This window comes from Nicotiana tabacum, chromosome 16 (assembly GCF_000715075.1).
Source record: "Nicotiana tabacum cultivar K326 chromosome 16, ASM71507v2, whole genome shotgun sequence".
Taxonomy (NCBI): Eukaryota; Viridiplantae; Streptophyta; class Magnoliopsida; order Solanales; family Solanaceae; genus Nicotiana; species Nicotiana tabacum.
In genome coordinates, this window is record NC_134095.1 from 11,615,254 (window position 1) to 11,687,342 (window position 72,089).

General features: G+C 39.0%; 2 protein-coding genes across 2 annotated transcripts; one reads left to right on the forward strand and one right to left on the reverse strand.

Moving 5' to 3' along the window:
* The first annotated feature begins 46,154 nt into the window (after window positions 1–46,154).
* LOC107825435 (thioredoxin-like 4, chloroplastic) lies at window positions 46,155–48,783 on the forward strand. The gene is made up of 4 exons (XM_016652296.2): window positions 46,155–46,295; window positions 47,386–48,005; window positions 48,294–48,347; window positions 48,510–48,783. The coding sequence occupies exons 2-4, from the start codon at window positions 47,535–47,537 to the stop codon at window positions 48,630–48,632; spliced, it is 648 nt and encodes a 215-aa protein (XP_016507782.1). The 5' UTR covers window positions 46,155–46,295; window positions 47,386–47,534; the 3' UTR covers window positions 48,633–48,783.
* A 2,842-nt stretch (window positions 48,784–51,625) lies between these two features.
* LOC107760423 (abscisic acid 8'-hydroxylase CYP707A1-like) lies at window positions 51,626–55,563 on the reverse strand. The gene is made up of 9 exons (XM_075232595.1): window positions 55,269–55,563; window positions 54,842–55,163; window positions 54,601–54,750; window positions 54,272–54,520; window positions 53,818–53,907; window positions 53,651–53,729; window positions 53,067–53,173; window positions 52,842–52,960; window positions 51,626–52,019 (listed from the first exon to the last, which is right to left on the reverse strand). Exons 1-9 carry the CDS (start codon window positions 55,520–55,522, stop codon window positions 51,914–51,916), a joined length of 1,476 nt encoding a protein of 491 aa, XP_075088696.1. The 5' UTR covers window positions 55,523–55,563; the 3' UTR covers window positions 51,626–51,913.
* Window positions 55,564–72,089: the final 16,526 nt, after the last annotated feature.

Sequence of the window (72,089 nt, forward strand, 5' to 3'; positions counted from 1 at the left end):
TATTTGAGCTTTTTCTTCTATATCTACGCTTACTATAGAGTATATACTTTCGTTATCTGACATATATTCATCTACATTTATTAGGGTTTCTTGAAAATCTTCTATTAACTGTGAATCTCTTGTTTTATTATTAATTCTTTTTGGGCATGTATTTGCTAAGTGTTCTACACTACCGCAAGTAAAACATTCTAATTTATTTTTATAGTTTCTATCTGTTCTATACTTTCTAACATGTCTATTCCTATCTAGGTAGGGTTTTCTAACTGATGATTTTCTAAGATAATATTTTTTTTCTATTGCATCCCTTGTTGTATTGAGGTCTATATTTTCTATATTTCTAGTTATCATTTTAGTTATCAGTTATTATTTCAGTTTCAGTTATCAATTATCAACTCTCAATTATCAGTTTAGTTTCAGTTTCAGCATTTATAATTCTTTCTTTCAGTTGCTTTGCATACCAGTGCAATTCAAATATACTGACGTCCCTTTTGCCCGGGGCCTGCATCTCACAATGCAGGTAATGATTTACAGGTTGACGATTCAGAGCGCTAGGACTCTCGTATCAGCTGTTTGGTGATCCCCAGTTCTTTCGGGGCATTATCATTACTTTACAGCCTTTCAGTATTTACAGATAGTTAGTGTTTTCAGTACTTCAATAGAGGCTTCATAGACTAGAGTAACAGTTAGACAGAGTCTCAAGCTTTTCATGTTAAGCTATATTTGCTACAAATACGTTTCAGAATTGTATTAGTATTTCTGTACTTTAATTTGTATCATTCAGACTTTCACTATATCAGCATGTGTTAGTTTATCTTCCGCATTCAGTATGTTATGACATCACATGTTGATTCAGCCAGCCAATTGGTTTGCTCAGTCATATGTAGTCAGGCACCGAGTGCTGTGTTACGCTCAGGCCCAGTTTTGGGGCGTGACACCTATATCAAAATCTCACCTATCAACCGAAAAACGCCGAAATTCCAATTTTGCCAATTCAAGTATAAATCTACCCATGACCTCCAAAACCTATTCCGATCAAGCTCCTAAGTCCCAAATCACCTCCCGAAGCTATCCGAACCTTTGAAATTCACATCCGAGCCCTTTTCAATAAGTCAATATCCGGTTGACTTTTCTAACTTAAGCTTACTCAAAAGAGACTAAGTGTTTCAAACCTTACCAAAAACTCTCTGAACCCAAGCCAACCAACCCAATAACACATAATATATCTGTACAAGACAATAAGAAGCAGAAATGGGGGAAATAGAGCGGTAACTCATGAAACGACCGACCGAGTCGTTACATGATCAATCAGCGGGAATGCTTAAATGGGAGGATACAATTACTTGGATTTGATGCAACCAAATGAGAGAGTCTTATCAGTGAAAATCCTCATGAGTACCATAAGGCGATGATGACGTCCAAATCCACTACTAAAAAGTAAATGGATACGGTCGCATGCAATATAATATACCCAACTATGAGTCGGGGTCAAATCCCACAGAGAACAATATAAAGGCGATTAGGAATGTAAGAGAATTATCACTTGTTATGCAATGCCAAACACTTAGAAGTGATTTGAGGAAATATTTATACCTAAATACAGAAATGTAAACTAACCTAGAAAGCGAGTAAAATGATCAATGGCTACAAGTATGGATGCATTGGGAATTACACTCAAGTAACAATCCAATGTATTTTATGATTTTACAAATATGAGAGAGTTTACGTTAATTAGCCACGGGTAATAATTCTATATTAGCTTCTTCCGAAGACCAACAAGATTTCCTAATTGGATTATACCTAAAACAATTAAGATATTAAACACACCTGAATATGGCTACAAGTAGTTCAATCCTATCCCTAGGTAGAATCTATAAAATGAAGGTTAAAGCCTCAAGTTCTTGTTAATTAATCTTTCCCAACCCCAAATAATCTTTCCCAAAATTAATTCGGAGTCAATGGGTGAGTCCTAGGGTTAGCTAATCCCTTTGGAAACATTAAAGAACAAGAATAATTAAAGTAACAATAACTCACTTCATAAAAGGATAAAAATCATTCAATACATAAGCACAACAAGGTATTTAATCCACACTTTAAATATGAATATTTCCATAAACAAGATTCAAGTGTTGGATAAAATACTACATACTTAGATATACAATACAAATCAAGAAAATAAAGAAATAAACATAAATGGGTAAGAAATTCTCGACCACAAGCTTCAAATCTTCAAGACTCAAGTGTGTGTGCAAACCCTAGCTTCCAAAACTTGTTCTCTCTAGTCTTTGGAACTGAAAATAAGCCAAAAGATATTTACAAATGAGCTAGTTTAGGTATTAAATGGTTTGGGGTGAAAAATGTGAATTTTCATAACTGCCCAGTTTTCTCGCCCAATTTCTTCTTCGCATTCGCGACAATACCATTGTGTTCGCGAAAGTATGCTTTTCTTGGGCTTCGCGTTCGTGTTTGGTCCTTTGCATTCGCGAAGGTTTGGTTTCTGATTCTTTGCATTCGCGATATGTACTTTGCGTTCGCGAAGGTCTAGCTTCCTGCTTCTTCGTGTTTGCATTGGACCTTCGTGTTCGCGAAGAGTAAATCACTTGGAGGTTCCATTTGTCCATTTTAGCTCCTTTTTGACTTGTTTTCACTTGGTTTCTTCACCATTACTTCTAAATCACATAAAACCTATAAAATAAAAGTAAATGACGATAAACACACGATTTTATCACTCAAACATAGCAAAAATATAGGTTTAAAGACAAGATAAGTTAGTAAAATACCAACTTATCAAACCCTCAAACTTAAACTATTGCTTGTCCTCAAGTAATGAAAGCGACAAAATCTCCTCCTAAGTATTTAACTTAATAGTGCATCCATATCATGCCAAGCCAAAAAGGTCTACTATAAGCACAAACACATGACTTCGATTGGTACCAACAATTACTCCAAAGCATATGAATTATCAAACACTTCTTATGAACTTTATTACATTTCAAGTGCTCAAACACTATGCAAATCAAATTAGCAATCAAGTCATGACACTAAAGCTTCACAATTTGCCTCTTTATCACAATTAACTTTCTTTGGTCATTCCTTCCAATTGAAAATGAGATTAAATTCACAACTCAAATCTCATATGCCCTCATATTTAAGAAATAATCCCAACTTTTAAATTGCAATTTAAACACACATGGATATCAAATGGAAAGAATTAAATCTCACTCTCTCAAAGATGTTCAAATGCATACAAGTAGTACTATAGGCTTGCCCTTCATGTAGTTCTCCACTAATGTAGACAACTTGGTTCAAAATCAATTAGGACTTAAAGGGTTGTAGTTTAGGCTTTTGGTTAAGGTAAGACACAATTTTGGTTAGAGTGACTCAAAACCTCCCCAAGCACTACAAAATTTATAATTAAATTCCACTTCCTTCAAAAATATTTTCCATACTTTCTTCACTTTTCATTACACATCTAATCTTTCCTTTTTATTCACAACTTCCTTTTATTTTATTTTATTTTTTTCCTTTTTCCTTTTCAAAATCAAGGAAGGTTTCACTTTTTATCATTGTTTTTCTACCTTCCACCTTTTAAACAACTTCCATATCACAACTTTTCCAACCTTCACCCCCAAACTCAGTCTTTTAGCTTATGTTTACACTTTCAAAATACTTAGGGAGGTAGGGTGCCAAAAGCTAAATCAATATAGAAAAAAAAATTAAAGCTTGTAACATGGTTGCCAAAGAACAAGGTTAAAGGCTCAAAATGGGTTGACTAGGGAAAATATTCAAGGGTAGGAAATTTAAGGCATAATGGTGGTCCAAGGAAGGCCTAATATCATTTTTCAAACCAAGTTAGTCTATGATTTCGCCTTGAAGCACATTTCGGGCAAGTTCTAGACTACAAGTAATGTAAAAGAACTCACAATAAATCTCACCACACATGGCACACGAACACTCAAGTGGAATAAAAATCCAAAATCCAATTGAAACCAATGACTCAAAGAGGTTACATATAGCATAGGAAGCTATTTAGTGAATCAAAGAGCCAAAATTTGAGTCTAAAAGTTATGACATTTTGACTTCAATTATTTTTCTTTTTCAACAACTAAAAATTCATATGCCGAGGTTTAAATCAGGTTGGTACCAAACAAGCCACAACTTGGTCAATGGGCACAAACCGCAACTCAAACCATTTATTCTTCCTAAAATAACATAAGCTATATCTAAACTACAAGACTAATTCCCTTAAGAAAGTTGCCTAGCTATCCATCATTGGGAAAAGTCAACAAAAATTTACTAAAAATTACACGGTTCAAGAAGAAAATTGGCATCCTTGAAAAAAGAACCGCGGTACAAAGAAAACCAAGGATATAGCCACTAACATAAAACATACTATATAAAAAAAAATTAAGAAGCTAATAACCCAAATTAAGAAACTAATAAACATCAAGTAACTAAAATAATATATATATATATATATATATATATATATATATATATATATATATATATAAGAATCTAGTAAACATACTAATATAGCACATCACATGAAAGTACAATAACAATTAATAATCTAAAACATTGACCAATCTACGCAAGTTATCACACAAAAAGAAGAAAAGAAAAAAAAAGATTGTTCATGCTCCGCATACATCCATCATATCTAAATGAGTCACCCCAACCTAAAGTGTTGCACTGTCCTCAATGAAACTAATCAAAACAAGATAAAATGAAGGAGATGCTCCCTAAAGCCGCATCAGTCGGAGCTGGAGGTGGTGGAAAATTTGAGCTCCAAGTCTGCATCTTCATCATCCTCCGATTCATGTGAACCACAAAATGTAATCAGCTTTTGCATCATCTTGGACAGAAGTTTGCTTTTCTTCTTCTCATGCTCCTTGTACTTTCTCTGCCTCTTCTCAATCTTTCCTTGTCGGTGACTCATGTTCTCCAACCTGGTGTTAATGCCTCCATCTTGCCCGTGATTGCTTTTTGCTCTTTGATCACATCCTCCATGGATGGTGGGGCAGCAGCCCCAGTAGATGTGCCAGCCCCAGGTGGGCCAGTTGGAAGGCCAGTTATAAGCTGCCTAATATGCACATCTACTCCATGTATCTGACTGTATAAGTGGAACATAGTGTGAGGACCAGACTAGAGTGGTCCCATGGGGTCAAATGACCCTAATGCAGGTGCAAAGGATCCGGCGGGATCAGTAGTGGCCTCAAATAACTGCCCAAATGAGGAGGAAGTGACATCAATTCTTCTCTTTTTCTACTTGTCACCGGGTCCCCTTTTCTGCAAAGGATGGATCATTGGCTTTCCTAGACCTTTCTCAAAGTCATTTGGGCATTTTGTCACCCCAGCATCATAGCAAAGTCTAGTGATCAAGGATGGGAAGAAAAGGCTCTTGGACCTCTCATGAGTGGCTTCCTCAATTTCTCGGACAATGTGCTCCCCCATGTTCACAGGTAGTCCATCCATGATAGCAGCAATTATCAGTACCCTGTCTGATGTCACATTAGTGTCATTTGTAGAAGGCGACACTCTTGAACAAATAATAGACAGCCATGTCTTTGCCTCAACCGTGAAATCATGAGAGTCAACTCCCTTGTACACTATCATCCACTTCGGGGTAACCCTATCATGTAACTTATCCACTAGTCATTGGTTTCTTCTTGCTTTAGCTCTGTCTCTGTAGACCTGATTATCAACATTTGGAAGGCCACAAATACCATTGATTATCTTAGGGCTGAAATGGACTTGCACGCCCCGCACAGTAGTAACAAAGGCACCTTGGAAGTCGGTCCTCAAGGTGTTTGCATAGAATTCCAAAACTATTATATGGTTGGCATTATTTGATTTCTTAGCAAAACAAATCCACCTGCTTTCTATCAACCGTGTGTAGAAGCCCGACATTTTAGCTTCGACCTTTTCCAAGTTTATGCCTCTTTCCCGGACGATAGTCTTGGACAGGATTCATCATATTTTCGCTCACATGATAGAAACCGTTCCTGATCAAAAGGTTCCTCTTGTTCAACTCCAAAGACATATTCTTACTCAATTTCATTGTATTTTGGATCCATTTTATGCCCAAAGTACCTACAAAATAGACTAACAATGTTAAAAGCTCATACAGACACTTAAAACAATGTATTAGGAAGTATTTAGGCCAAAAAATGGGCAAAAAAGGTCCAGGGCAGAGCTGTGCGAAGCTACTATTTTTCGCCAGTTTTGGGACTGCCAGTGGTTGCTCTTCACATTTGCGAGAAGACCATCGCATTTGCGAAGAGCAGAAAAAAAATTCCCAGAATTAGACCTTCGCGTTCGCGAAGGTCAAAAAGTTTCAGCCCCACTATTTTGCCTTCGCGTTCGCGAAGGTCATCTTCCTCGCCCAGGCCTAGTTTTCTTTCAGGCATTTCTTCAAAGAGTTGGGGTGCCCTCTTTTCTTTGTTCATTTTACAGACCATTTAAGCACAGATATTCCCCAAATTTTTCTTTAACAACAAACACTCACACTCAACCAACCTCACCCAACAAGCACAACAAATTTCACACATGAATTTGACATTTATGATTTCAAATTTTTGAAGCCTAAGCACCAATCAACCATGGTTGTTCTTCCATTGTTTCACACCAAGAAAGAGAAGAAAGATTCAAGAGGGAAGAGAGGAAATCACATACCTTGAGAATAGAGATGGAAAATTGCAAAAGTCTTGAAGATTTTGGATGATTTGATTTTTGGGGGCTTAAAGGAATAGATGGGACTGTTGGTTGAGCAGAAGGGGGGGGGGGGTGAGTTTCTCGTTTTTAGTAAGCATTTTGCGTTTTAAATTACCTGACCCTACGCGTTCGCGAGAGAACTCTCGCCTACGCGAAGGGTAAAAACTGTGAAAGGGCCGCGAATGCGAGGCTGCAAGTGCGAACGCGAAGGTTTAAACTTTTGTAAACCTACGCGAATGTGAGAGGCACACGCAAACTCGAAGCGTTGCTTTTCTGCAGTTCTATAGTTCTGGCAGCTACTGGTTTTGGCTCTCCGGACCACTCCGGCCTGCTCAAATCAATTCCAAAAAATCTAAAACTTGGCAGATTAGTTACAAATAATATTCTAAGCTATTCTAAAAAAGAAAATTTAATAAATGACTAAATATTTTGAAAAACGATGGGTTGCCTCCCACCAAGCGCCGCATTTTTATTTACACCGGTTGACTCTAATTCCATATTTTTCTCGTTATCATTAACACTCATGGAGTCGGTTGGCGGATGTTCAATTCTTGATTCCTCAAAGTAGAGCTCACTTTCTTCCTCGATATCGGACTCTTCTTGACTTCCTTCCACACTCTCATGTTGGTGGGCATAGTGAGCCTCGACCAATATTTTTATTTGCTCTTCCAAAGTGCGGATATGTTCATCATTGTGAGTCAAGAGTCGCTTCAAGTCCTTGAGTGAAAAGTTGTGCTTCTCCTCATTTGCAAGAATGGTCTCCAACATGAGCATTATCTTCTCATTTTGAGCATTTGAGAGTTCTTCTTGGTTTTGATCAAGAGCCAAGGAGGGATTTTCGGCTTCCACATCTAAGAAAAATTCTTGGCTATCATTAACTTTCGAGGATTTTTGGACCTCTAAAGCTTCAAGCATTTCTCCCATTTTTGAGTGCAACCTTTCAAGTGCCAAGTCATTTTGGAGACCATTCTCCAAAAGCTCTTCCAAGGCACTTTGTTCTGTGTTTCCTCCTTCAAGTAAGCATTCTAACATGAGCTTGAACTCTCCATTTTTGACCATGCTCAACTTCTTCCATTTTCATAGCCCTATCATTTTCATCACAAAAAGTAAAATCATCATAGCGGGGGCCTGGGCAAGGGAAGGATAAATAATCACAATCATTCCAATGACCATTTTGATGACCACACTTATCACAAATACTCCACTCATGGGTTAGAGATTGTGTACACAATCCACCCCCGGGAGAATTTAAATAATTTTGCCACGAGTGTGGTCCTCCACAATAAGGAAAAGGGTCATCAAAGTATGAACAACTACCATCCGACCAATTTTTATTATATGATGCCATTTTTCAAAACTAAGAAAATAAAAAATAAAAATAGACCAAGGTAAGAAAAATTAATTACACAAATATTCACAAGTTTGGACCAAAGCACTTACGCTTATTTCTCAAACAACCTAAATTACGTCAAATTGTTCCCCGGCAATGGCGCCAATTTTGATGACGTCCAAATCCACTACTAAAAAGTAAATGGACACGGTCGCATGCAATATAATATACTCAACTATGAGTCGGGGTCAAATCCCTCAAAGAACAATATAAAGGCGGTTAGGAATGTAAGAGAATTACCACTTGTTATGCAATGCCAAACACTTAGAAGTGATTTGAGAAAATATTTATACCTAAATGCGGAAATGTATACTAACCTAGAAAGCGAGTAAAATGATCAATGGCTACAAGTATGGATGCATCGGGAATTACACTCAAGTAACGATCCAATCTATTTCACGATTTTACAAATATGAGCGAGTTTATGTTAATTAGCCATGGGTAATAATTCTATATTAGCTACTTTCAAAGACCAACAAGACTTCCTAATTGGATTATCCCTAAAATAATTAAGAGATTAAGTACACCCGGATATGGCTACAAGTAGTTCAATCCTATCCCTATGTAGAATCTATAAAATGAGGGTTAAAGCCTCAAGTTCTTGTTAATTAATCTTTCCCAACCCCAAATAATCTTTCCCAAAATTAATTCAGGGTCAATGGGTGAGTCCTAGGGTTAGCTAATCCCTTTGGAAACATTAAAAAACAAGAATAATTAAAATAACAATAACTCACTTCATAAAAGGATAAAAATCATTCAATACATAAGAACAACAAGGTATTTAATCCATATTTTAAACATGAATATTCCCATAAACAAGATTCAAGTATTGGATAAAATACTACACATTTAGATATACAATACAAAGCAAGGAAATGAAGAAATAAACATAAATAGGTAAGAAATTCTCAACCACAAGCTTCAACTCTTCAAGACCCAAGTGTGTGTGCAAACCCTAGCTTCCAAAACTTGTTCTCTCTAGTCTTTAGAACTAAAAATAAGCTAAAAAAATATTTACAAATGAGCTGGTTTGGGTATTAAATAGTTTGGGGTGAAAAATGTGAATTTCCAAAACTGCCCAGTTTTCTCGCCCAATTTCTTCTTCGCGTTCGCGACAATACCATCGCGTTCGCGAAGGTTTGCTTTCCTTGGGCTTTGAATTCGCGTTTGGTACTTCGCGTTCACGAAGGTTTGGTTTCTGATTCTTCATGTTCGCGATGTGTACTTCCCGTTCGCGAAGGTCTAGCTTTCTACTTCTTCGCGTTCGCGAAGGTCTAGCTTTCTGCTTCTTCGCGTTCGCATTGGACTTTCGCGTTTGCGAAGAGTATATCACTGGCAGGTTCCATTTGTCCATTTTAGCTCCTTTTTGACTTGTTTTCACTTGGTTTCTTCACCATTACTTCTAAATCACATACAACCTATAATATAGAAGTAAATAACATTAAACACACGATTTTATCACTCAAACATAGAAAAAGTATAGGTTTAAAGACAAGATAAGTTGGTAAAATATCAACTCACCAGGCGATGGTAAGCAGAGAAATTTAAAATGAGAGAGTCTTGTTAGTGAAAACTCGCAAAGAGCACTATAAGGGGATAGTGAGAAAAGAAATGAGAGAGGTCAGCTGGTGAAAACCCCCAAAGGGCTCCACTGATCGAAAATGGGATCCTCACAGCTATCGGTATCGACAGAGTCCTGGCAAGGTTTCTCAACATTGAGGTATAAGTTATAATGAATTTCTGAGAGTTGGACAGTTTACACAGATCATGCATCCAGTCCAAAAGGCATGTCATGTTCATGAAGTCTGCATGCACTCCAGATAAGTCTTTCCCTTTCCCCGAAAGGGATACCTCTTGTCTAAGTTCATTTGTCCATTTCATTGTTTGCTTTTCTTTGAATCCCTTTCGGTCTAATTCTGTTCTAAAACTAAGACAAAAAAAGGATAGCAAGACTGATTTACAGGGTTCTTACTTGATATAAGTCAATATGCAAAAAAGGCACCCAACCTCGGCAAGGGCATCAAGTCGACTCCGACTGTCCATGGTGGCCGATGCTTCAAAATCAAAAACCGTTTAAAGAGGAAATTCAAAGTCAAATACCCAAAAACGCAAAATGAAGTTGAAAATTTTAAGTCCCACATGACTGACCGTCATGGCAAAGTCTGGAGAAGCCAAAGGTTCTCCAAGGTTAGAAATGCAATCGGTATTCAGGAAACAACTAGTTGCAGTTGAAAGGGCTAAAATCAAGTGACTGAAACATTCAAGGCCACAAAACCAACTACCATTTCAAACTAACAATTGTTCTTTGTTTGAAAATAGAAAACGGGTGCAATCCAAAAGCAACCTTGCAAGAAGCAGGTGCAACCAAAAAGAAACTGCGCAAGGACTAAAAATAGCTTTGCAGCAATAATCACTCAAAAAAGGAAAGTCTTCTCCAAATTCTTTCCTGCATTTTACTCATTCTCTTAATAAAAAATAGAAAAACTGAAAAGAAAGAAAATAAAGAAAATTCAAAATCATGGTAGTATAGGGCCTCCAATCCCTAGTTTCATTTTCCAACATAGGGTCTCCAATTCCTAGTTGATGATTTTTGGACGTACGGTCTCCACTCCCTAGTATCTTTTCCAACATAGAGTCTTCACTCCCTAGTTGATGATTTTTAGACATAGGGTCTCCACTCCCTAGTCTCTTTTCCAACATAAGGTCTTCACTCCCTAGTTGATGATTTTTAGACATAGAGTCTCTACTCCCTTGTCGCTTTTCCAACATAGGGTCTCCACTACCTAATCGATGTTTTTATTTTAGACATAAGGTCTCCACTCCCTAGTTGCTTTTCCAACATAGGGTCTCCACTCCCTAGTTGATGATTTTCCAACATATGGTCTTTATTCCCTAGTTGATGATATTTTAGACATAGGGTCTCCACTCCCTAGTCTCTTTTCCAACATAGGGTCTCCACTCCCTAGTTGATGATTTTCTAACATATGGTCTCCACTCCCTAGTTGATAATATTTTAGACATAGGGTCTCCACTCCCTAGTCTCTTTTCCAACATAGGGTCTCCACTCCCTAGTTGATGATTTTCCAACGTAGGGTCTCCACTCCCTAGTCTCTTTTCCAACACAGGGTCTCCATTCTCTAGTTGATGATTTTCCAACATAGTATCTCCACTCTCTAGTTGATGATTTTTAGACGTAGGGTCTCCACTCCCTAGTTGATGTTCTTAGACATAGGGTCTCCACTCCCTAGTCTCTTTTCCAACATAGGATCTCCACTCCCTATTTGATTGTATTTTTGACATAGGATCTCCACTCCCTGGTCTCTTTTTCAACATAGGGTCTCCACTCCCTAGTTGATATTTTTAGACATAGGGTCTCCATTCCCTAGTTTCTTTTCCAATATAGGGTCTCCACTCCCTAGTTGATTTTATAGGGTCTCTACTCCCTAGTCACTTTTCCAACATAGGGTTTCCACTCCCTAGTTGACTTTATTTAAGACATAGGGTCTCTATTCCCTAGTCTCTTTTACAACATAGGGTCTCCACTCCCTAATTGATTTTGTTTTAGACATAGAGTCTTCATACCCTAGTCGCTTTTTCCAACATAGGGTCTTCAATCCCTAGTTGAGTTTATTTTCAGACATAGGGTCTCCACTCCCTAGTTGTTTTTCCAGCATAAGGTCTCCACTCCCTAGTTGACTTTATTTTTATTTTTTAGATATAGGGTCTCCACTCCCTAATCTCTATTTTCCTAGGGTACACCATTCCTGACCTTTTACTGCTTTCAATAATGAAGTTATATAGAGTTTTGTTACAAATAACTTACGAAATTTTCCTAGTGAAAACTAGGGCAGAAAAATTTCGTTCATTCATTTGTTTTGGTGTCTGAACAGGTTTTTACCTCGAGGAACAGGGTTCGAGATAACCAAAAAGAAGTCTAAATCCAAAATAGAGAAAGAAATGGAAAAAAATTGAATCCAAAGTGCAGAAACGGAGAAAAAATGTGGACCGCTCAAGACATGATTGAAGTCACAAGCTTTTCCTGTCCGGTTTTGATCCGAAAAAGCTAAAGAAGAATGAACTAGCACCTACAGATAGCAAACATCAAGGTTTAGATCAGAGTCTGCATGAAGAACCATCCAAGACTCAAGATCAAGTTTCAGAAGATTTAGAGATAGGAATCTTGTAACTCATAGCTGATAGGCTTTTTTAGTTTCTTTTTATTTTGATTTTGGTGTAATAAGAAGCTCAACAAGTAATAACAGCAACAACAGCAGTGAAATCATAGCTTCTTGGTAGTCCCAGCTATCAAAACTTTCAGAACTACACCAACCTGATTCCTTTATAGCCAAGGATAGGTAGACAACCTCTGAAGCAAGGTTTGGTCAAACCTTTTCAAAATGTTTCTCATGGAGTGTTAAACAGGCAAAAATTGCTCATAATTGCTCACTTTATCATAGATCAGATCCCCTCCCCTTAAAAAACCCTAGCGTCACCGCCCTTCCCCGGTTTTCTCCCTCTTCATCTCTCTCACAACAAAGATGGAACAAACCCTCCCTATTGAAGATCCTAGCAGCTACCCTGATTCATCCTCTCCTCTCTAACCCGATCTTCCCTTCCCCCTTTCACAAAACCTAGTTGCCTCCTCTAAGAAGGTCATCCATCTCTCATTTTGCTCCAGTCCCGACGAGCCAAAGCAAGAATTCGGCCAACCATCAACCACTTTCTTTCATCTCATACACATACACGCTTGGACTGGTGAGAGAAGAAGTTTGCACTTCAAAGTTTAAGATCTAGAAAACTTCAAAAGAAGAGAGAAAAATTGAAAAAAGGGGATTAAAAGGCTGTTCAAATTTTTGCTTCACGGCTTGATCATTTTTGGGTTTTGAAGGCTATTTTGAGTTATAAGTTTGCTATTCGTCTGCTAATTCTATTGCTATTGCTGGTTCATTGCTATTTTTGTTGTTGGAGCTCATCTTTTACTTCAGACCTTTGCTTGTTGCCTTCGGTTTATTTTCACCTATATCTAGGTATGTTCAAAAACTTTAAATGTTAAACTTGTTGTATGTGAGATAAACAATTGAATTTCTGTTCTCCTTGATTTCGATTATGGCACTAGTGAGCTGTTTGTTTCTTTTGAATGATTTAATAGATTCATCATGTGATAGATTCAATTTCTAGCAAATTTATTTGTGCAACCTGTGATATTGAGAATTAATTCATGTTCTAGTAGACTGTAATAAAGTGGATTGGACATGTGAAGTTTTTTAGAGTTAATTTGAACTATTAGAATGTAATAGATGTGATTCTGATTTGTTCCATGTGATACATCTTTGTTGTAACGACCCGGCTGGTCATTTTACTTTTTAGAACCTCGTTCCCCTAGATAAGACTTCTTGTACTTACTTTTACTAATTTATGACTTGCGAGAATGGTTGGTTCGGGATTTAGAATAATTTGGGTTGAAATCGGAACACTTGGTTCCTCAAGGTTGGCTTTGTTTACCGTGAAAATGGTAACTATAATTAAATTTGTAAATGGGATTCTAAAAATACGTGATCTATTTCCGAGCTAGTTGTTAGAGTAGTTGATGCTAATAATATGGAATCTAATGATGAAAAGTTAGCTAAAACGAGATAGTAATTGAACCATAGGGCCTGCTGCCCGGGTTTACGTCTGATCGGTGAAGGACCTCGGGGTCGACGTTGGGGTCGAGCTATCGGGGATAGTCGGGGATGGGATAACAGTTGACGATATAATTAAACAAGGCTCTTTATGGCCAATACTAAGGCGTATGACGAAGAACGAGTAAGAACACAATGAATATCAAGGTGGCCTCGGGCCAATGAGAACGAACAAGTTAGAAAGAAAAGAGATAGGGAGAGATAGAGAAAGAGAGATTATTGCACTTGTGGAGAAATTGAGCAACATCAGTCCGTTACAAGATAGCATGAGTCCCCTTTATATAGGAGGGGAACTCGGCTGCAAGTACATGGGCGTCAATTACAAATTATAGAGATGGGATGACTTGACGTGACGCCTCAGTATAGGCTCTGGAAAGGCAATCCCTATTAGACTTAGCCATGTGCCTTGGGAGCTTCCCCCTTTGTCCTTGCTTCGATCTCCATTTTTTCTAAGTCGGGCCTCGATGAGCCCCGAGGTTGGGAACTCGGTCGTGGCTTTCCATCCTCGGGGTCTTGAGGCATTCTTCCGAAGCGACTTGTCAACAAGAAATCAAGTCCTCTAATTTTTCCGCTACAGATAGTCTCTGTGTTTCCCATAACGAAGTGATAGGAAATGATTCTGACTCCTCGAGCTCTTTACGGCGACGTCATTCCGATGATGCGACTCCTGGCGCGAGCTTTGCGGTGACTGGGGCATCCATGGGCTTATGTATTTTTGACTTCATTCAATGCACTCCTGATTCTCGCTACCCAAGGTGAGGGTACTGTCGTCGGTTCGTTTGTCCAAAGATGCATTAACTGCGCCCGTCGGTCAATTTTCCAAGGCCTTGATGACCGCGTCATAACCCCCTATAAATGGGGATGTTCTGGCATTGTCTTTCTTATCCTAGTGCCTTTGTTGGCTTACTTTCCTATTCCCTCTTACCATCTTCTTCTACTTTTGAAGATTATGCTTGGGGCTCATGGCCTTAAGGCCGTTTGGCGGAGTTTCCTTAGACTGTGTTGTGGCCTTCTGCCGGGGCTTCCCTTCGTTGAGCCTAACCATGTTGTCCTGCTACTGCCGTGGTTGTTAACATGTTCACTGTGGCTGCTGCTGTTGGCCCGAGATGATGATGGACGGGGAGTCGGTTTCCCCCTCATATAGACAATCGTTTGGATTATGCACCACTGCTCACTCTCCTACCCAAGCCTGGCGTGGCACTTCATCCCTAGGGTTTTTTCTTTCCTAAGGGATAAAGTGGCACTACTGGCCGTTGAGGCTGGGGCTCGCCGAATCTTCAACCTTTGGCATTGGCGGGCCATGTCTCTTTTCTCTGCCTCTTCTTTTCCCCTCCTTTTCCTCTTATTCATCTTCTCCAGTAGGAATCCCTTGGGGGATTGAGTTGGGAACCTATGGGAGGTGAAGGTCGAAGGAATCACCCTCGAGGATGCGTACTCGAGGGGCGGCGCTCGAGGATGCTGATATCGGAGATGGATCTTTGAGGGCGGACCGGGCATCCGGGTTTTATCACATGTACATCCTTCTGTTCCTCCGCTTTAGATTAATGATTAGAACTTTATCACTTGGAATTATTTCCTTGGGTTTTATTTGATATATTTGAGTTGCTTTTGGCTAGGTTTGAGCCATTCGGAGCTCGGTACGTGCAATATGGTATTTTTGGAGCATCGCTTGCCTTGCTCGGTATTGGAATTGGCCTGTTCGAGGTAAGTAACACTTTTAAACTTGGTGATGAGGGTATAAAACCCCGAATTACGTATTATGTGATTGATGTTGAGGTGATGCACATGCTAAGTGACAGGCGTATGGGCATGCACCGTGTGAATTGTGACTTCGTTATTTCTGTGGTACTGTATAGTTATCTGATCTTACTTGTAACTATGAAATTTCTACGTATGTGAGCTATTGAGCTTTGATACATGTTAGAAACCATGTCTATGCTACATGCTTATCCTGTTGGGGCCCACTGAGGTCATTTCTGTTGTTGAGTTATCTGCTTTCATTGCTTTATATACTCAGTCATATGCATTCATATGCATATCATATCTCAGTCTCTATTACCATTTATTGGCATATCATATTATCATTTTGGGCGTCTTGCATGGCATTGTGAGCCCGAGAGACTGGAGAGATTGATGACTGAGTAAGGTCGAGAGCCTGAGTGTGAGTGATATTATGGGATCGAGCTGCACGCTGCAACATGTTATATTGATTACATATATGGGATCAGTATGCAAGCCACAACAGTTATACTTATTTACGATAGTGCTTGGACTGAAGGATCCCCTTCGGAGCCTGCACACACCCCCAATGAGCATAGTTGATTATAATGAGGGATGGATCTTCCCTGGACATGGATCTTGTCCGAAGCATTTATATACCAGGGGATGGATCTTCCCCACTGGCTGGATTTGTCCCTACTCAGTACTGAGTGACTGTTGGTCAGTTGATGTATATATTCCGGGATGGATCTTTCCTGGGCTAGATTGGCCATATACAATACTGAGTGATTGAGCATGATGTGTGAAAAGTGTGAGACAGTGAGATTGAGTATGCTGAGAGTGTCAGTACATGAGTTCATCTCTGAGATACATGGCATTGACATGCACACATGATATACAGACATAGAGATATATTTTCCTCATGTTTTACGGTATCATGTGATTCATGAATTCTCACACATAATGATATATGGGCATAAAGAGGTATTCACACTTGCTATCTGGAAAGAAAATGAAACATCTTATTTATTGTGGAAAGGATTTTTGGGAAAAATTTCCAATTTTCAAACTTGCTCATATTTTCGACGATTTCGATAAAGGATTTGGGTTTTCACTGATGAGTTGTAAGTGGGCAAATGTGATATCAATGAACCATCGTTCATAAAACATGATACATATGGGCTGTCAAGGCCTCTGACATACTATACAAAATGAACCTCTATCTACAAAACCTCTAAGATTATTTGACATATCATGGGATAGCGTACCGGCCTACCCATAAGTCTGTAGCAAAACTCTGATATGATGACTCATTGATTCGACTACACTCCGAATGAGGTGCAGTCTTACCGATCCTTCGCTGAATGCTAACCTCGTTTGTTATGAGGGCTCGTCAAACTGATTGTCTATACCTGCATGCATGAATGCAGCGTCCCCAATAAAAGGACGTCAGTACGAATAATGTACTGAGTACATAAGGCATGTAAATAAATATATAAAGAGCATGGAAGAAATATGGAGTAAAGAGACTCAACCTGTAAGTCTGACTCATTCTGTAAATCATGAAATACTTATAGTGTCATGCATATGCGTATGAATGTTATGTCGTGCATAGGTATATGTGTTCATAACATCATCATGCCTCTGAGGGCATCCCATCATATCATCTTGGCCACTGTGGGCAAATCATCAACGTATACCAGCTGATCAGGTGGTGGTGCGTATATAACGCCGTAAACTTTTCCCATATCCCATATACATATATTTACATATATATGTGTATATAATGTATTTACATATATACGCGTATATAACGCTATCTGGTCATGGGTCAGTGTAAATGAATGCAATGCATGAAATGCATAAGAAATACGTTAATAAGATTTTCTCAGAATGCCATAAAAATCAATATACCTTTCGGATAAACTTTATCAAATACGTATTTTTCTGAGACCCATGAACAGAAGATATAATAATAATTCACATGGGGAATCAAGAATATAGACACCCTTAGTATTTCTATGAATAGAGTCATTTATGAAAGTTGCGTATTTTGCTCGTTTCATTTGTATTATAGATCATGCCAAAAGAAAGAAGGGATAGCCTTAATATACCTGAGGCGATTTTCTTGACAATCCTTCTCCTCGAACTATTCGAAGGCAGCGGATATATTCTTTTGGACTTGAATAGCATAGCTCAAACTCTATCAACTATCTCAAATGTTGCAAAAAGGGGAAAACAACAAAAATGGCGCAAGCACAAATCCTAACGAATATTTAAAATAAAATAAATATCTCGATCTCTCTATGTAATCTATCTCTCATATGAATAACTTTAAATAGGGAATTTATCCAAGATCAATGGCAAATCTTTACGTCCTTGTTTTTCCACCTAATTATATGTAAACACCATGCAACAGTTGCCATTACTTTGGCAATAAGCAAATACCATTGGAGAAAAATGTCTGCTTGCCTGTCCTCCAAAAAAATCTTGGCACAAATGCAAATAAACATATTTAACTGCATAGAACAGTAGAAAGCGTCCAACTAAGTTAAAATGCTTAAGAATGCTCCATGGTAGAGGAAACCCCATCAAATGTTGTTACTTACCCTCCCCTCCGGAAATATCTTGCAAAAGATTTTGAAAAATTTAAAGGGATATTTGAATAAATATTTCAACACTTTTATGAAAACAAACTCCACCTCAGGCTGGTTAGGATTTTGAATAACGGTACCAGATGATCAAGAAAGATTAAGGCATTTTTACCATCTTAGCTCATTTGTATCCTGAAGTTGCTAACTCGAAGAGCTAACCATCTCAATTATCAGATGACATGATAAAAGCAATCTTGGAAGCTCCAAATTCGCTATAGGAAGGGTATGTCAACCCACAAATCTTGTGTCACAGTCGCTGTTAGACCCTCGACAAAGCTGATCGGCAAGCGGCGTGGTAGTGGCAAGGATTTGGCATTATGACCTTGCCATTGACCTATGTGTGGGAAGAAAATCAACATGCGGGACAATGCGAACATTGTCAATGGCAACAAACTATTGCAAGAGCAAGTGTGATGAACTACACTACTATTTGAGGGCTAAGGTGTGAGGACTGCACTAAAGCATGAGTGGGTTGTGTGCAAGCAAAGGACAAGGCCTTGACGGAACTAGGCAGGCGGGACGGAAGCTTGACAAAGCAAAGCGGGAAAAGACCTAGGCGCTAAGATGAGGCAGCTTAGTGCCAAGGCAGTGGCATTGTCAACCTGGTGTTGTCTTGGCTTAGGTGAGCGGGCTGGCACCTAAGGAATTTGTGGGCAAATGACTTAGCAAGGGAATGGCATCATGGCTTGGTGACCTGATGCTAAAATCAGCTTGGCATTAGCAAAGGGCAGACTTGATCAAGTAGGGGAGACTTGACATGAACAAGCGGTTGTAGTAGTGGGCATGCATGTGGCTAAGTCATGAGCGACAAGCTATAACTATGGCATTGGGGCGGAGCAGTGTCAAAGGGCAAGGCTGGGAGCAATGCCAGCCTTGGGCGTGCAGCAGCTGGCCAGAAACGCGGACATGCAACGCACATGGAACGGTTATCAAGTGTGTTGTGCACATGCTGTGTAGTTGGGCGGTTACAACTGCCTTGTCCAAAGAGTTGCTGACAATGGGGCTAAGGCTATGTACGTTTTAGGCATGTTTTAGCATGACATGTACGTTTTTTTATCATGGGTGATCATGACCTATCTGTTGGGGGTGTCAACTGAAATAGGAAAACTGTTTTGTGTTGACTACACTATATATGTGTGTGTTAGCAGCCCCAAAAAACAGGCTAAGTACCTAGGGAGGGAAAATGAGCAAGATGTCGGCATAAGGTTGTCTATGTCAAGACTTGAGTATGGAAAATTATGTGTCATTGCTTTACCAAGAGTGAGCAGCATGAAATGCCTTAAGTATGGAAAATTGCCTTAAGTATGGAAAATTATCTAGCTTCTTGTTTTCTTTTAAGCACGGTGTAACAAGGAGGTCGGTAAGCAGTGATAACAGCATGCAACAACAGTAACATTGCAGTCCCATGGAAGTCCCAGCTACCAAAACTTCCCAAACTACATTAACCTGATTCTCCTTTAGCCAGGGATATGTAGGAAACCTTTGAAGCAAAGGTTCGGTTAAATCTTTTTCCAAAAATGCTTCACACGGAGTATTCCAACGGGCAAAAATCGCTCGTATCCGCTCACTTTATCTTTGCACGAAAACTCTTTGTATTTTCGGCCAAAGAGGGGCAGCTGTGAGCACGTGATTTTTGCTTCACGGAAACTACTCCAAAAGAAATCGGAAAAGAAATAAAACAGGTTACCTTCGGGTACAATTTTGAGGGTTTGTGTAACATTTTTTGATAATTGTTTTGTCTGTAAATGCTCACCTTGCTATAGTTAAAAAATATAAAAATATATATTGTATGCATTTAGGGAAAATGGTACATTTACGGATTAATTAACCATAATTTGGTTTTGAAAGCGAAAATCACAAAATTTGCATTGTTATTCTATTTGTTGTCATGGTAACTTTATTAGATGTTTTAATTCATGTGATAATTGTTGTTAGGTATTAATTAATATTTGTGTGTTTAATTTTGGTTTTTAGGAATTTTTGTCTAATTATAAAGAAGGAAAATACCGGATTTGGGCCGAAATTTAAATGAAAAATCAGGCCCAAACCAATTACCACAACCCAGTCCAAACCCAGGCTTCCCAGGCACGCCCCCAAACGACGCCGTATCAGCATCCCCATCCTGAGCCATTGATTGATTCAAATGAACGGTCCAGATCAGGCCATTCACTTACCCAAACGACGTCGCATAGGGCATTTGATCTGAGCCCTCCATCCAGTCCAATCCAACGGTCCAAGATCCCTTTCAGCAACCCGTTTCCAAACCCGACCCAGTAACCGATTCAAACCGACCCCCCAACCAATGCCAAACGGTGCCGTTCCCCATTAAGTGAAAGATCCTGGCCATCGATCTCACTTCATCCAACGGCCAGGATCTAACCACCCACTACGTATATAAGTTTAAACCTTTACCCCACACCCTTATCCGAACACCCCCCATTCCATCGTCCCAAACCCAAACCCAAACCCCCGTTCCAAACCCTAGCCGCCCCCATACACTCTCACCGTGAGCCCGCCGGCAACGATGCCGGTGGCCACCAAAGTAACACCCTTGATGCACCCAACCACCCTGAACACAGATCTGCAAACCGTTGGGTTCGAATCAGTCCCCATCGTCTCGAATCTTCGTTTGAAGGTTCGAGCAAAACCCCGATCTACACCAACCCACCCCGGATTCATACCAACCATTACCCTGCCCTCACTCGTGACCAAACCAAGCTTGGTTTGGTCCGAATCTACCCACAAATACTCAAGCCCCAAATCGAATTGTTCGAACCCTAGAACACAAGAACTTTTGGAATCCGACTAGTTTAAACGGAAGGTTGGGGTCTAATAGACCTTAATCGAAGTGTTCTCGGTTGAGAACACCTCGATTAAAGTCTGTTCGACTTCGAATGAGCAAATCCAGTTCAGGCTTGGGTCGTTTGTTGTTGAGCTTCCAGTGAGTTTTCCTTTTTCTTTTTCTATTTTTGTTTGAGTGTTGTTTGAATTTGATAACGTGTTTAGTCAGTTTGTTTGTTATTTCTGATATTTTTCTTTCAATTGTTCTCCATCTTCGTAAGACCTTTTATTTGGTCGATTGTTATTCTGTTTATGGTTGAATACATATAGTGATATACATATTTCAATTTCATTAATATCGTCGAATCGATAATTCATATAGTTTCCCTGTGTCGTGCAAAGTTGTTGAAGGCAGTTGATGCCCTGTTCATGTGGTTCATTTAATCGACTGATTGTTCTATGTTATGATTAGTATAGTCGATTAGATAAATATCATCGATTAGTTTCATAGGACTGAATGTGCAAATATTCTGATTCGTATAGCTTCATATGACTGATCGAATCATTGTCGTTTAGCTGATTGTTTGACATTATCTGTGAATGGATTGTAGCTGCAATGTAATAGCTAGAACTCAGTTTAAGGCAGCTTGAATTTGAACTTTCAGAAGTTCAAAATGTCCTACTGCTGCAGTAGGGTAATACAGTAATAATCAGGGGCTAACAGGGGTAGTTTAGGGGTGGGAAAAGATCAGAAATGGTTAGTTTAAGTTGGGCTGACATAGGGTACTGAAATAGCATTAAACTAATACAATAGTGGGGAACAAAACTTGATAGCATGGGGGTAATTGAAGACTGTTAGCTGCCCATACCATTGGGGCACAAAACACATGTTAATGGGAAATAAAGGGGTATGGGCAGAGTTGAGGGCTGGGAAAAACGAGGCAGCCTGGGGGTTTGCTTGTATTTTGCCTATAAATAGGCTCATTTAAGGTAGAGTGAAGGGTTAGAGATGAGAGGTTAAGAGGTTAGGAAATCAGAAATTAAGGCTGAACACTAAAACTTCAGAATTTGAAAAGCTTTCAGCTGCTGTTTTTCTGAACCTTCACAAGTCAGAAATAGGCTGAAAGTTGAGCTAATTTTCCAAAGTTAAAAGAGTAGTTTGAGAGAGAAATAGAGTGTTTAAAGCTGAAACTCCACATCAAGGAGTTGGAGGCTGTTTCTTCTTTCTGGGGTGTTTGTTTGGTTTCACATCAGAGTTTAAGGGGAGAAAAATCAGAAATTAGAGGCTGGATAATTTTAAGTGTTGAGAGTTAAAAGAGTGCTGGTTTTCTGAACATAACAAGCAGAAGTCACTTTGTTTCTACACCTGTTTTCTTTCTCTGCTTTGGTCTGGTTTGGTTGGGCACACTGCTGGGTTTCAGTTAGCTTCCCTGGGTTTTTTATTTGCTAAAAACTATTTCAGTTAAGTGTCTTGGTTCCCTGTTTGGACTGAAAGTCCACTAGTTTGTTGCTGTTGGGTTTCTCTGAAGTTTCTACTGGGTTTTCACTTGAGTTGTTGTTGAGTTTTGGTCTATTATTGGGCTGTCACTGTTGCTGCTGTTGCTGTGTTGATGCATACTGCCCTGCTGATCATTCCTCTTTTTCTTTTGCTTTCCTATACCAGGTACACGACCGATACACTGTCAAGGTAAGCTGAAATTTGAAGCATGAATATAAAGAAAATTGGAAGAATTGAAGTTATTTCAAATTAGCTTTAGAAATGTATTGAAAATAGGTTGTCTGCATGATAGTTTACTTTTCCCTAATAGAACTATGTGGTTAGCTGTGATGTAATTGAACTCTTATACATGTCTTTTCATTGGAAAACTCTATGTGTATGCTTATAATTGAAAGGGATTAATGTTGTAGTAGCCATGTTCTATTAGTTCATTATTGTTTTGTCAAGAAGCATGTTAGGTATCAAATAGTTACTTCCTTAAACAAATAGTTTGTTTGTTGGTAGGGATATTGCTTGATCAAACAAGCAGTACTTTACATTTCAGCTCCCTCACAAATGTTGAACATGTACAAAATGGGTTAACTAGGCCAAATGGGAATAAGGATGGCCCAGGTCGAGTTTCACGTTACGCACATTGGGCCTGGGCCAGTAATATCTAAACAACTGCCCATATGCGCGTTCATGTTTCGGATTTTGCAAATCATATTCGAAACCTGACTATAATTAACCTGTAAGCATGTAAATAAAGTTGGATTGTTCTTTTTCTTTCATTATTAGAGACAAACTCAATAGAAAACATAGCCACTATAGGACGAACTTTCAAATAAAACGAGCCGAGCCTCGCCAAATAAACATGCAAGTTGCGGGACCCTCAATAATTAGTCATAATAAATACTTAGAAATTGGGATGGACTGTTTTAGCAAATTCCGCTGTCTTCCCCAAAGATAATAACGCGTCAGACTCTTTAGGCACGATTTAATTAACCTTACCTTCTTAAACTCGGGTGCGCATTTCATGCGACCCAAATCCAAATCCCAAAACATTGAATAAAAATGTGTTTCAGATTACGGGTGCATTTCATGTGACGCAATCCAAAGACATGTTTTTAAACGATGTTCGCATTCTTTTAAAATATAATAATAAAAGCGGTAAAGAGTTAAAACTTGCACATGAGCGCATAATTGTATAAAATCAGATAAACAAGCCGAATATGACAGTTGAGCGACCGTGCTAGAACCACGGAACTCGGGAATGCCTAACACCTTCTCCTGGGTTAACATAATTCCTTATCCGGATTTCTGGTACATAGACTGTAATACAGAGTCATTCTTTTCCTCGATTCGGGATTAAATTAGTGACTTGGGACACCCTAAATCTCCCAAGTGGCGACTCTGAAATAAATAAACAAATCCCGTTTCGATTGTCCTTTAATTGGAAAAACTCCTTCAACCCTCGCGGGGGCGGAAAAAGGAGGTGTGACACCAATGGCGACTCTGCTGGGGAAGCCTTTCCCAGAACCACTGGTTCAGGGTTAGAAATTCGAGCTTATATAAATTGTTATATTTGGTTTTATCTGTTTTGTTACATGTGTTGGCTCAATGTGCTAATTGGTTGCCTTTTACCGCTTTGATATTACGTGAACTGTATATAAACTGTGCTGAAACCCATCTCCTCTCTGAGTCTTCTGAATCATGAAGAAGGGTGTACTTTGTACGACTTCTTTTCTGTATAGTGTCAAATCCCAATTTAGAACGAGGTTCGGACAAGTTGCTAAGCCGGTGAAGCTTCTGTATTCCCGGTACGCTGCCCCCTCGGCTCGAGCTGTCCGCTCGGGTAAGCCAGGTCTAGAACAAACACCCAGGTTCTGAACCTAGAATAACTCAACTTCATACCGGATCCCTAGTAGGAACGCTTATCTGTATCATGTGCATTTTTGACTTAGGGGACTCAACACAGGGGTTGAGTCCGTCTAGGAATAGCAACCTGAAACAGAAAAGACCATCCTGAGGCATCCTACTCAACGCTGTGCATTTATTTGCTTTGGACTTGCATGATGACCGGTTTTGAATATTGAAAAAAGGGAAAATAGCAGTGTATAGGGTTAATCTTCTGTTTTGAAAAAATTAACAAATGTCCAAATAGTGTCGAAACTCTGACGAAATTTTGAGAAAAATATTTTATTTCTAATATAGTTGTTTTATTAAAAAAAAAGAGTCTATTATTTTAGTTTGTCTGGTCTGCAGAAATGGAAAATGAAAAAAATAATTTGTTTTGTTATGGGAAAAGAGTCTTGATTTTTGTTTTAGTTTATTTGCCAACGGAAGCGAAAATATGTTGTTTTTAAAAATAAAAAAAATAGTTTGTTTATTTTCATTTTACTTTGCTTGAAGTATTTCAAAATAGTTTGTTTAATTGGGCGAACTACGCCGGTTTGATTCTCACCGGATGTGAGATACGTAGGCAGCCCTAATCGGGTCCAACTTCCCCTTTTGCTAAAATAACCAAAATATGTCAAATGCTAATCTCAGCAGAAAATAAATCAAGTCAGGCTGTTTTGCCATAAATAACCAAGTACTCCCGAAAGGACGCCGGAAGGCTGAACTTGCACAAACGGCCATTTTTGTGATTTTTGACCGGTATACCCACACAGCCTTAAAATCTTCGTCCCTGAAGTGCTGAAAGGCCGTATCTGAAAACCGAGTCCTTCATCTTCAAAATTCAGAAAAAAAATCGAATATAGATAGTTCTGTTTTGAGTCTAATAAAAGTTTTCTTTCTTTAATTACCTTAATAAATGTGCAGGATGAGCACAAATCGAAATGAACCGTTCTCAGTCTTTAGCGAGGTCCCTCTACAACTCCACATGTGGTGGAATGATCTGGAAGCCGATAGTAAAGAGATAGTGGGAAGAGTATTGGGAGGTTTTATCAATCTGCTGAATATCAAGCCAAGGACAGATATCCTCGAAGCTCTAATACCGTTCTGGGACCCAACCCGCAATGTATTCCGTTTTGTTGACTTTGAACTTTCACCTACACTAGTGGAAGTCGCCGTATGTGCGGGATTGAATGGAAAATTAAGAGAACAGTATTTATTTTCACCTAGACCAGTATCTCCACACGCGTTTTTGGATTTGCTAAGCATTAGTCGGAAGGTGCAAAATGATAATTTGTCGAGAGGATGTTGTGCTCTCCAATTCTTATATCAACGGTATGGTACTCCTCAGGGTTTTGAAGAACAAAACCTCGGACTAATTCATGCTGGGAACAGAAACAAGTAGGAAGCGAGACGTACTTTGGCATTCATAACAGCATTCCTGGGAATCGTGGTCTATCCCCGCAAAGATAAGAAAGTAGAGATAGGCCTTGTAGGGATGGCCGATGTTGCAATCAAAAGAACTGACAGTACTGTGGTTCCTTTGATTTTGTCTGAAATCTACTGAGCTTTAACTATATGTCGAGAAGGAGGTAAGTTCTTCCAGGGATGCAATCTGTTACTCCAGCTGTGGATGCAAGAACACCTCTGTCACCGAGCAGGATACATGAACCACGGGTTAACCGAGAAAAACTATATCAACGGTTTTGAGAAACGAATGACAGGCGTCGTATTCCCCGAAGGTGTCAAAACATGGCTTACACGATTGAGGTCAACAACAGCCGACCAAATTGAATGGGCATTTGGGTGGTTGACTGATACTGAGGCAATATACATGGCAGCCGAGGAATGTCATATTCTTTTGATGGGACTTCGCAGCATCCAACCATATGCTCCTCATCGGGTTTTGCGCCAGCTAGGAAGATTTCAAGTAATTCCCACTGATGATGATCTAAGCAAGCACACCATTGAGCTGAGCCCAGGAGTCATATTTCCCGAAGGAAAAATTAGAAAGCTGTGGCACGAATGTAGATTCTTGGAGCACAAGACTATGGTTCGAGAATTGGCTAAGGGCGAGGTAGACCCAAAGTACGATGTTTGGTTCGAGAGAAGGTTCCAAATTTGTCAGAGACCTGCTAAAAGAGCTCACGTCCAACAATTTACGGATGATTCGCAGGAACAGTGGGGCTGGTTAATGAGGGAGGAAGGCAACCGGGCGGAAATTGGGAAACTGAAGTGACAAGTTGAAAGGCTTATATTTGAGAACAACGTGCAAGTCGCTTCAGAACAGGGTGAAAAGAACAAATTAGCCAAAGAAAACCAGGCACTGAAAGCCCGAATTCGCCAAGTCAGTAAGAGTAACAACGACCGACAGAAACGTTGCTCCGATGAAAGGTTGATAGCAGAGCTGAGGAGTCAGGTCAGCAAAAGCCGAGAGGACTTGGAGAGATCTAAAGCCTGCATAGCAAGAATGAGGGTCAGATGTACAATGGCCCGGAGGAAGCATCTACAACAAGTCATAAGGGATGCTGAAATAAGCATCGGGATATTAAGGAAAACGAACTCCACTCTTCAGGAGCGGATCTTCAAACAAGCCCAAGATGCCCAAGCTAACAGAAGGCGCTGTTATGATGTGATGACCAGAATGGAAAGACAAATGGAAAGGTTCCAGGATCGACTCGCTGACAATGCTCAAGCACTAGGACTAAAGAACCGACGAATAGAGCAATTGTTCGTTGAAAGAGACAACATCCGAGGAAGGATTGATGAGATTGGGCACTACATCTACAGATGCCTAGCATGTGAGCAAATACCTCGTGATACCCTTCTTGCCTCCATCATGGGCTACGTCCACCAGATCATGAATGAGTTGAAGAGCTTGCAGAGAGGTCTTACACCAAAGTCCACGGAAAGACCGAACGATGCCTCGTGAGCCCCTAAGTTGGAATCTTTAATGTATCCCTAGTTCGAGTCTTGTTTGTTGGCTTTATGGGTCCATTGTCTTCCCATATGTTGTTTTTCTTTTCATCGAGTCAGGTTAAGAATTTTGGAATTTGTACTATTGTTGTTCTTTGTTTGAAATAAGTAGTTTATAATAGCAAATTTTGGTGATGAATTGAAAGATTCCAAAAGAATTTTGTGTCTTTACTTTGTGGCAGAACTACGCCCGGTCTGATTCACGCGGGGATGTGATACGTAGGCAATCCATATAAGATTCGATCGCCACTAAAAGAAAAGAAAAAAAAAGAAAGAAAGAAAAAGAAAAAAAAGAAGTAAGAAAGAAAGAATAATAGAGAGAAAACGGTGGTTCCCAAAACACTTTAAAGGCACAAATAAAGCAAGCCGGGATGACGCATGCGTTTGATGCAAAACATGTTAGAAATGGTTAACTGCCTAGGAGCATTGCATCCCCAATGTGCTATTATCAAAATTTGTTAAACTCTAACGCTAACAAGTTTGTTGTTTTCCACAAATACCAGACAGTTAGTTGTTAAAACGTTCTGGCAACACATCCTTATCAAACCAGATCCAAAGGACCGGTACCGACGAGCATGACTACTTCAGAAAATAGTGCCGGGGAAGAAAGGCTGGTAAGCCAGTTGTTGAAAGAAGCGATGGAGAAGATAGAAAGAATGGGATTGGAGATGAATGCGATGCAGTTAGCCTTGGCTAAAGTACAAAAGAGCCCTGAACCACCCGCTACTCTTACACCAGGGCATATGCCGGAATACCCTCACTCTGGCCCTTCAACAAGCCTCCCGAATCACCGCTATTATCAGGAGAGAAGCCCCCATGATTCCCAAGCTCCACCACTCCATCAACCTTTCCCATCACCAAATGTTCCCACCTTTATGGGACCCCCACCAGCCACACTGCAAAGATCAACTAGTGAGCCGTTGTTTCAGGCTCACGATGCGTAGTACTATCCCCCTGAACCCACATTTAATGCACCAGAACCCCATACCTATAATCCACACTTGGAGGTACCGACGGAGATTGAAAAGCCGGTTAAGGTCCCAGAGCAAGATGAGGTAATGAGGAAGTTCAAAAGCTTGGAGCAATCCTTCAGGAGCATGCATGGATTGGGTAACCAGGTCAGCGTGGCCTACAAGGATCTATGCCCTTTACCGGACGTCCAACTCCCGGCTGGGTTCAAGATGCCTAAGTTTGACTTATATGAAGGGCATGGTGATCCTATGGCACATTTACGGGTTTTTTTGTAGCAAAATGAGAGGAGAAGGCGACAAAGATGAGCTACTGATAGCTTACTTTGGTCAAAGCTTAAGTGGATCGGCATTGGAATGGTATACCAGGCAAGATCCCAGCAGATGGTACACTTGGGATGATCTAGCGCAGGCTTTCGCGGGTCACTTTCAATACAATCTCGAGATAGTCCCTGACCGTCTCACATTACTGAGGACCGGAAAGAAGCCTGGGGAAAGCTTTCGAGAGTTTGGTTTCCGCTGGAGGGAACATGCAGCCAGGGTTGATCCTCCCATGAGAGAGGGAGAAATGGTGGACTACTTCCTACAAACGCTGGATCCAACTTACTTTGGTCACTTGGTGACGACGGTTGGAAAATCCTTCAATGAAGTAGTAAAGATAGGGGTCATGATAGAGGAGGGACTGAGATCTGATAAAATCCTGAATTACTCAGCGCTCAAGGAAACGACCCAGGCTATTCAGAGCGACACGGGAGGTGCACTGGGAAGGAAGAAGAAAGAAGAAGTCGCCACGGTTGAGGCAGGCAGTTGGTCCAGGTCCGGCAAACCATACTACAACCAACCCAGACCCCACATGCCAAATTATCCATACAACCCGCCACAACACTACTATCTACCTCAGGAACCACACTTCTCCGTACACCAAGCCCAAACATACACTCAGCCTCCGGTTTGCCCGCAATGGCACGTGCCGGCTCCCCAAAACACATATGCACCACCACAAAACACATACCCTCCACCACAAAACGCCTATCCTCCACCAAGAGCATACAGGAACCCTCCAGGGGCGGGCTTTCGAGGAAATCACGCTGCTAGGAATGACATGCTACAGAGACAGAGAGCTTTTACTGAGTTGGGAGAGACCTATACCGTCGTGTTCCACAAATTGAGGCGGCTAGGTTTGGTGAGTCCTGTCGAGCCTAGAGAGCCAAACCCCCCACCCCAAAATTTGGACCGATCAATAAGCTTCGAGTACTGCTCAGGAATGCTAGGGCATGATACTGAAAAATGTTGGAGGTTGAGGCAGGCCATACAAGATCTTATTGATACCAACAAGATCGAGGTCCAGGCGCCGAAGGCACCCAACATCAACCGGAACCCATTGCCAGCACACCACGAAGCTCACATGATCGAGTTGGTGTATAAGGGAGTAGAGCCGAGGAAACCCTCACAAGCAGTGATGATGATCCAGGCCGCTCCGAAAGAAGAATCAACCGGTGGGGAAGCAGGGGTGCAGTTGAAGAGGGAAGATGTCAAGTCAGTGGTGATACTAGGAAAGAATCCGTCCACTACAACAAAGAAACCAGAGCCAGCCAAATTGGTAGTATCAGGGACCTCATCCACACCCGTAGTTGTATTGAAAGGGGTCTGTAAGGAACTGGTCACCATAAAGCCGGTAGTCCAATTACCAGTGATTGATAGAAAGGCCGTGCCTTGGAAGTATGAAAAGGCAGTGGTAATGTACAAGGGAAAGTAAGTGGAGGAGGATAGTTGTGAGGCGCAGGGGCTGACTCGATCAGGACGGTGTTTTGCTCCAGTAGAATTGAGAAGATCCAACCCAACTGTAACAAAGAAACCTGTGTCAGAAGAAGAGGCGAAGGAATTCTTGAAAAAGATGAAAGTGCAGGATTATTCTGTTGTCGAACAGTTGAAGAAAACACCGGCCCAGATCTCGTTGTTATCATTACTGATCCATTCGGATGAACATCGCCGGGCCCTGATGAAGATACTGGATGAAGCTCATGTGCCCAATGAAATTTCAGTAAACCACCTTGAAACGATTGCCAACAAAATTTTTGAGGTGAACAGGGTAACATTCTCTAATGATGATCTGCCAGTAGAAGGCACGGAACATAATAAAGCTCTCTACTTGACTGTCAAATGTGAAGATTCGGCAGTTACTCGGGCATTGGTAGATAATGGCTCAAGTGCCAATATTTGTCCATTATCCACCCTGAACCAGTTGAAGATTGACCATGGTAGAATTCGCAAGAACAACATTTGCGTCCGAGGATTCGATGGAAGTGGAACAGACACCGTGGGGGATATTATACTCGAGTTGACCATCGGCCCAGTCCAGTTTACCATGGAGTTCCAGGTATTAGATGCCGCAGTATCTTATAACCTTCTGTTGGGACGACCATGGATCCACGCGGCTAAAGCGGTGTCATCCACCTTGCATCAAATGGTCAAGTTCGAATGGGATAGACAAGATGTCGTACTGCACAGCGAAGACACTGCATGCACCATGGGAGGCGCCATTGTGCCCTTTATAGAAACCAACGGTGACAAAGGTCCCTGGGTTTATCAAATTTTCGACGCAGTGTCAGTAGACAAGATTCCCGAGGGTGAAAGCATTTCACACCCCAGGGTAGCTTCCGCAAGTGTCATGATGGTTTCAGAGATGCTGGGTAATGGGTTTGTGCCAGGAAAAGGCCTGGGGGCTGAGCTTCAGGGGATTGTCCAACCTATCTCCTTGCCCAAGAATTTGGAGACCTTTGGATTGGGGTTCAAACCGACTGCGGAAGATGTAAAGAGAGCGCGGAAATGAAGAAGAGAGTTTGGTTTCTTCCCAAACCAATACCGCGTCTCTCAAGATCCTTTATTAAAGCAAGTGCCAAGAGGTCGCCGGTCCCGAAAATTCTCGGGCCATTGATTGGGATGGACGGGGATTTGAATCAGAGCTTCGAAAGACTATTCGCTGATGTCAATATGGTAGAAGTTGGAGAGGGTTCCAGCGTAGCAGACATACAGTTTGTGGGGCCTGAGGCCAAAACCAACAATTGGACGGTTACTCCTCTTCCTATCCGGGGGGAGTCCTGGTAGTAGGCTTTGATTTTTCTTTCTTGTTTTTCGGATTATTCCAGGGTGTAATCCAAATCTCATTTTATTTTGTACAAGTGTGAACCCTGTTATCCCGCATTTTTAATAAAATTCTCTTTTCTTGTCTCATTTTAATTTTGTTTTGTTCTTTCCTCTTTCTGAACAGTTCTCTTTTTACTGGTTCTAATGACATGACATGCACAACGGTTCTTCGACCTAGTCTAATAAATCAATCTGACTCCGACTTAATTACACAAGAGATCTGTTATGACGATGAGTCTGAATATGATGAGGATGAAGCCTTCGAAGAAATAAACAGAGAACTGTGCCAATTTGAAGAGAAACCCAAGCCTAATCTGAATGACACCGAGGCTGTAAATCTAGGGGATGCAGATAATGTCAGAGAAACCAAAATTAGCATCCACATTGAGCCAAACGTCAGGGAGGAATTAATCAAAACCCTCATTGAGTTTAAAGATGTTTTTGCATGGTCATATGATGATATGCCGGGATTAAGCACCGATCTAGTGGTTCACAAATTGCCCACTGACCCGGCATACCCTCCGGTCAAGCAAAAACTGAGGAAGTTTAGGACGGATATGAGTGTGAAGATCAAAGAAGAAGTGACCAAGCAGCTGCAGGCAAAAGTTATTCGGGTCACTCGATATCCCGATTGGTTGGCCAATGTGGTACCAGTGCCGAAGAAGGATGGAAAATCAAGGTATGTATCGACTACCGCAATCTCAACAAGGCAAGTCCTAAGGACAATTTTCCATTGCCCAACATCCATATCTTGATCGATAATTGCGCTGGGCGCGAGATCGGATCCTTTGTGGACTGCTATGCAGGATATCATCAGATCTTAATGGACGAAGAAGATGCAGAAAAGACGGCTTTCATTACGCCATGAGGAACTTACTGTTACCGGGTAATGCCATTCGGATTGAAGAATGCTGGGGCAACGTACATGCGAGCAATGACTACTGTGTTTCACGACATGATACACAAAGAAATTGAAGTGTACGTAGATGATGTGATCATAAAGTCTTGGTGTCAGAAAGACCATGTAGCAGACTTAAGGAAGTTCTTTCAAAGACTACGAAGGTATGATATCAAGCTCAACTCGGCCAAGTGTGCCTTCGGGGTTCCTTCAGGAAAGCTGTTAGGATTCATCGTCAGTCGACGGGGTATTGAGTTGGACCCATCCAAGATCAAATCCATCCAAGATTTGCCACCGCCAAAGAACAAAACGGAGGTAATGAGTCTATTGGGAAGACTAAATTATATCAGCAGGTTCATCGCTCAACTCACAGCGACCTGTGAACCCATATTTCGGCTGCTAAAGAAAGATGCTGCGATAGACTGGACGGCGGAGTGTCAAGAGGCTTTCGACCAGATCAAAGGGTATTTGTCAAATCCACCTGTGTTGGTCCCACCTGAGCCGGGAAGACCATTAATTCTTTATCTGACGGTCCTGGAGAATTCGTTTGGCTGCGTGTTAGGGCAACACGACATTAAAGGAAGGAAGGAGCAGACCATTTATTACCTTAGCAAGAAGTTTATAGTATATGAGGTCAAGTACACTCAACTCGAGAGGACATGTTGCGCCCTAACTTGGGTGACTCAGAAGTTGAAGCACTACTTGTCCTCGTATACTACTTATCTCATTTCTTGTTTGGATCCATTAAAGTATATTTTCCAGAAACCTATGCCTACAGGGAGGTTAGAAAAATGGCAAATTTTGCTCACAGAGTTTGATATCGTCTATGTGACGAGGACGGCCAAGAAAGCCCAAGCGCCGACCGACCACTTGGCTAAGAATCCCGTTGATGAAGAATACGAGCCTTTGAGGACGTATTTTCCGGACGAGGAAGTAATGCATACAGGTGAGCTGGAATTACCCGAGGAACCAAGCTGGAAGCTTTTCTTTAATGGATCCGCAAACGCGAAGGGGGTTGGAATAGGAGCGATACTCATTTCGGAAACAGGACGTCACTATCATGTTATAGCTCAACTACGTTTCTATTGTACCAACAACATGGCCGAGTATGAAGCATGTATTTTGGGTTTGTGACTAGCTGCAGACATGGATGTCCATGACATTTTGGTCTTGGGAGACTCGGACCTCCTGGTGCATCAGATTCAGGGTGAGTGGGAAACACGGGATTTGAAACTCATACCATATCGGCAATGTTTGCACGATCTGAGCAAGCGATTTCAATCAGTGGAATTCAGACACATTCCGAGAGTTCATAATGAGGTTGTCGATGCATTGACCACCTTAGCATCAATGTTACACCACCCCGACAAAATGTATGTTGACCCGTTGCACATTCAGGTTCATGATCAACATGCTTATTGCAACGTGGTAGAGGAGGAAATGGATGGCGAGCCATGGTTTTATGACATAAAGGAGTACCTTAAGATGGGGATATATCCGGAGCAGGCCACCGGAGACCAAAAAAGAGCCATTCGGTGTTTGTCAAATGGATTCTTCCTCAGTGGAGGAGTACTGTACAGAAGAACCCAAGACTTGGGATTGCTAAGATGTATAGACGCCGGTCAAGCCACGACGGTTATGGCAGAGGTGCATGCTGGAGTTTGTGGGCCACATATGAGCGGATATGTACTGGCAAAGAAGATTCTTCGAGCAGGGTACTATTGGCTCACTATGGAGTATGATTGTATCAATTTCGTGAGGAAATGCCATCAATGTCAGATACACGGAGATCTGATTCATTCTCCGCCGACAGAATTGCATACAATGTCAGCACCATGGCCATTTGTTGCATGGGGCATGGATGTCATTGGGCCTATTGAGCCGGCAGCTATCAACGACCACAGGTTCATTCTGGTGACCATCGACTACTTCACCAAGTGGGTCGAAGCTAAAACTTTCAAGTCAGTAACCAAGAAGGAAGTGGTGGATTTTGTTCACTCCCACATCATCTGCAAATTTGGGGTCCCAAAAGTGATCATAACAGATAATGGTGCAAATCTTAACAGCGATTTGATGAGAGAGGTATGCCAACGGTTTAAGATTACACACCGCAACTCCACCCCCTATCATCCCAAGGCGAACGGAGCAGTTGAAGCAGCCAATAAGAACATCAAGAAGATACTGAGGAAGATGGTAGAAGGATCTAGACAATGGCATGAGAAATTACCTTTGCCTTGTTGGGTTATCGCATTACAGTCCGGACTTCCATAAGTGCAACTCCTTATTTGTTGGTATACGGAACTGAAGTAGTGATACCAGCAGAGGTCGAAATTCTATCCCTCTGAATTGTCGCTGAAGCCGGGATTGACGACGATGAATGGGTCAAAGCTCGACTGGAGCAGTTGAGCTTAATAGATGAAAAAAGATTGGCAGCAGTGTGTCATGGCCAGTTGTATCAGAAGAGAATGGCAAGAGCATACAATAAGAAGGTGCGCCCCAGAAAATTTGAAGTAGGGCAGCAAGTATTGAAACGGATCCTCCCACATCAGATCGAAGCAAAAGGCAAATTTGCCCCAAATTGGCAAGGGCCTTATGTCGTGACCAGAGTGTTGACCAACGGTGCTTTATGTCTAACAGATATCGAAGGAAGATGCGTCGACATGACTATCAATTCTGATGCAGTCAAAAGATATTATACATAATTTCTTTAATTATGATAGTTATTGGTTCGTTTGCTTGTACTTGGTACCTATTGGATAATGAAATGACGGGGGCAATTCTTTCTTCTACCCAAACACTTTTAACCTTCGCTTTCCCCCTTTGAGCCTTATTTATTCTTTCATACCCCTATTTTGGAATCACTAATGGAACAAATATATATATATATATATATATATATATATATATATATATATATATATATATATATAAATGATAATAGGATAAAGATCATAAGAAAAACAAAGGAACAAGGGGAACTACGTTTGACCTGATTCCTCAAAGAGGATACGTAGGCTCCTCACGGCTCGGTCATAATGCACCATGGTGTGCATAGTATGCGTAATGTTCATAGCTCCACACATCGTAAATATAAAAATCCCCAAGCAAGAAAACTGGGGCAGGAGTTGTGTTTTTGAAGTTTCAAAAAGGGTTGATTCCAAGAGTTGTAGTGTCTCACCCGTCGAAGTTATTTTTGAATTTTGATAGCCTTTCTTTAAACCCACACAAAACCAACATCGATGTCCCAAAAATACCTCCCGATCAATATCCGAGAGGTGCCAAGTCAGGCAAATGAAAACCGAGAATAATACACTGATCCCCAGCAAAAAAGAGGATCATAAACTGGAAATGAATTGATAGCCGAAAATAATCCCCGGAAGAGAGAGTCATATCGGCAGCACTCCGATTCCCCGATGGAAAATAAAATGAGAGAGTCTTATCGGTGAAAACCTTCACAGGCACCATAAGGCGACGAAAGTTGAGAGAAATAAAACGAGAGAGTTTTATTGGTGAAAACCTTCACAGGCACCATAAGGCGACGGGAGCTGAGAGAAAGGAGAGAGTCTTATTAGTGAAAACCCCTCGAAGGGCACTATAAGGCGACAAGATAGATTGGCAAAAAGGATCCGCATTTACGAAAAGGTGGGCACCTATTTATCCCCAGCAAGGGAGGCCATCAGGAAGATTGATTGATACAAATAGACTGGGTTGAGTAATCCGTAATGCACGACATGATCATTGGTACCAGTCATATCGTCCAGATAAGTTCTTTCCTTTTTCTTCTCCCCCAGCATTTGTTTAGAAAGCTTTTTCTCTTTTCTATCTTTTTCATTTCTTTGTCTAAAAAGACTTTTCCAGAAATTTGTTTTTAGAAGGACTTTTCAGAGTTTACTACCAGGGGCCAAAATGGTACAAAGCAAAATGCGAAGGGCACAGGCCAAAGCCAAGGCAATAGGACAAAAGGCGTTTGTCGCAAAAGCAAATGACAAACTGGCCTAGAAAGTTAAGGGGAACATGAAGAAAAGCGGAAAACGACGGTTGAAGGACTTATGGACCAAGTTCCAAGAAGATCCCAGCAAGAACTTCGATAGATCAAGAACCAAGGTCCAAGGTGGTCAGACACCACAGAAAAGGGGAAAGGGAGAAGAGAGAATTAATCCGCAGCAAGATAACCCTAACAGTCCTACCCTCAATAACGTTATCCCAAGTGATTAGCATGTTATGCCCTGCAGGGCTGGGAGAAAATAAACTTTTAAGAGAGTAGTTTTGAAGTTGAAGAGGACTCCCACAACATGGTTTGACACAAAAGAGTGGGGAACGGAAAAATGGGAAACCATCCCCAGCAGAAATACCATCCCCAGCAGACGTGTCATCCCCAGCAAGCAACTTTATCCCCAACCAGTTGTGGAAGCAAAGAGCAAGGGAAAGGGAAAGGGAAAGGAAAAATCATCCGCCTGCAGGAATGACACGATCATTCACCATGTTAAAACTAACAAAATTTTCTTTGATTTCTACAGGAAAATAAAGGTTGATGATGGCAGAAAGATACGCCACAAAGAAGGTCACCAAAACCGGGGCAGAAAATTTTCTGCCGTTGTCAAAAATTTTCTCGGGGGAACGAGAAACAAATCCAAATACTTTTTTTCAGTCTTTACATTTCATGTCCTAGGTCGTCCACCAGTATAATGAGGGTATACATTTCTATTTTTCATTTCATGTCCTAGGTCGCCCACCAGTATAATGAGGGTATACATTTCTGTTTTCATTTCATGTCCTAGGTCGCCCACCAGTATAATGAGGGTATACATTTCTGTTTTCATTTCATGTCCTAGGTCGCCCACCAGTATAATGAGGGTATACATTTCAGTCTTTACATTTCATGTCCTAGGTCGCCCACCAGTATAATGACCTAGGTCGCCCACCAGTATAATGAGGGTATACATTTCTGTTTTTCATTTCATGTCCTAGGTCGCCCACCAGTATAATGAGGGTATACATTTCTGTTTTTCATTTCATGTCCTAGGTCGCCCACCAGTATAATGAGGGTATACATTTCTGTTTTTCATTTCATGTCCTAGGTCGCCCACCAGTATAATGAGGGTATGCATTTCTGTTTTTCATTTTATGTCCTAGGTCGCCCACCAGTATAATGAGGGTATACATTTCTGTTTTTCATTTCATGTCCTAGGTCGCCCACCAGTATAATGAGGGTATGCATTTCTGTTTTTCATTTCATGTTCTAGGCCGCCCACCAGTTATAATGAGGGTATACATTTCTGTTTTACATTTCATGTCCTAGGTCGTCCACCAGTATAATGAGGGTATACATTTCTGTTTTTCATTTTATGTCCTAGATCGCCCACCAGTATAATGAGGGTATGCATTTCTGTTTCTCATTTTATGTCCTAGGTCGCCCACCAGTATAATGATGGTATACATTTCTGTTTTTCATTTTTAGTCCTAGGTCGCCCACCAGTATAATGAGGGTATGCATTTCTGTTTTTCATTTTATGTCCTAGGTCGCCCACCAGTATAATGAGGGTATGCATTTCTGTTTTTCATTTTATGTCCTAGGTCGCCCACCAGTATAATGAGGGTATACATTTCTGTTTTTCATTTCATGTCCTAGGTCGCCCACCAGTATAATGAGGGTATGCATTTCTGTTTCTCAATTTATGTCCTAGGTCGCCAACCAGTATAATGAGGGTATATATTTCTGTTTTTCATTTTATGTCCTAGGTCGCCCACCAGTATAATGAGGGTATGCATTTCTGTTTCTCAATTTATGTCCTAGGTCGCCCACCAGTATAATGAGGGTATACATTTCTGTTTTTCATTTCATGTCCTAGGTTGCCCACCAGTATAACGAGGGAATACATTTCATATTTTTCCATTCAGGCGCCCACCTGTATAACGAGAGGAATACTTTTCAGTCTTATACTGCAGATTTTGAAATCAATAACCCACCGGAAGGCAGAAGGTTACAACAGGAATCCCCAGCAGGAAACAATAAAAATCCCCAGCACCGGAAAGTAGAAGGTTGCAACAAGAGGTCCCAGCACAAGTTCAAGAGCATGAGTCAAAAGGAAGAAAAGACGCGTCTTGAAAGAAGTGGCCCGTGAACATTAAATTATGCCCAGCATAACAAATCTGATGAAAAAAGCCGTATCCCCAGAGGAACCACCGAAAAGCTTAATGAAGGAAGCCATATCCCCAGCAGACCGAACAAAATGATGAAAACTGGTATTCAGAAAAGCAAAAGGCCAGTGTCATCCCCAAATTCACGGAAGAAAAGCACCGGAAGAAACACAAGCCGACAAGAAAGCAAGGCAACAAGAACAAGTTGAAGATAGATGAGATCTTATGATCCATAGTCTAGTCTAGCTTCTTGTTTTCTTTTAAGCACGGTGTAATAAGGAGGTCGGTAAGCAGTGATAACAGCATGCAACAACAGTAACATTACAGTCCCATGGTAGTCCCAGCTACCAAACCTTCCCGAACTACATTAACCTGATTCCCCTTTAGCCAGGGATATGTAGGAAACCTTTGAAGCAAAGGTTCAGTTAAATCTTTTTCCAAAAATGCTTCACACGGAGTATTCCAACGGACAAAAATCGCTCGTATCCGCTCACTTTATCTTTGCACGAAAACTCTTTGTATTTTCGGCCAAAGAGCGACAGCTGTGAGCACATGATTTTTGCTTCACGGAAACTACTCCAAAAGAAAGCGGAAAAGAAATAAAACAGGTTACCTTCGGGTACAATTTTGAGGGTTTGTGTAACATTTTTTGATAATTGTTTTGTCCGTAAATGCTCACCTTGCTATAGTTAAAAAATATAAAAATACATGTTGCATGCATTTAGGGAAAATGGTACATTTACGAATTAATTAACCATAATTTGGTTTTGAAAGCGAAAATCACAAAATTTGCATTGTTATTCTATTTGTTGTCATGGTAACTTTATTAGATGTTTTAATTCATGTGATAATTGTTGTTAGGTATTAATTAATATTTGTGTGTTTAATTTTGGTTTTTAGGAATTTTTGTCTAATTATAAAGAAGGAAAATACCGGATTTGGGCCAAAATTTAAATGAAAAATCAGGCCCAAACCAATTACCACAACCCAGTACAAACCCAGGCTTCCCAAACACACCCCCAAACGACGCCGTATCAGCATCCCCATCCTGAGCCATTGATTGATTCAAATGAACGGTCCAGATCAGGCCATTCACTTACCCAAACGACGCCGCATAGGGCATTTGATCTGAGCCCTCCATCCAGTCCAATCCAACGGTCCAAGATCCCTTTCAGCAACCCGTTTCCAAACCCGACCCAGTAATCGATTCAAACCGACCCCCCCAACCAATGCCAAATGGTGTCGTTCCCCATTAAGTGAAAGATCCTGGCCATCGATCTTACTTCATCCAACGGCCAGGATCTAACCACCCACTACGTATATAAGCTTAAACCTTTACCCCACGCCCCTATCCGAACACCCCCCCTTCCATCGTCCCAAACACAAACCCAAACCCCCGTTCCAAACCCTAGCCGCCCCCATACACTCTCACCGTGAGCCCGGCGGCAACGATGCCGGTGGACACCAAAGTAACACCCTTGATGCACCCAACCACCCTGAACACGGATCTACAAACCGTTGGGTTCGAATCAGTCCCCATCGTCTCGAATCTTCGTTTGAAGGTTCGAGCAAAACCCCGATCTACACCAACCCACCCCGGATTCATACCAACCATTACCCTGCCCTCACTCGTGACCAAACCAAGCTTGGTTTGGTCCGAATCTACCCACAAATACTCAAGCCCCAAATCGAACTGTTCGAACCCTAGAACACAAGAACTTTTGGAATCCGGCTAGTTTAAACGGAGGGTTGGGGTCTAATAGACCTTAATCGAAGTGTTCTCGGTTGAGAACACCTCGATTAAAGTCTGTTCGACTTCGAATGAGCAAATCCAGTTCAGGCTTGCGTCGTTTGTTGTTGAGCTTCCAGTGAGTTTTCCTTTTTCTTTTTCTATTTTTGTTTGAGTGTTGTTTGAATTTGATAACGTGTTTAGTCAGTTTGTTTGTTATTTCTGATATTTTTCTTTCAATTGTTCTCCATCTTCGTAAGACCTTTTATTTGGTCGATTGTTATTCTGTTTATGGTTGAATACGTATAGTGATATACATATTTCTATTTGATTAATATCGTCGAATCGATAATTCATATAGTTTCCCTGTGTCGTGCAAAGTTGTTGAAGGCAGTTGATGCCCTGTTCATGTGGTTCATTTAATCGACTGATTGTTCTATGTTATGATTAGTATAGTCGATTAGATAAATATCATCGATTAGTTTCATAGGACTGAATGTGCAAATATTCTGATTCGTATAGCTTCATATGACTGATCGAATCATTGTCGTTTAGCTGATTGTTTGACATTATCTGTGAATTGATTGTAGCTGCAATATAATAGCTAGAACTCAGTTTAAGGCAGCTTGAATTTGAACTTTCAGAAGTTCAAAATGTCCTACTGCTGCAGTAGGGTAATACAGTAATAATCAGGGGCTAACAGGGGTAGTTTAGGGGTGGGAAAAGATAAGAAATGGTTAGTTTAAGTTGGGCTGACATAGAGTACTGAAATAGCATTAAACTAATACAATAGTGGGGAACAAAACTTGATAGCATGGGGGTAATTGAAGACTGTTAGCTGCCCATACCATTGGGGCACAAAACACATGTTAATGGGAAATAAAGGGGTATGGGCAGAGTTGAGGGTTGGGAAAAAACGAGGCATCATGGGGGTTTGCTTGTATTTTGCCTATAAATAGGCTCATTTAAGGTAGAGTAAAGGGTTAGAGATGAGAGGTTAAGAGGTTAGGAAATCAGAAATTAAGGCTGAACACTAAGACTTCAGAATTTGAAAAGCTTTCAGCTGCTGTTTTTCTGAACCTTCACAAGTCAGAAATAGGTTGAAAATTGAGCTAATTTTCCAAAGTTAAAAGAGTAGTTTGAGAGAGAAATAGAGTGTTTAAAGCTGAAACTCCACATCAAGGAGTTGGAGGCTGTTTCTTCTTTTTGGGGTGTTTGTTTGGTTAACATCAGAGTTTAAGGGGAGAAAAATCAGAAATTAGAGGCTGGACAATTTTAAGTGTTGAGAGTTAAAAGAGTGCTGGTTTTCTGAACATAACAAGCAGAAGTCACTGTGTTTCTGCACCTGTTTTCTTTCTCTGCTTTGGTCTGGTTTGGTTGGGCACACTGCTGGGTTTCAGTTAGCTTCCCTGGGTTTTTTATTTGCTAAAAACTATTTCAATTAAGTGTCTTGGTTCCCTGTTTGGACTGAAAGTCCACTGGTTTGTTGCTGTTGGGTTTTTCTGAAGTTTCTACTGGGTTTTCACTTGAGTTGCTGTTGAGTTTTGGTATATTATTGGGCTGTCCCTGTTGCTGCTGTTGTTGTGTTGTTGCATACTGCCCTGCTGATCATTCCTCTTTTTCTTTTGCTTTCCTATACCAGGTACACGACTGATACACTGTCAATGTAAGCTGAAATTTGAAGCATGAATACAAAGAAAATTGGAAGAGTTGAAATTATTTCAAATTAGCTTTAGAAATGTATTGAAAATAGGTTGTCTGCATGATAGTTTACTTTTCCCTAATAGAACTATGTGGTTAGCTGTGATGTAATTGAACTCTTATACATGTCTTTTCATTGGAAAACTCTATGTGTATGCTTATAATTGAAAGGGATTAATGTTGTAGTAGCCATGTTCTATTAGTTCATTATTGTTTTGTCAAGAAGCATGTTAGGTATCAAATAGTTACTTCCTTAAACAAATAGTTTGTTTGTTGGTAGGGATATTGCTTGATCAAACAAGCAGTACTTTACATTTCAGCTCCCTCATAAATGTTGAACATGTACAAAATGGGTTAACTAGGCCAATTGGGAATAAGGATGGCCCAGGTCGAGTTTCACGTTACGCACATTGGGCCTGGGCCAGTAATATCTAAACAACTGCCCATATGCGCGTTCATGTTTCGAATTTTGCAAATCATATTCGGAACCTGACTATAATTAACCTGTAAGCATGTAAATAAAGTTAGATTGTTCTTTTTCTTTCATTATTAGAGACAAACTCAATAGAAAACATAGCCACTATAGGACGACCTTTCAAATAAAACGAGACGAGCCTCGCCAAATAAACATGCAAGTTGCGGGGCCCTCAATAATTGGTCATAATAAATACTTAGAAATTGGGATGGACTGTTTTAACAAATTCCGCTGTCTTCCCCAAAGATAATAATGCGTCAGACTCTTTAGGCGCGATTTAATTAACCTTACCTTCTTAAACTCGGGTGCGCATTTCATGCGACCCAAATCCAAATCCCAAAATATTGAATAAAAATGTGTTTCGGATTGCGGGTGCATTTCATGTGACGCAATCCAAAGACATGTTTTTAAACGATGTTTGCATTCTTTTAAAATATAATAATAAAAGCGATAAAGAGTTAAAACTTGCACATGAGCGCATAATTGTATAAAATCAGATAAACAAGCCGAATATGACAGTTGAGCGACCGTGCTAGAACCACGGAACTCGAAAATGCCTAACACCTTCTCCTGGGTTAACAGAATTCCTTATCCGGATTTCTGGTACATAGACTGTAATACAAAGTCATTCTTTTCCTCGATTCGGGATTAAATTGGTGACTTGGGACACTCTAAATCTCCCAAGTGGCGACTCTGAAATAAATAAACAAATCCCATTTCGATTGTCCTTTAATTGGAAAAACTCCTTCAACCCTCGCGGGGGCGGAAAAAGGAGGTGTGACACTAAGGCAGTGGCATTGGCAACTTGGTGTTGTCTTGGCTTAGGTGAGCAGGCTGACACCTAAGGAATTTGTGAGCAAACAACTACATCATGGCTTGGTGACTTGATGCTAAAATCAACTTGGCATTGGCAAAGGGCAGACTTGATCAAGTAGGGGTGACTTGACATGAACAAGCGGCTGTGGCAGCGAGCGTGCGTGCGGCTTAGTCATGGGTGACAATCTGTGACTATGGCATTGGGGAGGAGCAGTGTCAAAGGGCAAGTCTGAGCGCAATGCCAGTCTTGGGCGTGCAGCAGCTGGCCAGAAACGCGCACATGCTGTGCAGTTGGGCAGTTACAACTGCCTTGTCCAAAGAGTTACTGATAATGGGGCTAAGTCTATGCACATTTTTAGGCATGTTTTAGCATGATATGCACATTTTTTATCATGGGTGATCATGGCCTATCAGTTGGGGGCTTCAACTAAAATAAGAAAACTGTTTTGGGCTGACTACACTATATATATGTGTGTTAGCAGCCCCAAAAATGGGCTAAGTACCTAGGGAGGGAAAATGAACAAGATGTAGGCATAGGGTTGTCTATGTCAAGGCTTGAGCAGGACAAACTATGTGCCATTGCTTTTCCAAGAGTGAGCAGCATGAAATTCCTTAGGCAGGGGCTTTTATAGGGCAGTTTGTGCAAGAGTCGGCAATTTTATGAGTTGGTGTCTGCCAAGGGTGGCAGCACCTTGCCAAACTCGAGAGTTTCCTTTGTAATTCATATATTATAAAAGGTTGGGAAAGAGTTTCCGTAAATCTGCTTGTGCCTTTACTTATTCATGTTGCCTTGAAAATATTCTAAGTGTTAAACTTCGAAAGTGAAAGAAAATCGAAGTAAGGTTGAGCCAAGTTGAGACTTGACTGCCGTATAACGGGCTATTTTTCGACCGACAGAAAATGTTCCTGTGACAGTCACCACCATTGGCATAAGTGACAGACAACGAAATTAAGAGCTATCCAAAGGAAAAATCATATTTACTGCTCTACTAAGGCATCACTACTTTGGATGATAAAAAAGGAGATAGACACAATGGACAAGTTGACCTGTGAGAAGTGGAGAACCACTTGTAGAGGCAGGCTGAATGGAACTTGTGTTTGTAGGTTTTGCAAGCTAGCCGTGGGAGGCTATGGGTTGAATGAGGAGGAAATGCATATGATATCTTATTTTTTCAATCTATGTCCAAAATGAAACCAACTTTGTATAAAGTTGAATATCTTACACGTTACTATCCTATTTACTTTAGATAGAGCCATATAAGCTCATATGACTACTTAGTCATGTATAAATGGTGGCTCACTGCCACGTTTTTGGGGGATTTTTAGTCTTATCTGATAATTTATTAATTAACTAGGTAATGTCTCGTTACCCGATAATTAATTAATTACCCGCAAAATTAAAAAGTATTTTAATTTACTTAAAATACTACACATTATTAACATACTTTATACATCATACTTACATGGTCACGTGGTATATTATTAGCCCATAAATATAAGGTATTATAATTTGGATCGTACTTTATTCCAAATTGTCAAAGTTCGACGAAACTCATTTTCTCCGATTTGCTTCCCCTCTCACCTCCACGAATTTACTTATCACTTGTTTGTAATACCATAAATACATATAATCTCAAAAATAGTTTTGTCCTCGTCCTAAAGTACTACTATTAAATATTAAAATATTAATAAATCATGGTACCATATAAAATCAATACATACACCATTATTTTATTAAATATCCACGTAAAAATACGTATATTTTCTCAAATTCTAATTTTCCCTATCTCATATAAGAGTACAAATTTTGATAGGCTTAATTCTTAAAATGGTAAAAAGATAACTTTCTTTTCTTGTGAGAAAATAATTTACATCTTTACCATAAAGAAAATCTCATAAACTTTCTCATATTATGAGTATAATTTAAAACATATTCGAAAGTAGTAATATTAATAAAAATATAAAATTATATTTTTCAAACCATTTTTTTTCTTTACAAAAATGTTCCACTCAAAATACCATATATATATATATATATATATATATATATATATATATATATATATATATATATATATATATATAACGATTCATAAAACTCTGTTTATGTACTTTTCAAACAGATGATATATTACTTCATACCAACTTTGTAAACTCTATTCGTAGAAGCTCATGATTTGTACTACAAGTCCTTGGGGAATGCATCAGATTCAAATATTTCTTTACTTAATTGCTTTATTAAATTGTTATTGGAACTGGTTAGTTATTAAATTGGCTTACCTAGCGGGTTGGCTAGGTATCATCACGACTAGTTGGATTTTGGGTCGTGACACTAGCTAGTATCCAGACTGGTAATTGAAATCGTTTGCAAAGTCATTGAAGAATTGCCACTATTTTGCTGAAACATTGAAAGTTCCAATATAATATGCTGGATTATGGAGCTTCCGTGTATAGACTTCCAGCATATTATATTGGAATTCCAGCACACGAAAAGTTCCAGCATAATATGATAGATTATAGAGGTCCTGCATATAAACTTACAACATATTATATTGAAACTCCAGCACATTATGAAATTCCAACACAGTATGCTGGAATCTCATATGTAAACAATTCGAACTCTAGCATATTATGCTGGAATATTTTCGGATTTTAAATGGTATTTTTGTTTAGATTTGATCTTTACATGTAAAAGTTGCTACATTTTAGTTACTTTTGAAACTGTATATATTTTTCAATTACCAACCCCCCCCCCCCCCCCCAAATGTATTCGAATTTTTCGCAATCCTCCACGAATTATTTTTTCTAGAACACAGAAAAAGAAGCAATATGCGATTGCAAATATAAAATGAATAAATTAAATTTTTCATATCTTATTGTTTAAATTCTGAAATTTGAAAAATTCACATAATCTAGCACTTATCACGTGGAAATGCAATTTCCTCAGCATTTGAGTTCGCTAGAGAGTAAAATCGCCATATTGATTGGTCTAAACTCAAAAGGGCCCCAAAACGCAACTTTGACATGTGAAGCGATAAAATGATAATGGCCGAACATGTCCTTTTTCTCATCCAAAAAATATTGCTTCTTTATTCCAATCTTCCAGACTCGCGCCATCGTTGCAAACGTAAATCACTGGTAATCACTATTTTCTTCTCTAAAACCTTACTATCTGAACTTCACTTCCCTGAATTCCCTTTTGTTTCCTTTTCTTATCGATTCAATTTGCCTCTGTTTGTTAATTTTCAATCTGACTCTGCTACTTTTGTTGATCTAATTCAGTTTTTCTCCAACAAAATGGCGTACTAACCATTCTTTTAACTCTTCTTTCTGGGTGATATTTTCTCATTGTTGGAAGACTTATAGCTAATTAAGGGTCCTAATTGTTTGTATATTTGATCGTGGACATTCATTGTTTTGTCTTTATCCCTACTTGAACTTTAGAATTTTCTAAGTGGAATTTGCTTTTGTTGCCTTTACTAGATGTTTTAGCATCAATACATAACACTGCTACTGCGATAATTGGTATTATATTGCACAGGAAGCTAAGGTAATTCCAGTTTTAAGAGGCTTATAGGATGGGGTTTCAGGATTGTGATAGTTGGGTTAATGGGGATAATCTGCTTCTGCATTGTAGAGTCTTGGCCTTATCCTTTTACTAATAATTTCCATTTTTCTAAATTTTGGAAACATATTGCACAAAGCCTAGGGAGTAGTTTTTGGTTCATAAATTGCTTAGCTTATATCCATGGTGAACATGCTAAAGAAAGATAAAGAGTCATAGGCGTAATAAGTGTTTGTCAGTAGAACCTATGGTATTATACTCTAATCCATCAGACCTCAAGTTTGGTTATAGACTTACTTTTCAGTTTTCACCATACATGTTTTCTACGTTAGCTAATGTGACATATTCAATCTGCCCGCGGAGAGATTCATATAGCATCCTTTAATTCTGTTTCTAAGATAGTTATTATTAACTTCATTGTTCTCTTGATTTTCTGTTTGAGATGTTGCTAGATGGATTTCTTCCTGAACTCACAAACATGCTTCTGCTTGATTGTTCTTTTTTCCCAAAAAATCAATGAGCATCAAACTGATATCTTTGCTTGATCTGTTTCGTCCCTTCTAGATCACAAGTTTATGAAATATATGAGGCGGCCTCTATTATAAACATCAATAGTTGTTTTTTTCTTTTTTAGTTCCTAACAGTTTGGCCTTTTTGTTTCAGTGGACACAGCCGTGTAATGTCATCAAATGAGAATTTGATCTGAAAATACACAAGGAATTGGAGGTTAGAGTTTGCTTGTCAAAAGTGTCTAAAAGCTATTCATCCAGAGGTGATACAGGTTTCACTCAATCAGTTCATAAAACAGACTCATGCAAAGACTAGGCATTCTTGATTGGCAGCATAACTTGAGTTTTAGAAGCATAAATCTACTAGATGGTGAACCAGCCCACACATTGCTTAGTTCTCTTTCCTTTAGAAGTAGCAGTGGATCATCTCATTCAAAGACAAGGCTTTGTTCAAACCTTAGACATGCAGATTTGAATGTCACACTTCAAAGTCTAGTGCGTCAATGCTCAGAAATTCAGAATGCGGTTCATGACAACATTGAAGAACTACTTGATGAAGAGGACGATTTATGTCCTGTTGAATGTGTAAGAGAATTTAAGACTGATGAGGAATTCTCCATAATACTGGAAAAAGCGAAAAAAGCTGGTTCTTTGGTTGTGGTAGACTTCTATCGCACCGCCTGTGGCAGCTGCAAGTATATAGAGCAGGGTTTTGCAAAATTGTGCAGGGGAGCTGGCGATGAACAAGCACCGGTTATATTCTTAAAACACAATGTAAGTACTATATTTGACATAATTTAGAAAAGGAAAAGCCTTGGTCACTTCACCTCATTTCCTTCACTTAAAGTTCAAATATCAGAAGGAGCATTTCTGTTACGACCAATTGATTAACAGCCCACTGCTCTACCTGAGCTACTGAGGAACAACAGGAGATTCGATCTCATTGAGTTCAATTCCCATTCTTTTGGTCTAGACTTGTTAGGAGCAAAAGTATTTTCCTTTCACTTTGTCCTACTTGATGGAGCAAAAGATAGTGTGGATTAATTATTCCCATCTCTGCAGGTGATCGATGAGTATGATGAACAATCTGAGGTTGCTGAACGACTGCGAATCAAGGTGAAACTTTTTGAATGCTGAAATCAATTTAGAAGTCTTTGATACAGCTATAGTTGTTGCTTCTCCAATCTGATAGATAATATTATTTCTTTTGTTCAGAATTGGGAAGGCCTAGTTTGTGTTACAGAAATTTAACATCTCGGTTTAATTAACTTAATGCAGACAGTACCTCTTTTTCACTTTTATAAGAATGGAGTCCTATTGGAAGCTTTTCCCACCAGAGACAAAGAAAGGATACTTGCAGCTATTCTTAAATACTCTGCTCCAGCTTCCGCGGATGTTTGAACTGGTCTGGTTTGCCCTTGCTTCTGTATAATCATTCTTGGTGCTCAGCACATATTGAAACAATTTGTGTTTGTTTTCGATGTACATCTGTATTCTGTAACATAATACCTTTGAAGTTGTTGTTCTACTCATAATAAGAAATTATACTGAATACTCTTGTATATTGATAGTTCTTTATTTATATCAAGTAGGTTTAGAAGAGGGACTAGCTTCGAATTCAAAGATTTAGAAGTTTGAGTCTTAATCATTCAATAAACATGAATGTTTATTCTGACGATAGCATTAAGACTTTCCAGGTAGTGTTACTCCTAAGAGTAAGTGAAACTTGATTGAGATATTACCAATGGAAGTTATGAACTGAAAGCCTGCAACCGTTTTCTAGGATCTAGATGGAGTTTAAAATAACAAAACGAAAGAGAAAAAAGCAGAAGCTGAAGAAGAGGGAAAAGAATCGCAAGTAGACCATTAGGTAATATGGAAATGGCTGGCAGGTTTTGGTGCTTTTGTTGGTTGATATCTTTCCAATTTCTTCAACGGCCAGAGTTGTTGAGTAGTTAACTGTGAGGGAGTTTAGCATGATAGATGAAAAGGCAACCTAGCAACATGAATCCAAGCAGCTGCTGATAAGCAGTAGATCTAACTTCTTCCTTATAGAACCTCAAATTCGATTTAACCACTAGTTTTTTCTTCTCTTTTCAGTAAGTTGGGCATTGTAAGAGGTAAGGATTGCAAATTCACACATAATCTGTTGTATAAAGGCTAGACCTAGTTAAAGTAGTTCATAGTATCTCCTTTGATATGTCAATGAAATTGGGATCTAAGTGTCTTCAAGTTAAGTGTTCTTCTTTACTGATTGGCTGCAGCTCTTAGACACTAATCCAAGCCAGGAATATACAAAGATGACAATTCACATGAAATCATGGCACTAAATATCAGCAATTGTTCTCTCTTGTAAGCTCATCTTGTAAATAGGCCATGGATCCTGGATCTTGGGGTGTATTTCAGCCAATTTGCACCCTAAAATGAACCCGTGCATTGTTAAGTTCTTGCGAAAATGCTACTGCTTCCGTCCCAAATTGGTTCGTGGTGTATGATTGAACACAGGTTTAGAAAAGAAAAGAAAAGGAGTTTTGACATTACTATGAATATACATAAAATATCACAGTATTCTTGTACTGAACTTGCTTTTATTAATCTAGCAGAACCTACACTTGTACAATTTCTTATAAGAACATGTAAGTAACAGCAAAATGTAAACATAGAAATGTGCTAATCCTTTTAGAACAGACAAAACAATGATAGAGTTCAAACTAATTAGTGCAGATTGAACATGATCTACTCTTTGGTTTCGAATGACATATCTTAAGTATCCAATATTTCTTAAGACATTAATCTCTGGATCATTTCATTTTTTCTCAGTTATGGATCGGTCTAAAGGGGAGCCTTGGAACAACGATAAAGTTGTCTCCGTGTGACTTATAGGTCAAGGGTTCGAGCCGTGCTTGCATCAGGGTAGGCTGCCTAATCACACCATCTAGGGGTGCAGCCCTTCCCCAAACCCTACATGAATACGGAATACTTCGTGCACCGAGCTGCCCTCATGCCCTCAATTATGAATCAGTCTATGTGTTTGAGAGGGAAGAGGTTTTATGACAGACAATGATCTTGTTCTTGATTGATGATAAGAGTCATGTCCTTTAATATGTTTCCTAAATTCAGGACCATTGTCTCTCCTAATACACAGAGGAATAGAGACAGTGAACCAGAAGGGTAAAATTCTTTAAATGCCACAAACTCTACTAGCCACATTTTAGCAGTGTCCAAGGTCAATCAAAAGTTGTCCCCCCATTTTTTGGTATTGTGCTCTCCAGCTTAGAGATCACCCACCACTTTAAAACTCACCCAATATAACCTTCAACACTTGGCTCTTCAATAGCCTCTCTGATAAGGACCTTACAGACAGGACTTGTACTGAGCAGACACATGGCAAAAGCAAAAGATATTAAAACAAGATGGCGAAAATACCATTTCCCATCCCAACACATGGGCAAAGTCTATTTAATTTTTATGTCAACAAAAAAGCTGGAGGAGTACATATTTAAATGGTCATTTAATTATGTCAAATTATCTATTAAAGTTATTTTTTTTTCGTTTGTAACACGAAAGTCATTTAATTATCTATAACACTCATAAGATCAGTCAATTAAATTTCTTCAAACTTTTAATTGTCAAACACTTATTTTACCCTTTAAATTATCAACTTTTATCTTCTTTTTTAATTTTTTTAAATATTATCATTTTTCTCTTTTTAATCTACATTGTGGACTTACTTATAGAAAAAATATATATTTTTATTTATAAAATAAAAAAATTAATTATTTTTCAGCTTATATAATGTCAGAATAATAATATAATTGAGTATAATTTTCAAGAATATATAATGTATATTATAAAAATGCCTTTATTTAAATAATTATTTTTACATTACGTGCATGGAATATATATTTTACTTTAGAAACTTTATTTTCTTTCATTTCCAATTGTGTAAATAAATTTTTGATTTTTTGTTTTTTTTTGTTATTAATATTAAAATTATTATTACAAACAAATTATTTTAATTAATTTTTTCATTATGCTCAATATTTTATTATTCCAGCATTATATATGTTTAAATACCTTTTATTTTTAATTTATAAATAAAATTTATTTATTCTATAGGTAAGTCCATAATATAAATTAAAAAGAAAAAAAATTATAATATTAAAAAGTTTAAAAAAAAGACAAATTTTTATAATTTAGAGGGTAAAATAGGTATTTGGCAATCCAAAGTTTTGAAAATCTAATTGAGCGACTTTCTGAGTGATATAGACATAGTTAAGTGGCTTTGTTGATACAAACAAAAGAAAAGTGACTTTAGTAGATAATTTACCGTACTTGAGTTACTATTTGAGTAATGGACTCACAAAAAGCCAAAATAAAGGATACTAAAAGAATGAATGATTCAAAGCTCAAATCAAATTTTTACACTTTATGAATTCCAATTCTTGCAAATTGAAATGGTACAAAATGCTAGCTGTAAAGGTACTCAAAATTAAGAATACCTTTAGTAGTAAAAAGAAAATTATAGTAAGAAAGTACTAATTGAAAAATGGAGATCTCTTTCATCCCCTATGTGTTGTTTTTTTTTTCTTGGGGATGAGCAACAATCTTGGATAAGATTGATGAATCATTTGAGATATGCAAATCAGAACAGCCATTTTTGTTTCTGCTGCTCAGTGCCTTTAGGTTGAAGTGGTAGATTCTTTCCAAAATCTTGCTGGTAGTCCACCCACTGGAACAGGAAATGGTCCATATTGAATCCCACTATTAGATCCTTCCACTTCCCACCTATAAATAACAATAAAAATTACAAATAAAACGTATTAGTCAATTAACTACGTCTCAATTCCACTAACTTAAATATAATAGCATGCTTCATTATAGAATAGCGTTATAACGTAACAAGATCATAATATAGTGAATGTCTAAATCATGACGTTGGCATCTCATGTATAGCATGTTCGTCGTGAGTAAGACTGTAAGAGGGTGGTTATAGATCAGCTCCGAACTCTTTTATTTGAAATTATCGAGCATGGTGAGTGTCGGTCTAGAAATCACTTTAAACTCGCTTATAGCATATTTGGTCAAACTTTTGAAATCAGCTTATTTTGAGAACTTTTTTTCTCAAACGACAAAAAAGTGCTTCTCTCAAAAATACTTTTGGTGTGAAACAATTTTTGTTTGGCTAATTAACTTGAAAAACGCTGAGCATCAATTAGTATTTGGTCAAGCTGTAAAAAAGTGCTTATAAGTGTATTTTTCTCAAGAGTGATTTTCAAAAAAGTGCTTCTGGAGAGAAGCTACTTTTTTCTGTTTTTCCAAAATTGCTTCTGCTTATACTCAAAAATACTTTTTTTCTTCAAAAAGTATGGCCAAATACTTCGACTTAGAAAAAAAAAATACATTTAAAAAAAAAAAAAAAGATTGGCCAAACACAGTTTACTTTATATTTAATGAAGTTTGTTACTTTTGAGGCAACGCTAGCAAGTGTACTAAACGTTGCATTATTTCACATTAGATGACACGTTATCCATTATTAACTCATTAAAAAACATGATTTAATATGTTATGATCTTATAAGTATTGGAAGAATTATTAAAAAAACAATACCTGAACTTAGTGACAAGATGATGAGTCATAATTAGAATTTCCAGCTTGGCAAGTTCGTTCCCTGGACAAGCGTGTACTCCACTGCCAAATGGCATAAATGTATTGGGTTTTTGCACATTCTGCAAATAAATATGAATAATTAATTTTTTAAACTAGTAAAGTGATGGGGTAGGTAAAGAAAATTATTAAGAAGTAGTACACGTAATATAAAAGGTCGAGTGGTACCTCAAATCTTGAAGGATCAAATTTTTGTGGATCAGGAAAGAACTCTGGGTTGTGATGAATATTCCTGAATAAAGGCATTACCTTCCATCCTTTTGGAATTAGGTACCCTACACCCATATTTACAAATTCATTTAGTTTTTCAAATTTAAAGTTTATGGATTTTAAATTTGTTGTCCAATTTAACTCGATTTAAATAATAAATATTCTATTACAATTATAAAATCTAAACAAAAGTTATGATTCAGAGTAGTTCTGCCTGGTTCCTTTTAAATCAATCAAAATGATACAAAGGTGAGCTATTTGGGGTTAGACCACATCATTATTACTTCCTTCGGTCTATTTTATCTGTCACTTTAGTTAAAAAATATTGGTCAGTAATATTTGTTACTTTGAAAACCAAAAAGACATTAATTATTTTTTTGTCCATTTCCACCCATACTACACTAGATAAGTGTAAGTTAGTCAACTAAACTCGTTATAATTAATGTTACTAAATATTATTATTTTTTAAAATGAGTATGCCAAAACCTCAACTGACAAATAAAAAAAGATATAATGAATTAATTTTTTTTCCACTGGCTTACCTTTGTATTCTACATCAGCCACAGCTTCTCTAAATGTGAAAGATATAATGCTAGCTAGTCTCAATGTCTCCAAAACAACCTATACAAAACACATTGTGAAGAGGTTAATATTAAACTATTTTAGGTCCTTCAATTTTCAATAGTCTCTCAAGTAAAACTGTTATTACCTTGTTAGTCATGGGCATCTTTCTTGTTTGTGTCCATGTCAACCCATGATTTTCTTGTTCATTTGACTGGCAGACTGCTTTCTGTTCAGCCTGCAATAATTACAGACATTATTGCCAAACATTAAATACCATACATCACAATGTCTTCTAATCAACAGTTTTTTATGGTTAAGACAAGCAGCTGGCCTTTTACAAAAATCACTAAAATCATGATATAATTAATCCCGGAAGTTAGTTATCTCAGGATTGTAGTATTTTTTTATCCCTATGAGAGGATGAGATAACTAATTCCAGGATAATTAATCATGGGATAACTTATTTTCCAACCAAATGACCCCTTATTAGAAGTGCGACCCTTCTTCGAACCCTGCGTGAATACGAGATGCTTTATGCACGGGACTGCCATTTTACTAGCACTAAAAAAAATATGAACGGAATCTTCTAGATCATTTACCTTGACACTCTGAAGAAGCTTAGGATTATCATGAAGATACTTTAAAATCCAAGTCAAAACACTTGCTGTAGTGTCTTGTGCTGCAAAAAGAACTCCTATAATATTATCAGCAATTTGATCTTCATTTAATACCAATCCTTTCTCATCTTTGGCATTCAAGAAACAACTCAATAAGCCTTTCTCTATTAGCTTCTTCTCCTTTCTTTCACTTATGATTTCACTTAGAATTTTCCCAAGTCTCTTTCTTGCCTTCACACATAAAACATGATCATCAGTTTCAGCCCACTGTTAAAACCTACAAAATTGGGAAATGACTAAATGACACTTACTTGAATAGCCTTTCTATAAGGACTTCCTGGTAAATTTGTAGGGAAACAATTGTAACCCTTATCAACTATGCTATAATTCCTTTTCAATTGATCTTTAAGATGAGCATTCAAATGTCCAAATATAGCAAGTATGCCTACTTCGAACGAATACTGACACACAAAAAAAGATAAATATCAGTAAAAGTTCGTTTATAGTGACAGTGTATATAAGTAAAATCCACTAGGCGCTAGTAAAACCAACCTTTTTCATCTCATGATAAGTGTTAACAACATGTCCACCTGCCCAAGAATTCAATGCAGAAATTGCTAATTCTTCGATATGAGGGATTTGGTTACGAATGGCTTCTGGATTTAAAGATGTCTGAACAAGTTTTCTGATATGTATATGGTAGTTTCCTTGATGAAAAAATAGCGCAGATTGACCAATTAAAGTCTCTTTGCTTTTGGGATAAGTTGGCTTGAATAAATTAGCTTGGTTCACTAGTACAAATCTAGCAGCTTCTGGACTTGCCAACATGACACAAGGACAACCTAGTATTTTAGTCTTAAAAATTTCACCATACCTGGAAAAACATTGTAAAACCATTAATGTAAAAGAAGAATTAACCTAAATAGCCGTCCATTCAATCGCTTAAATTAAAAATAAGGACAATGAGTGAAAATGGTACCTTCTTTGCCTGTTAATGAAGAAAATATTAGGGTCTTGAGAATAAAGTTGAAGAGTTTCACCAATATAAGGCCACCCCATTGATCCAGGCGGAAGCTTATAAGCTTTCCTTAGGGATGATGGTTTCTTATTTCTTGTTGTGACAAAGCAAAAATATAAGAAGATAGTAAGAAAAAATATAAAGATATAGAAAAATAAGTCAAAATTAGTCATCTTCCTTTTTGCTACAGAGCTTATATAGCAGAATGCTAACATATAACGAATGGGGTAGTGATCCTTTTTTTTTGATGCAGCAGAGTGGAGATGATGCTTCTTTATATAGGAATGAAAAGGGGTAGAAAGAGACGGTAAATAGAAGATTACATATAACCTTGTCTTAATTATCTGATTTCACATATGTTGAAACATTAATTATGAGTTAACTTAATTAGATAAGTTTATTTGATTTTCCCTTATTTTATCCTCACGAGTAAAGGTAAAATAATTAATAATATTTTAGCCAACTTTTCATTGTAATAAAATTGCTTTGGTCATTTTCGTATCGTTGTTACTTTTACATTTTTGTTTATTATATCGAAATATCTACACACAGTAATTAACTCCATCAAAGTCGGATTTCAAATTATATATATATATATATATATATATATATATATATATATATATATATATATATATATATATATATATATATATATATATATATATATATATATATATATATATATATATATATATATATATATATATATATATATATATATATATATATATATATATACAAAAATTGTACACATTTTATATACTTTTTCGGCGCTAGAGTGAGAAAAGCCCATTTGAAATTGTAGGCATGTTGCATTTAACTATCAATAATCTATAACGAATACATTATTATATATTTCCATTACTTAAAAAGTAGGTGGTTCAAGCATATTACACATGCTTTAGATTACACGTAGTCCTTATCTAAATGAAATAAACTGTAAGTGATTACAAACATATTAATACACTTAATTGTGGATTGCACTTAGTCCTTATCTAAATGATATAAAATGTAAGTGGTTACAAACATATTAATATACTTACTCTAGACTGAGCTTAGCAAACTTATTACCGTTAATAATCTAATTACAAGAATATATATACAATGACACATACTTTTGATTAGTGTATTAGCGGATTAAATCGAAAAACCAAAGTGGACCAATTTCTTTTGTTATTTGGTTTACATTTTCAATTATTGGTTTGGCTTCAGACGAAATATTTAAAAGTTTTCGTTCCTTAATTAGTTTGGTTTTGAATTTAAAAAATAAAAATCGAAAAATCATTTTTTAATTTTTTTATATAAAACATATTTGATTCTTGGTATATGATCCATAAAGATATTAACTAGCATTGCAATAATAACTAAATTTTGTTTTGATTATGGTATTAGTTTGCAAGTTTATTCTTGTTGACTCTTTGCATTATGCTTAATTTTATAGGAGACTAAAAGTGTTTGACTATCTCATCAAATATGTATTACTAGCTTATCAGCAGTGACTGATGACCATTATTTCAATCATATTATTTAATTTAGAAAAAAAATATTTAAGAGATTTGACATAACTACTCCGCCATAATAGTCATTCTTTTCTTTGTCATTAATTCAAATATGTAGATTTCATTTTTTGTGTGTGTGTTTTATTAATAGATTCTGTGAATAGTTACCTCCGTTGAATCCAATGTACTTTCAATATTGATTTCTCTATTATACCACACTGTGGAATCAAAAGCTTATGTTCATCTTTTACATGATTTCAGGTTCCTCGTCGCTACCATGGACCACCCACCGGTTAGACACATTTACCGTGAAGACAACAAAGCAGCGCACCCCCTAGCAAGCTATGGGAGTATCTAGGCCTCGCATAATTATCTTGAGTGTGAAGACTTATTTTGAAATGAACCATCTTTATTTATTTCTTTAATATTTCGCAGAGGTTATTTAGGGAGTAGATCGTTAAGATCACTTCCTCGTTATAATAACTCTACTTAATTTCATCTTTCAATAAAAGATCTCTTAATTAACCCCCCTCCCCCCCCCCCCACAACCAAAAATAAAAATAAAAATATATTATGCAGGTGCTTCTTAAATACTCGATGCCACATTCCTCAATGTATAAGAATAAACTACTCGATGCCACATTCCTCAATGTATAAGAATAAACTAGCACATTTACATTGTAAATTTGGATTTGCTCCCTTTAAACCCCTTTTCTTGGATCGTTTAATCAAAATGAATAAGAGACTGGTGGAATTAGTGCAAAGTGAGTAGGACGGTTATATTTCATAAACTTCTATGATCAACATCTTAGACATTTTTTATGTGATCCATACTATCAAACATTGATCGTAGCAATTAATGTACAAGATAAACTTATGGCATGCTTAATTAAGGACACAATTGCTTAAGGACGTATCTCGCCCTAGTTTTGGCCAAGAAATTAATCGATATTAGGCATTTCTCCCTTTGGAACTTCACGGTAGTAATTAAATTAACTACTGATCAATAATAATTTGGCTACATAAGCGAGCATATAACTACCTTCGGGTTTTGCCTGTCCTTTATAATAATTTTTTTTTTCTGAACTCTGGAAAGCATTGGCAATAACAGAAAGGAAATGGTGCATGCGGATGTAATGTATCGATATCGGGTTCAACTGAACTAATACTTTTGAGCATAATTTGCGTGTAAAAATGTACTGATAGTACAATAAATAGCAATATAAACTCACAACTTTAAAAATACAATGTGTTCAATGCTAAAAACCTTAAAAGTTAAACTCATAAAATTTAAATTTTAAATCCACCGCTGAAAAGGGTTCATATAGTTGTTGTGTCCGCCCATTGGCTAACAACATATTTGATATCTACATACAGAAAGAGAGAATCCACTTCAAATAAAATACGTCTTTGCTAGCTAGCCAACACATAAAATGACCGAAAGCAAATCCTAAAATATATAATTCAAGTCGAGAGTAATATTGTAGGACCAAACCAAATACTATATATTGAATTGACCCAAGAAAAACACAGTTGCCTTGAAAAGTTTCTTGAGTACACTAGAAACTAGAAACACTGTTGGAAACTTGACTTATTCATGAAATTAAATGTGGAGAAGAGAAAGTTCTTTCATTTCAAAATAATATCACAAGCGCATGACAAGCAAACTATTCTTACCAAATCTAAGAATATTAAGAAATACTAATACTAAATATAAAGAGTTTCACTTGCACCAATGAGGATGGAGGTGTAGTTAATCTCTGCCTCTTTAATTAATTAACATAAATTCCCATCAATTTGGAATTTACCTTTCAAAATGTTACACGTCCAAGATTAAGGAAGATCATCCGTACCAAATCAAAGATTACATTAGGAGTTACTATATAAAGTTGGACTTTCTAGGTTGTCCGCTGTCAAATTCGACTGAAGCAATTCATTTGCCCTATTGTTTATGTCACCGACTTTGGGATTAACTACCAAAGAAACCTCCAGTGTTTCCTATTCATTTTTGATCTGAGCAGTTTACAGTAATTCCGATAAGTTCTACTTTGGATAAATATTACTAGTGTATTTGGATTGCCTTTAAAGAAAGCACTACTTTTAGTTTTAACTTTAATTTGTGAAAACAACATTTCTGATTTTTTGCTTCGAAAACATTTTGGCCTGATTAATGGAAGACAAAGTCTGTTTTCAATACGAAAACAAAGTTGATTACAATTCCACGAACTTTTTCAAATTCAAAGAAGTAATGAAGATAGTTAATTCTTCTAAATACTAATATCTTTTAACTACATACCATTATATCTCACATTTATGCTAGAATCATATTGTCCAGCCAAATATCTTCAACCATTTAATCTTCTATAGGAATAAAAAAAGGACAGCTCGGTATACTAAGTATTCCGTATTAACGTAAGGTCCAGAGAAAGATTGCACCCTAAGAGGGCGTAATGCAGGCAGGTTATAAGATTTCAAAATTACTCGCAAAGTACTTATATTGGTGCATGCTACGATCATGTCAAATCAATATTTATAGCTCTCACTTAAGTTCAATTTCTTACCCTCTTAATAAAGAAGATAAATACACTACGAAGTTCAACAATGTCAAATGGAATCCCACATAATTGATGAAGTTCAACATTGCAATCCAGAACCAGCAATATTGTCTTCCACAATGTTACCTTCGTCCATCAAGTGGGGTCTCAAAAGAAAAACAATAAGACTCAACGAAAGTTAAAACTTGGTGTTTAAATGATACTATTAATTTATTATGTATAGGGTAAAATAAGTTTATATTAAATGCTAGGATGATTGCGTGACACGTGAAACCAGAGGTAAACGGAAGATAAATCGAATGAAAATCAAGACCGAGGACAATAGCTTCAGTTGGTACCGGGTAGATCCCCAAGGGAACGCAGTCAACGGAAGCAAACGAATATTTGTTACTAGATGGAATTTAATGAAGAATATTCCTCAGTATTAAATATGCAGTCGTTGCGAAAATTTTTGGCATTCATGGCATGTCGTTACATATTCATCAATGACTTCCTTTATTGTCATTTAAGAGAGGCTTGATCCTAGGATCTTGTTCCCTAGGTAAAGTTGTAAATAGTGACTTCAACAACCATTGTAACAAAAAATATCTCTGGCAAAACTTATGCTATACATTATTCTCAAGCTAAATAACATAACTTTATTTTCTGTCTAATATTGTTCTTATCACTGCCTTCGGAAGCCAGGTTGCTTGCTATTTCTCTTGATTTCAATACTAAGTCTTATTTTTTGTTTAACTTATTTATCATTTGGGATCAAATCATAACCAACTCATAAAAGAGTGAAATCTGCACAAGTTCAAAGCTGAGAGAAAAGGCGCTGACGGTGATAAAAGAGTGCGGCCGCGGAAGGACAACCGCTTGGGGCGGCCACAATTACGCTTCCAGCGAAAATGAGGTTCAGAGAGGTGTTTTGAAGGCAGACAGGGACCGCTGACTACGGTGAAATAGCGCGGCAGCGGAATTACTTGACGCGGCCGCGGTCCAAATTTCGTCCTCAGCGGAATTGAGAATCAGAGGACTAGAGATTGGAGCTCAAATGAAAACCGCAGTCCGCAAACATATTTCGCGGCCGCGGTTGAAGACAACGCTGAGGCGGTTGCTTTTTCGCTCCTAGCAGAATCAAATCCAGACCAAGATCAGAAGAGAAGAACCGCGGTCCGTGCTTGCTTTTGCGCGGCCGCGGAAGTCCAAGCGCCAAGGCGACCAGTTTTTCACTGTCAGCGGAACCTCCGTAGGGGCATTTTTATCCAGTAATTTCAGTTGTATATAAGTAGATCTTTTCAGATTTTTAGGGTATCTTTTTGTACTGTGGAGCTTGTGAACAACCGTATTTTACTACTTAGAGTAATTTTACAACATCTTTAGCCATTAATCTTAGATTTTCTCCTTGTAATTGACTTTTATGACTTATATTTCATCTTCATCTTTGATTTCTACCTTTATTATGAGTAGCTAAACCCATTAGCTAGGGTTGTGGCCCAACCCTAGTGTGGATATTTAATGAGTCTTTTATTTTAGGGCTTAACAGTTTATGGGTTAGTGATATTTAGCATGTTTCATGCTTTAATTGTAGAATTGGTGGTTGCAAACACTGATTCATGCCTTTATGGCGTAGACTCTTCTTGAGAAAGAGGGACTAAGTCTAGGAATTTCAGGCTAACAAGGAATTGGGGTGCACTCAGAGATTGATAACCCCAACTAAAGGGTAAAACCAAGAGATAGTAATACCCGACTTGAGCCAATTTTACTTCTATTATTTGAACACCCAATTGGGCTTGAGAAAGCCAATTAGGGCAAAGTCACTCAAACTATCGAGAGGTATAGAGTGAGTAATTTTGTATAATGGTTATATCACGGCCCCAAATATAACAAGCTTGTCCTAAATCTTAGACCCCATTAGATACTCGCCTAGGTGTAAGTCACTTCCCTAGTGCTTTTTATCGCTTGAGAATACCCTTACAAAAATATTGTACTTAGCTTATTTTCAGGAATCCTTAGCAGTAAAATTAGAATATAATCAAATCCAAATATGTTTAGAAGTGCAACTAAGAGCAACGTGCATAACTAGATTGGATAGAAACCCAACTCCAAACCAATTCGATCCCGACCTTTCGGGTAAAAGCTGCATCGATCACTCTTGCCATTCTATAGTGGTATAGGGTTGGAGCCAATCACTTTTTGGCACCGTTGCCAGGGAGTTAAATGGTTTTGAATATCTATCTAACTAGTTGTGTGTTTTGTTTTTTCTTTCCTTCTGTTTTACTAACTTGTGTGAGTTAATCAATTAAGGTACAAGATGGCAAAAAATGATCCTAACGAAAATGTTATCCCGGGGGAGGAGGTAGATGATAATGGTGAGGATGAGGTTCCTCTAGTACCTCAAAGTCAAAGAAGAGGCCGCCAGGCCAATGACAATATTCCAGACCCTCCCTCAGCTCCGCCACGAGTAGCTCCTCGGGTGCTTCCAAATGAAGGGTACGCAAGTGCAATTGTCCCACCTCGGATCCGGGCGGGAAATATCCAAATTACAAATGTCATGCTGACCTTGTTGGAGCAAAGATGATACTTCACAAGTTCTCCCTATCAGAATGCATATAAACATCTAAAGGGCTTTGTGGATACCTGTTGGGGTAGCAAACAAACAAATGTGTCGGAGGATGCATTGAGACTGAGATTGTTCCCCTTTTCACTTAGAGGGAAAGCTTTGGACTGACTCGAAAGACTCCCCAAACATTCCATCACTACGTGAGATGAGTTGGCCGACAAGTTTATAGCCAAATTTTTCTCACCGAGACATATGGCTGCATTAAGGGACGAGATCTTAGCATTTAAACAAGAACCGAATGAACCCCTTTACGAAATCTAGGATAGATATAGAAATCTAGGAAAAAATCCGCCTCCTTTTCCATCCCAAGGTCCTAGCTCGTCAAACAATGAGATGGGAAGGATTGAGTTGATGTTTGAGCAAATGATGAAAAAGAACGCCGACTCTAATGCCCAATTGGCGTCCTATAATACTTCAATCCACAATCTAAAGGTCCAACTTGGCCAGATTTTGCAATCTTTGAACACTCGCCCTAAGGGGTCACTACCTAGTGACATGGTAGTAAACCCGAAGGGTGGGAACAATACCGGCCATGCAATGGCGGTGACCACTAGGAGAGGTAGATGTGTTGAAGCAAGTACCTCCAAGCAAAAGGAAGTTGTGAGTGATGATGTTGTAGTGCAAAATGATGATGATCCTATAGTTGTTGAGCAAGTGAGTGAAGACAATGTGAATGGTGAGGTGAGAATTGATATTCATGATAATGAGGAGAAGACTCAAAATGACGTAAACCCGTCTAGGGAACACGTAATAAACATGCCGGAAATAGTAATGCCTAAGCCCAAAGCTCCCTTGCCAAGGCCTCCTCCACCTTACCCTCAAAGACTTTCAAAGCACAAGAATGAAAACCAGTTCAAGAAGTTTATTGAGATGATGAAAAGTTTGTCGATCAATGTGCCCTTAGTGGAAGCTCTTGAGAAAGTGCCGGGATACGCCAAGTTTATGAAAGAATTGGTAACTAAAAAGAGATCTATAGATTGTGCGACCATCAAAATGACTCATCAAGTGAGTCCCATTGTGCACTCGATGGCTCCAAGGCTTGAAGATCCCGACGCATTTACCATTCCATGTACCATTGGAAGTGCGAATTTTGCAAAGGCATTGTGTGATTTGGGAGTAAGTATAAATTTTATGCCTTACTCTGTATTAAAAACTTTGATTATTGGTCAACCGAGAGCTACTTCAATGAGATTGCAAATGGCCAATAGAACAATAAAGAGGCCACTTGGTATTATTGATGATGTTCTTGTCCGGGTGGACAAGTTTATTTGCCTACTGACTTTGTGATTCTCGACTGTGAAGTTGACTATGAGGTGCCGATAATATTGGGAAGGCCTTTGCTTACAACAGGGAAGACATTGGTTGTTGTAGAAGCAAGGGAGCTCACCTTCTGGGTGGGTGACGAAAAAGTTATCTTCCATGTGTGAAAATCAATCAAGTAGCCGAATAGTGCTGAGGTTTGTTCTTTTGTGGATTTGGTGACAGAGGTAATAGTTGATGACACGAGTGCCATGATTAATGTGGAAGATCCTTTGGAAGTTGTATTGTTCGACCATGATGTGACCGAGGAGGAACGCTTGGTAGAGTGTGTTAATGCCTTGCACAAAATGAGTTCTTACTCCTATGAGCCCCGCAAACTCTCCTTGGATCTTGAGAACAGAAAAACTCCATCAACAAAGCCCTCCATCGAGGAACCTCCCGTGTTGGAGTTGAATCCTTTACCTCCACACCTCAGGTATGAATTCTTGGGCCTTTGTTCAACTATGCCTGTTATTCTTTCTTCTTGCCTTACTAACGTGCAGGTAGATGCCACCCTTGAGGTGCTTCAAAGAAGGAAGAGGGCAATTAGATGAACTCTAGCTGATATTCGGGGAATAAGCCCTGCCTTTTGCATGAACAAGATTATACTTGAGGATGATGCCAAACCCTCCGTGGAACATCAAAGGAGATTAAACGAGCTATACAAGAGATCGTCAAGAAGAAGGTTATCAAGTGGATAGATGCAGGGGTTGTGTACCCCATCTCGGATAGTTCATGGACTTCACCGATCCAATGTGTGCCGAAAAAGGGGCGTATGACTGTGGTCACAAATGAGCAAAATGAGTTGATCCCTACTAGGATTGTTACCGAATGGAGGGTATGCATGTACTACCAGAAGCTGAACAAAGTGACCCGCAAGAATCATTTTCCATTGCCCTTTCTTGACCAAATACTGGATGGACTTACGGGGCATTCTTACTATTGCTTTTTGGATGGGTACTCAGGCTACAACCAGATTATGATTGCGCTAGAGGACCAGGAGAAAACCACCTTCACATGTCTGTATGGCACCTTTGCATTTTCTAGGATGCCATTTGGTTTGTGTAATACACCGGCAATATTTCAGCGGTGTATGATGGCTGTATTTACTGACATGGTGAAGGACTTCTTGGAAGTGTTCATGGATGATTTTAGCATTGTGGGCAACTCTTTTGAATAATGTTTAGGTAATCTTGACAAAGTGTTGGCCCGATGTGAGGAGACAAATCTAGTGCTTAATTGGGAAAAGTGCCAATTTATGGTCGATGAGGGCATTATCCTTGGCCATAAGATCTCAACGAACAGTATAGAAGTAGACAAAGCAAAGATTGAAGTGATTTCAAAACTCCCTCCTCCTACTTCCGTAAAAGGAGTGAAGAGCTTTCTTGGGCATGCGGGGTTCTACCAAAGGTTCATCAAGGATTTTTCCAAGGTGGTGAATCCCTTGTGCAAATTGTTGGAGAATGATGCAAAGTTTGTGTTTAATGATGAGTGCATGAAAGCTTTTGAGCTTCTCAAGTATTGATTAACAACCACTCCCATCATCACCGCACCTATGGAGCTTGCCATTTGAGCTCATGTGTAATGCTAGTGATGTTGCGGTAGGAGCGGTATTGGGGAAAAGGGTAAAAAAGATGTTTCATCCGGTATACTATGCAAGCAAAACTATTAATAATGCCCATGTTAATTATACTGTGACGGAGAAAGAGTTGCTAGCAATTGTATTTGCAATGGAGAAGTTTAGGCCTTATCTCATGGGTGCCAAAGTGATTGTTCATACTGATCACACGACACTTCGTTACTTGATGACCAAAAAGGATTCTAAAGCTCGATTGATGAGATGGGTTTTGTTGCTTCAAAAATTTGACCTAGAGATTGTTGATCAGAAAGGTTGTGAAAACCAAGTGGAGGACCACTTGTCCCGCTTGGAGGAGGAGGGGAGACCCAAAAATGGTCTCAAAATTAATGATGCATTCCTAGATGAACAACTCCTCTCAGGTTTTGTGAATAGTATGCCTTGGTTCGTCGGTGTGGCCAGTTTTCTTGTGACCGACATTGTTCCTAGTGAGCTCTCTTCTAACCAAAGGAAGAAGCTTAAAAGGGATAGCTTGGATTATTACTGGGACGAACCTTATCTTTTCAAGATTTGTAATGATGGTGTGATCCAGAGATGTCTTCCGGAAGAAGAGCAAATGAGTATTGTTGATGCTTGCCATTCATCGTCCTACGGTGGTCATCATGGTGAGGCGATAACTGCTTCAAAGGTTCTTAGTTGTGGTTTTTATTGGCCTACTCTGTATAAAGATGCTGGTGAGCTTGTCAAGAGATGTGATGAATGTCAGAGAGCAGGTGGAATATCCAAGAATGATGAAATGCCTCTCACCACTATTCTTGAGGTTGACATTTTTGATGTGTGGGGCATAGACTTCATGGGGCCTTTTGTGAGTTTGTGTGACAACACTTACATTCTAGTGGATGTTGATTGTGTATCCATGTGGGTTGAGGTCGTGGCTTTACCCAACAACGAAGCCCGGAGTGTGGTGGCATTTCTCAAGAAGAATATCTTTACTCGGTTTGGCACTCCTCGGGCAATCATCAGTGATGGGGGTTCTCATTTCTGCAATAAGACATTTGACACTTTGCTTGGAAAGTATGGTGTTAATCACAAGGTATCAACCCCTTATCATCCTCTGACTAGTGGACAAGTTGAGGTCTCCAATAGGGAGATAAAGAGCATATTGTCAAACACTGTAAATGCAAATAGAACGGTCTAGTCAAGGAAACTGGATGATGCTTTGTGGGCTTACAGGACTGATTATAAGACTCCAATTGTCTCCGTATCGGTTGGTATTTGGAAAAGCATTACATCTTCCGGTTGAGTTAGAGCACAAGGCTATGTGGGCGCTGAAGAGGTTAAATCTTGAGTGGGATGTTGTAGCAAATCTCCGGATAGAGCAACTCATTGAGCTTGATGAGTTCCGGTTTCATGCCTATTCTAGCTCGTCCTTGTATAAGGATAAGATAAAGTACTTACATTACAAATATGCACGAAGCAAGGAATTCAAGGAGGGTGACTTCGTTCTCTTATTCAACTCCCATTTACGACTATTTTCGGGAAAACTCAAGTCAAAATGGAGTGGCCTCTTTGAAGTGGTACATGTGACTCCATTTGGTGCTCTTGCTTTGAAGAATAAAATTGGTGAAGTTTTCGGAGTTAATGGGAACCGAGTCAAACACTACCTAGAAAAATTTGATGACAGCCACATTGTGACCTTGATCAATGTCAAATGATGATGGTAACATGCGTCGTGTCGTAACATTAAATCAGGCGCTTCTTGGGAGGCAACCCATGTGTTTTTCATTTTCTTCTTAGTGTAGGATTTGTTTTGGACTAACTAGTTCTGAGATATATGTAGGAATTTTTGATGCAGTGTAGGACAATACTGGAAAATTTGGCTAAGTCTATAACTGGACTATTGACCGCGCTCAAAATTCCGCGGTCGGCAGAAGCATTTCGCGGGGGCATAATTTGGTAGTGGATGCAGACTTGAAAAGTCAAAAGTGAGACTACTTTGAAGTTTCATCCGCGTCCGCAGTGGCTTTTTCGCGGTTAGCGGACCTGTTCCGCAGCCGCGTCATATTTTTTGTTTTCAGCGAAAATGTTATATAGGTAGCTCATCAGAATAGGTTAAGCGCAGACCGCAGTGGAATTCTGCGGCCGCGCTAGGTAAGCTTTGTGGGCCTCTGTGCATTTTAGTATAAATAGAAGGTTATCAAACCTTTTACCCTTTTCGCTCCTTGCTCTCTAAAAAGAAATTTTTATTGTTCATCGTTCTACACTGAGCCCTAGTCTGCAATAACACCAAATTAGAAGTCCATTTCCATCACTCATTACACAGCTGGTAATTTCAATTCATCATTGTTTTTCAATTTGTACTTTTCCTTTCTTTTAGTTTTAATTTCTTCATATTTTCTTTTAATTTTAACTAGGGTTAATTAGTTGTTAAATATTTGATTCTAAATTAGTTAGGGTTAATGGGTTATTAATTAGTGATGCCTAGTAGGGATTGGCAATGTTCATAATACCCGTTAATAACTAGAAAAAGTGAAACTCTAGGTTGCCAACTAAATGGTTAGAATGGTTAAAAATGGTTCGTGTGAAAGCCTGGGCTAAAAATGGTTAGAATTCCGCGGATAGAGGTAGAAATTTCACTGACAACGGCCTGCTATATGCGGTCGCGATTCCTTTTTCGTGGTCAGTGGAATCTTAGTTCAGAGAAATGCAACATTGGGTACGTGGCCGCGTCTGTTTTTTCGCGGATAACGGTTCAACTTTCGTGGCCGCGCCCGAAATTCCGCTCTCAGTGGTTGTTCAACTTCAGATACTGGGTAGTCTGAATCCCAATCCTCCGTGGCCGCATTTGAAATTCCGTTCCCAACGGTAGCTAGTCCGCGACCGCGCTCGTTTTTCCGCTGTTAGTGGATCTCTGCCTGTTGGAACACTATAAATTTTTCATCTGCCTTTCTTTACTAATTCTTTTAGCAACAATACTAATGATATTTCACTGATTGTATATGCAGACAATGGTCAAATTTAGAGGTAGAAGCGAGAAACAAAAAGGGAAAGTTGAGTCCTCCCGGGGTAGGGGACGAAGAAAAATCAAGTTACCCCTAGCAGTACAACAATCGATTGGGAAAATGCGAAAAACACTCAAAGCTTTAGATAGAGCCACATCCCACTCCGAGGGAAGTGATTATGTCCCTGCCCGAGAGGTTTCAGAAGGTGATTCTGTACCTACTCATGTCCCGGACCTCCCAGGGAGGTTTCAGTTGAGAGACGTGCCTACACCCCCAGCTTCGCCTACTTCTCCTACTTCTTCTAAGTCGTTTGATGGCTTAGAGGAAATAGTAAATCTTCAGCATCAGCCTCTCCTACAGCCTCTCCACCTAGATAGGAGCCAATGCTGAGATACCGGATGACGAGAGAGGGGGTGATACCCAGACTAGAGGGTTGGAGAGAACACAGAACCCGGTGGTGTGGCAAGAAAGATTCGTCAGTGAGAAAGCATACCACAAATTCCGGGAATGGTGAACTTAGAGGTGATTCACACATGAGCGGTAATTCATAGAAATGAATCTTCTACCCACAACCCCAATATGAAGAGGCAGTTTGATGAAAGAGTGGGGTGGAAGTTCTTTACAAGCAAGATGCCGGAGGCCAATGAGCACTTAGTCAAAGAGTTTTATGCCAATGTCGCCTACATCAAAAGGGGAACATTTGTGACCAAGGTGCGGAACCTGAAAATCAAATTTGATGGTAAGACTCTGAACGACTATGCCAGGTTCAATGACGAGGACGAGTCCTTGTATTTGGAGAATGTGGCCATGGATGAGTTGGCTCGCCCGTGGCTGGCATCAATAATTGCTCTCCCGAGGACTACTCCATCTTGGTTGACACCTGAGATCCTAATCTACCGAAACTAAGCTTTGAGGCAAAGGGTTGGGAGACGTTCGTATGTATTCGGTTAGACCCCACTACTCATGACAGTGACATACCGGTTTCCCGGGAAATTATAGTGGGGGCCATCATGGTGGGGTACCCGATCAATGTCAGGAATATCATGTCTAGGGTGATCACCAGAGTGGTCAACAAGAATGAGAGCTCTTACTCGTTCCCAAACTTCCTCACTGTGTACTTGGAGAATCAGGAAGTCGAGGGAAGGGATTTTGATACCAAGGTGAAACCCAAGAGGCCCTTCTCATAGTACCGTCTTCAGGGGTCCAGCAACTCCAAGTCCAAGGGAAAAGCCTCCACTTCCACTGGCCAGTCTGAAGAGCCAGGGGTGGTGGCTACTAGTTCCATGCCTCCTACTGCCATACCACAGCCTCTTGCCGGACCATCTACTTCCATGCCTACTTCGGTGCCATCTTCATCAGCTTACCCTCTCACTGCACTGAGGGTTAACCAGACACTTTTCAGCATCAACAACTGGATGCAGGCAACTACATCAAAGTTGTCTGTCATATCCAGCACAATGGCTGCTCAGTCAGTTCCAGCCAACCTCAGGTGCCACCTTCCGTGAAGGAATCACTGAAGGAGCTTTTGGACAACCAGAAGAAGCTCCCAGACAACCAGAAACTGATTATGGATGCTTTGGAGGCACAGGGAAAGGCCATCACGGACCTGAGCAAGCAGACAAAGAAGATTAAGAAGACTCGGGATTCCAAGGAGTCGGTGAAGCTACTGAGGAAGGAGGTGGACAAGATTACATCAGCTGGGGACATTCCATTAGAGCTACTATTAGAGGACCTAGTTCTAGCAGCTCAGGCAGCACAGGCACCAGAGCAGGAGGCTGATAGAGAGCCTTTGAGGAGAGGGGTGATTCCCCAGACTGATGACCTAAAGATACAGCTGGAGGACTCCGAGGAAGGTGACCCAGGGACCCAATCACAGGGCCTAGCCAGTGACCCCACTGATGTGCAGGACCCCATGCAGATAGAGGATCCATAGGGAGTTTTCTTTACACTCTAACCCCTCCTTGATCTTATTTTTTGTTTTAGCATTGAGGACAATGCTATTTTCGGGGAGGGGGTGATCCTATTTTGATGATTTGATAACTGGATTATAATTATGATACTAATTTTTCTTTATTGTTATTTTTCACTTTTGGTATGTATATAATTTTACCATTTATTTTTCACTTCTCGTTATTTTTCAATTTCGGTATGTATATAAAGTTACTTTTCCATGTATATATTCATTCCCTCTTATGTATATTCGTCACAATCCCCTATTATACATATTTAGTTTACTTTCCGTATTTTATTTTATAATTTCTTTTGCAATTTTTCTTAATAGCATAGCTTCTTATTTTCATTTAGTAGTCTCCTTTTCAATTTGTAGCTTCTTACTTTTCCAAGTTTTCGTGATCAATAAGCCTTTGGTTTTCTTAATGTCATGGTTCTTTCCAAAGGTGGAATTTGTGTGAACCAGGTGGCTCTTCCCGATGATGGATGGAATGACAACGTTCTTAAGGTTTGAGTCCGTTTTCTTTATGTTTTGTGTTAATAGTAGTAATGAATAAAAGTGTCTCAGGCAAAGCTTCACTTGGTCCTAACACATTTACCTTTGACCTTATGGTTAGAAACAAATTGATATGTAAAGGATGGTGATAATTGTGACCTTTAGATTCTTGTGTTGGCTAAACAATCATCGAGTAGTTTTTAGGAGCCATTTGTGTTGCTCAATCTTAGCTAAGGTTGTTGTGGGCCCTCAACTCTGTTCTCTTTAGCAATCCAATAGCTTGTGTATTGAGGTTTTGATTTGCAAGTCCAAGAAAGAAGAAAGATGATTGTCATGAACAAGAAAAAGTGACAGTGTGTCTCTCTAGTCCCATAAGGAACAAGAAAATGACTCAAAGAGTCAAGAAAGTGTGAGCCGAAATGAAAAAAATGAAGTGCTTAAGGAAAAATGAAACCTACATAGACCGATATATCCTACCTTGAACCAAAAACCTTCATTACATTCCTGCAAAAGCCCTATATGTTTTCGAGTTGAGTGAGCTTACATTAGTGGTGATTCACATGAGGGGCAAGCTTATGGTACTTAGAGTCGGACTTGTGACCTTTCTTTGAGAGAGATGAGTGCATTTTCCCATAATCCTTGTTCTGAGTACTATAATCTAAAGTGAGATTTGCTTATGGAGAGCAGAGGAGAAAGAGTTTGGGTTCCACAGTGACCTACATAGTAGAGCGAGATTCCTTCATGAGTTAAGTCAACTTTTGAAGCTCTTGTGTCGCACAAGAGTCATGGTGCTGAAAAGTTTGTGTGTTGTTGATAATACATTTGTGTTAAGGGTAATTGTCAGTCCCAATTGATGTTTGCTAAAGTCACCTTAGAACAACTGAAATTCTTCTTTCTTTTACCTTGTGGAGATGAGAATTACTTTATTTGCTTGAGGACAAGCAAAAGCTTAAGTTTAGGGGAGTTGATAACTACAGATTCTAGCCTATCTTATGCTCTCTTTTACTTAGGTTTTGGATAAAAAATGTGTAAAAGTATTCCCGAAAACTAACTTATTGTACTTGTTTGTAGGATTTGGTCAAAATAAAGCAAGAAAGTCATAACCAACTCATAAAGGAGTGAAATCTGCACAAGTTCAAAGCTGAGAAAAAAAGCACTGACAGCAATAAAAGAGTGCAGCCGCGGAAGGACAACCGCTGGGGCAGCCATAATTACGGTCCCACCGGAAGTGAGGTTCAGAGAGGTGTTTTGAAGGCAGACAAGGACCGCTGACCACGGTGAAATAGCGCGGCAGCGGAATTATTTGACGCGGCCGTGGTCCAAATTTTGACCTCAGCGAAATTGAGAATCAGAGAATTGGAGATTGGAACTCAAATGAAAAGCGCGGTCCGCGAACATATTTCGCAGTTGCGGTTGAGGACAAAGCTGAGGCAGTTGCTTTTCTGCTCCCAGCAGAATCAAGTCCAAACCAAGATCAGAAAAGAAAAACCACGGTTCGTACTTGCTTTTGCGCGACCACGAAAGTCCAAGCGCTGAGGCGACTAGTTTTCTGCTATCAATGGAACCTCCATAGGGGCATTTTTGTCCAATAATTTTAGTTGTGTATAAATAAATCTTTTTTTAGATTTTTAGGGTATCTTTTTGTACCGTGGAGCTCGTGAACAGCCATATTTTACTACTTAGAGTAATTTTAGAACATCTTTAGCCATTAATCTTAGATTTTCTCCTTGTAATTGACTTGTATGACTTATATTTCATTTTCATCTTTGATTTCTACCTTTATTTTGAGTAGTTAAA

Bases quoted from the DNA above. Each gene is read 5' to 3' on its own strand.
- LOC107760423 (XM_075232595.1), bottom strand. From the start codon at position 55,522: ATGTTAGCATTCTGCTATATAAGCTCTGTAGCAAAAAGGAAGATGACT. The intron at 53,730-53,817 runs GTAATAACAGTT...TGTTTTGTATAG, and splicing joins AGATGCCCATGACTAACAAG to GTTGTTTTGGAGACATTGAG. The intron at 52,961-53,066 runs GTACCACTCGAC...ATTTATTTGCAG, and splicing joins TTGATCCTTCAAGATTTGAG to AATGTGCAAAAACCCAATAC.
- LOC107825435 (XM_016652296.2), top strand. From the start codon at position 47,535: ATGCAAAGACTAGGCATTCTTGATTGGCAGCATAACTTGAGTTTTAGA. The intron at 48,006-48,293 runs GTAAGTACTATA...CCATCTCTGCAG, and splicing joins TTATATTCTTAAAACACAAT to GTGATCGATGAGTATGATGA. The intron at 48,348-48,509 runs GTGAAACTTTTT...AACTTAATGCAG, and splicing joins CTGAACGACTGCGAATCAAG to ACAGTACCTCTTTTTCACTT.